The sequence below is a fragment of the Schistocerca piceifrons genome, chromosome 4, assembly GCF_021461385.2.
Source record: "Schistocerca piceifrons isolate TAMUIC-IGC-003096 chromosome 4, iqSchPice1.1, whole genome shotgun sequence".
NCBI classification, from domain to species: domain Eukaryota; kingdom Metazoa; phylum Arthropoda; class Insecta; order Orthoptera; family Acrididae; genus Schistocerca; species Schistocerca piceifrons.
The window spans coordinates 585,911,488-585,983,576 of record NC_060141.1 but is presented as its reverse complement, the minus strand read 5'-3'; the positions used below and the strand labels follow the sequence as shown (position 1 = coordinate 585,983,576).

Below are 72,089 nucleotides of genomic sequence, written 5' to 3'. Positions count from 1 at the left end.
ATACAGTTTGACATGTTTAGAGAATACATCAACTGCTAATAGCATATATTTCAGTCCACCACAGCTTACTGGCAAGGGTTCAACAAACAATAGCCAGTAACTCACCTGTTCGACTGGGGGTGATGTTCTACATTTCTCTCTACATAGCCACTGTGCTAAACTTCACCCTTTGACATTGATCACAAGCAGATAACTGTTTCCTTATTCTTCTAGCCATATCATTAAAGATGACATACTCCTGCATTATGAAACACTCCTGTGCTCAGTAGTGCCCATGGCTGTGATGAATGTAATTAATTTAATGTTTTACCTGTTGATCTGGAAAACACAGCTTCCATTCTTCCCTATCTAAACTTATTTGCCAAAATAGTATGCCCTATAAATCTTATGATACTGTTTAATTTTTTCATATCCTTTACACCCAAAATTAACTTTAATGAATTTCAGTGTTAGATCCTCAGTTTAGATACTGCCCATATCTTTGCATATTGCTTTCATCTGATTCTCTTCCTCTACACCTTTTATGTACATTATTTGCAACTCTTTCTTAGACTCCATTTCTTCTTCACTCTCTTCCTCAACAATTGGAGCCAGTCAAGGCATCTGCCACATTGTTGTCCATCCCTTTTATAAATTCAATATGATATCTAAATTGCTGGGGAAACATGGCCCATCTTATTAACCGATTGTTCAACAGTTTACATTCTTGGAGGTAGCTCAGAGCTTTATGGCCAGTAAAGACAACAAACTCACTGCTTTCCAGATAAATACTAAATTTTTGCAAGCCAAATACCACACCCAATAACTCATTTTCTGATATCCCTTACTACATTTCATACTTGGATAACATCTGGCTTGTGAAAGCTATAATTCTTTTCTCTAGCTTTCCATCTATCATTTTTTCCTGTAACAGGACTGATCCTACATCATAATCTAAACTGTCAGATGCAATGCAGAAAGGCAATGAAATATCTGGATGGTATAATACTTTACTGTTAACTAAGCTGCTCTTAATAGCTATAAATTCCTTATCATACTCAACAGACCAACTCCAGGTAACATTCTTTTTTAGCAACCTACCTAGATTTGATGAATCACTGATGAATTTTTGATAAAATATGTGTAGTCCAATAAATGACTTCAGTTGCTTCCTACACAAATGCTGGGGGATGATTCCTTTGGAAGGGCACGACCGACGTCCTTCCCCATCCTTCCTGAATCCGATGGGATCGATGACCACGCTGTTTGGTACTCTTCCCCAAAACCAACCAACCAATTAATGTTGCTTACAGCAATAGCCTTCATCCTTTCCTTGTTAGGCAGTATACCCTCAGCAGTTAACAGATGACCTAAGAATGACAATTCTGCCTGCACAAATTCACATTTATTCAGGTTAGCAATCATCCCTTCTTTATGTATAGCTCTGAACACCTCCTTCAACATTTGGTAATACTCTTGCCGTGAGCTGCTGGTTATCAATATGTCATCAACATACAAAGTACGTTTTCTCAACAACTCATATCCAAGGACACGATTCAATGCCTGATGAACACAGCCACTGGTATATATATATATATATATATATATATGTCTGCTTGTGTCTGTATGTGTGGATGGATATGTGCGTGTGTGCGAGTGTATACCTGTCCTTTTTTCCCCCTAAGGTAAGTCTTTCCGCTCCCGGGATTGGAATGACTCCTTACCCTCTCCCTTAAAACCCACTTCCTTTCATCTTCCCCTCTCCTTCCCTCTTTCCTGATGAGGCAACAGTTTGTTGCGAAAGCTTGAATTTTGTGTGTATGTTTGTGTTTGTTTGTGTGTCTATCGACCTGCAAGCGCTTTCGTTCGGTAAGTCACCTCATCTTTGATTTTTTATATATATATATATATATATATATATATATATATATATATATATATATATATATATATATATATATATATATATATATATATATATCTAAAAAGAAAGATGATGAAACTTACCAAACAAAAGCGCTGGCAGGTCGATAGACACACAAACAAACACAAATATACACCCAAAATTCTAGCTTTCGCAACCAATGGTTGCCTCGTCAGGAAAGAGGGAAGGAGAAGGAAAGACAAAAGGATATGGGTTTTAAGGGAGAGGGTAAGGAGTCATTCCAATCCCGGGAGCGGAAAGACTTACCTTAGGGGGAAAAAAGGACAGGTATACACTCGCACACACACACATATCCATCCACACATACACAGACACAAGCAGACATTTTTTTTTTTTTTTATTTTTATTTTTATTTTTTTTTTTTTTTTTTTTATGTGTATGTTTGTGTTTGTTAGTGTGTCTATCGACCTGCCAGCGCTTTTGTTTGGTAAGTTTCATCATCTTTCTTTATATATATATATATATATATATATATATATATATATATATATAGAACCACTCTAAACATATATGTTTTCCCTTCAAATATGATAGCAGTATGCTTCCTACTGTCTTCAGCTAACCTCACCTGCAGGAAACCAGATGTTAAATATACACTAGACATCAGCTGTATAGTGTTAAATTTTTGCAAAAGTTCATTCATGTTTTCTGGCTGGTCATTTTCTTTTACAATTATTTTGTTCAGTCTCCTCACATCTAACAAAATCCTCAGAAAAACATCTTTCTTTTTAACTATAACAACTGGGTTAGTATACTCATTCCTGCCCAACATAGTAACCTTCCTGTCTAGCAGTTTCTTTGTTCTGGCCCTTACTGCTTCCTTGTCTGTCACAGCAGTAGTGAATGTTTAACCCTAATGACTTCATTGGGTTTTACCTTCAAATGATATTTAAAAGCAACTATTTCCCCAGGCTTATCTGAAAACACATCTTTATATTTACTCAATAGCCTCTTGAGCTGTGAGCTTTGATCCTTTGACAAATGTTTAATCTCTTTTATTTTATCATTTATTTGCGCTAGAGAACATGCCTCCCTACTATACTCATTCTCCATTTTTAGGTGAGCTGTCACTTTACCTCCTGTCAATTCATTTCTATATTTAACTCTTTTTCTTCCACCTTCCTCATTAAATTTCAGAACTCTATCTGTTACAAAAATACGGCAACCATATTTACTAAGAAAATTCATCCCAAAAATTATGTTCATAGCAAGTTCAGGCACCACAAAGCAAACTACATCGAAATACTGATCCTCAATCTTAAAATCAAATAGAATCTTGATCTTTACTGGCTTGCTTCATCCCCCAGCTGCAGTCTTTATTTTAAGCCCAATTACAGTCAACTCCACCACATCTCTACTACTTATCTGTTGTCAGAATGATTGAGATACAGCTGACACACTAGACCCAGAATCTAATAATCCAATACTTTCTACATTTGACATTAATGATTGGTTGAACTCTTTCAGTAATTATCCTCTTTAATTCAGTCTATTCCAACAATTCTGCTTCAGTGTCTTCCCTGCTCTCTCTATCCATTATATGAACACTCTTATACATATCCCCATATTATTCTTTATCTGAATCTTCCTTAAACAAATCCTTAACTACTTGCCATATATCCTGTTCATCCCTTAATTCTTCAATTTTCCTTGCCACTTTAAATTTTAACTCATCCTATTCCTCAGGTATTAACATTTTATGGATCTTACCATAAGATACCCAGTCATTAACATCATACTCAGCTTCCTCTTTTCCAATTAATTACTGCTAATATTCTTATTCAGAACCGTCTGACTACCTTGCATAAAAACATGTGTCTCAACTTCTTTCTCAGGACAAAACTCAACGTTTTCATTACTGAAATCAACCTCAATTCACTCACTAAACCGTCATTACCACCTACAGTACTATCCAGTGCACCCATTGCTAAAGTACACTGCATTTTCATATACATCAATAGCTACTGCTGAACCATGTGCATCCACTGGTAAAGGTACAATATCAATATTGACCCTAACAGAACATGCTCCACTCTGATCAGGCTCACACACATTCACATCTGAAGAACTTCCCTCATTCCTCATATCCATGTCCATGTGCACAACCAGCCTACAAATAACTTCACTATTACTTGCTTTGCCCCTCATTTTCACATCAACACCTGTTTCTACTTCCAGCAGAGTGACTGCCTCTGTTTGAAAATTCGCTGTAATCTTAATTATCTTCCAGTTCAACCATTTTATTTCTGGCAAACAATTCCCAAAAATAATAGCTAGAATCATCATTGTTCCATTTATTCATATTTCATGTATTATTAGTATTGTTCCTCCTCTTCCAATTACTGTAGTTATTAAACCATTCCCACATATTTTCATTACCTATTATTGCATCCATGCATACATAAATCTCTCTGCTTTGTTTCTCACTACAATTCTCTTCCCTGCTGTAACCTTGTCTTGTCCTATTCTTTGCAAATCCATTAGCCCCCCAGTGGACCTTGAGTGAGGCTCCCATTAGTTTTCTGGTGGTCTGACCTGAAACCTTGCACCCTGTGCACTCTCATGTCTTGGCCCTCACCTTACTTCCTCTCTCCTTTGTTCAAAATTCTCACTTCTTTCATTGTAATTTCATTATCTCCCTGCTGTCTCTCTCTTCAATTCCTACTGTGATTATTATGTACATTCCTATAACCTTCCCCCCTTTCCTATGATTTCCATTGAAATTATTATTGTAATTACCTCTTTCATGACTTCTGTTACTATCACTCTGCTCAACAAATTTTGCTCTGTAACCCAGAGCTCTATCCATATTTACTATGAAACCCAGAAACTTTTATACAGAAACAGTTGGGATGTGGGTGAGTTCCCACTGCACAGTGATTCTGGAATCTCTGGAACAGTTCTGAAGCGAATGCCATGAAGTGGTTCCTTCATTTTCAGAATCAAATCAAAGTCACAAGGACTTAAGTCTGGGGAGTATGGTAGATGGTACAGTACTTCCCAGTCCTGTCAACCAAACAGAGCAGCCACACCTTGCGCTGTATGCGCCCACGCATTGTCGTGCAAAATGATGAGTGGGTTGTGCAGAAAGTGGCGCCGCTTCTTTCTCAAAGCTGGTCACAGGTGATGCTCCAAAAATGAACAGTAATTCTGTGCACTGATGGTCTGCCATGGAGGAATGTAATGCTTTAGGATAACACCATCACAGTTGTACACGAGAATCACCATAACTTTAACCACACTGGGGCTCTGACGCAGTGACCAATCCAACAAATGGCATCATTAAGGGTCGCTGCGAAAGTCAAAAGGGTGTGTTAATATTGTTAAAATGTCTGTATTCCAATTGTATATTAAAAAGTGTTATCAAGATAGCAGAGTTTATTCATATTTTCACGGCAATGATACCCGTCTGTTCATCGTTCCACGAGCTGCCGAGAATCCTGCAGCAAGAGGATCGAAGCTAACAAGAGGAATTTGCGTGAGCAGAGGAGGAGTGATCCGGAACCAGTATTGTCATACTAGTCTCCATGCACAATAGCGGCAACAAGAAAATGAAGTACATAAATTTACAAATGTTAAATGCTGAATATATGTATTGAATATTGAAGGTCTGTTTATATTAGAGCCAGTTAAAGTTCACTCAGGATAGGTGTACCTTCCAGTTTGTTTTTCAATCATTCTTTCAAAATTTTCCTTTTAATTAATAAGCAGAAAATTTTTATTCAGTTTCCAACATATATATTACATTTTAGTCCCCCCGCCCCTATTCAAAGTCTCCTCTTTAATGTATAGATTTCTGTAAGTACCCCTAATGGCCTATCCAAATGTATTAATTTATTTAATTCTCTTCCACAAAATTCCCTTGTTCTGTTTTTACCACTCTTATATCCTTGCCCATTCAAAAATTAATTTTGTAATCTTAATTGTTTAGCTTGCCTCCCCCCCCCCCCCTCCCCAATCCCCAGAATTTATTTAAGAACACCACTTCAAAAGTCTTGAAGTCAACAAATTGCCCTGCATGCTGATTACCCCATGTCTGAGCCCCCCTCCTAACTGCCTCTTTACAATTTTAGTTTTAGCCCTCTTACTCAAGCCATCAACAAAATTATCTTTACATACAGCCAAGAAGCCCACTGCATGGTACTTAACCTCTCCACTGAATGATTTTGTACACAATACTTGCCCCATGGGATGCCCCATCATTAAATTCCATTGCCCAACTGCTACATTACTTATTGATTCCTTGAATTCATTTATCTGTTTCTCTCTTTTGCTAACTTCCTCTTCCAGCTTTTTACCTATACTTTTATAACAATTGGCACTGCCCCATTCACTGATTTAAACTATGCATTTTTTTTGTATTTCCTTCCTTTCCTTGTGCCTCAATTTGTTTCACAAGATGATCTTCCACAGATCTGCCAATTCCTTTTCTACCTCATCAACTCTGAGAATAACACACTTGACCATTTTAACAGTATTTTCAACTTTATTTGTAATCTCAGTGAATTTACATCCAGATGATCAAATTTTCCATTCACGCACTTATCACCAAGCTTTGATTCCATTTCCTCCAGTTTTAAATCCATATACCCAACTATTTCAGTTTTTATACTCCCAGTTTTACTCTCCATTCTTGACTCTATATCTTCAACTATTTCAGATTTTATACTCCCCATTTGTAAATCTATTTTTTCCAGTTTCTTGCTCAATGTTTCAAACAACGCATTCAGATTATTTCCTGGCATCCAAACTAGTTCTTCCCTTCTCCTTTTCATGCTGTCACTACTAATACCACTTCCTGCATACTCTGACCCGTAATCACTTTGCAACATTGACTATGACTGGCTACAAGAAAAATTTTCGATATGGCCACTGACTGTACTTAACTTGCATTTCTCCACCGGCATATGCAGCCCCTGGTGCCCTTTGTTTTATCCAACACTAATGCAATATATCCCACAATGCAGACCACTGTTTGCCTCATGTGATGCTGTGTGAAGCCACTGCCTCTGCTGCTTGATTTGATTTGATTTATTTCGTGTTCCATAGGTCCAACTGTGTTGGATACACAAGGACGTGGAACGAGTCAGTTTTTTACAAATACAATCTGATAATCTTATAGCATATACAGAAATTTGAGTACATAATTATATAAAAAATTATACAGTAAATTCTTTGGGCAGCAATACAGAAAAAGAAAATACATATTTTCTTAGAATTGTTAAAACACTACAGAAAACAGATACAGAGCACACACAGATACAGAGCTCAGGTCAAATAACATTCTTAGTGGCATTATGTCAACTTGTATTATATAATATTAAAATATCACAATTTATTTAGTTAAAAATTCATCTAGACTGTAAAAAGCTTTTTCTAGCTCTGTCTTTATTTCGGGAGGAAGAGCATTGAAGAGTTTTGCTCCAGTGTAGTGGACACCCTTTTGTGCCAAGCTCAAATTTCTGAGCTCACTGTGTATGTCATTCTTCCCCCGTATGTTATGCTCATGATAATTACTGTTTGGTTGAAATATCTCTATATTTTTACAAACAAAACACATGAGAGAAAAAATATATTGGCATGTAGTTGTGTATATTTTAAGTTTACGAAAACTATTTCTACACGAGTCTCTTGGGCGCAATCCACATATAATTCTTAAAGCTCGCTTCTGTGCAATAAACACTTTCCTTGCTAATGGCTGGTTGCCCCAAAAAATAATTCCGTACTCAATGAGAGAATGAAAAAAGCCATAGTATGCCACTTTTGCAGTGTTAGTTTCAACACACGTAGTGACAACCCGTAAAGCATAGGTAGCAGAGCTAAACCTCTTACAGAGATCAATAATATGTGAAGACCAGTTCATTTTCTTGTCAATGTGCACTCCAAGAAATTTTGTTGTTTCCATTCTTACTATTGGCTGATTACCACGTCACACTTATCTTATCTTTTTCTGTTTTTGTACAGAATTGAATAAAGCTGGTCTTACTGGAATTAACCACATCAGAGAGTATGTGATTAACGAGTTCCTCAAGATTGTTGTCTGTTCTACTGCTCATAAAAATTGTGGCATCATCAGCAAATAATGTAAATTTACACGGCAGGCTTGTATATGATGGTAGATCATTTATAAAAATCAGGAATAATAGTGGCCCAAGAATTGAGCCCTGAGGCACTCCACATGTAATGGAACTCCATTCAGAATCTGAGGAAGTGTCACATACTCCACCTGAGCTATTCAAGACAACTTTTTGTTTTCTGTCTTGGAGGTACGACTGTAGCCAATTGCCTGCAACACCACCTATTCCTACTAATTTTGCTTTTTGCAAGAGAATCTGGTGATGAACACAGTCAAACGCTTTGGATAAACCACAGAAGACACCAACTGCTAGCATTTTTTCGTTAAGGGTTTCTAGGACTTCATTTGCAAGTGTGTAGACTGAGTCTTCTGTTGAACGGCCCTTTTGAAAGCCAAATTGGCTCTTGCTGAGAACTCCATTCTTCATGAGATGATCAGTAATTTTTACATGCATTAGCTTTTCTAGAATTTTGGAGAAAGCTGTCAGCAAAGAGATAGGTCGATAGTTAGTTAGTTCAGCTTTATCACCCTTTTTGTACAGGGGCTTCACAATGGCATTCTTAAGTCTACTGGGAACAACACCTTTCTGAAGGGAAGCATTGAAAATATGACAGAGAATGTCCCTTATCCACACACAAGAATATTTCAATAAATTACTAGATATATTATCAACCCCTGCAGAGTTCGTACTTTTTAGAGACATGATGATTTTTTTAATTTCTTCTACAGTGACAGGATTAAGGTACATTTCTGAAATTGTCTTTGAATATACTGCTTGACAAAGAGTTACAGCTTCATCAACATTGGGCTTGCAACCAATCTGTTGAGTTACTGATAGGAAGTGTTTATTAAAAATCTCAGCCACTGTTTTGGGGTTATCTACTAGGGAAACTTCATATCTGATTTTATTTACATCTTCTTTGCTTGTTGTATCTTTTCCTGTTTCTTTTTTTACAATGCTCCAAATTGTTTTTATTTTACTATTAGAATTATCTATTTTCTTCTCATAATAAAGGGCTTTTGATTTCTGTATTAGTTTCTTCAAAATTTTACAGTATAATCTATAGTGTTCCCATTTTTCTACATCTTTACAGAATCTTATTGCAGCATAAGTTTCCCTTTTGGTTTTACATGACTGTTTTATACCTTTTGTAATCCAAGACTTACTTACAGAGTTGGAAGCACTGTTTTTGACCAATTTCTTGGGAAATATTTCTTCAAAAAAAGCACAGGAATCGTTTATAAAACAGTTAAATTTAGTATCAACATCATCATGGCTATATACTAAAGACCAATCCATTTGCTGCAACCTGTGGTTGAAAGTTCCTTTTGCCTCTTCATTCATTACTCTTATGAATTTCCATTGAGGAAATTTTCTTTTTTGAACAGATTAACATCATAAAGAGTGAGAATTTGTCCATCATGATCTGAAAGCCCACTTATAACCTGCCTGACAATATAATTCTGATGTCTACTTACATCTAAAAAAATGTTGCCTATCATAGTTTGGCACTCGGATGTAATCCTTGTTGGGAATTTTATTACTGATGTCAGATTATGTATGGTCATCACAATCTCAAAGTCTATTTTATTCTTATTTTCTGTCATAAAGTTTATATTGAAATCACCTAAAACTACAATATCCTTTGCTTTTGAAAGTAACCCTGACAGAAGGAGTTCCATTGAATGCAGAAAAGTTTTTATGTCACCTGAAGGAGACCTGAAGGAGACCTGTAGACAGCCAACACTATTATTGGGTGGAATTTAGTTATTATTTCTGTGGCACATGCCTCAAATTGTTGTTCCACACAATATTTCTTAATATCTATAGCTGCACTGTCCTTAACCTAAATTGCTACTCCAACTTTATCTTTACTTTCCCTACAGTAGTATGTTACTAAACTATAACTTACTATAGATGGCAAGGCACATTTATCAGTAACATGGTGCTCAGTTAAGCACAAAATCTGAGCATTATTTATACTGTCCTTTTCACTAATGTTAATAAGGAGTTGATCTGTTTTGTTTTCTGATGTGATGCCACCCACATGTGACGCCACTTCTGCTGCTTGGTGGCGATGTGATGTGGCTCATATGTGACGCAATGTGAAGATGCCGCATCTGCAACTCAGTTCCGATGCGATGCCACCTGTGTGTGACACCACTTCTGCTGATTGGTGCCAATGTAATGTTGCCAACATGCGACCCTGTCAAGCCACTGCCTATGCTGCTTGGTGACTGTCCTCATGGGCTGCTGTACTGGCAAAGTACTGTGTTGATGTTGTCTGCTGCTGCTGTTACTAACACATCTATTATGCGTATTGTCTGCACAAAGTGCTCTATTGTTGCTGCTGCTGCTTTTACCACAGCCGCACTACACAGAAACTCGTGAGCCCGTATGCTAACTGCTCATTACTACAGCTGGGATACTGGGACAACCAATCTGAAATATCAACAGAATTAAAATACAGTCTAGTCCAGGATGAGCCAATCCAATTATGATGCTTTCTCCTGGTCCCCATGGTGCAGGCAATGTATGGCCATTAACTTGGAGCATGGCAGGCTAACATCAATAGGAGGTAGCCAAACACTGTCACTCATTATCCCAACAACACAACATCATAATGTTAATACCAAAGCCTTAAATTAGCAGTAAGACATTAACAAATAATTTAGTAAAGGATGTAATGAGGTTCAATCTGTTGATCAAAATCTCGAAGGATAATGACATTGCTTGAAACAGAATGATTTTAAGTTTTTTATAAATCCTTTTAATTATTTTTTAGAGAAGCATAATGTATGCAAATGATGGTAACAAACAAATAACTCATTGAATAACTTAACAGTGTCTATTGCCAGTGCAAATATTGGTATTACTTTGCGCAGATGTAGCATTATACCTAGCAACATGTGTTAAATCCCAACACACAAGTCCAGTGTACAAAAATAACATTCACATCATACACACCACCCATAGCATTACTAGCTCCAGATGAAATATATCACTAACACTCCACACACAAACTACAGGTGAAAGGCCACAAGCTCTGCCCTGCATGCTCATTTAATGCAAATTTTTTCATCCCAAACACCATTCATAATTTTCAGAACAATTTCATATTATTACTTATGATAAAATGTATAAAAATCTTAGAAGTCATTTTACAATTTTTTAACAAGCTTATTTACACATTTTTTTAACAATTTTAAACAAATCACAAACACATAAATCACCACATTCACCACTCTAGTTAAAACACGAACTTGACCTATTTCATAAATCACAAGCACAAGTCAATACATGTTGAATGTTATGGGAATATTAAGGAAAGAACCTAATGCTGACAAGATCATTTGTATCTCTGTGGAGGAGATCATAGTTGTGGCACTATTTATGTAAATAATCCACATTGTTTATAACATTTTTATAGTTGTTTAATTAGAAAAACAATGTGTTCATTACATTGCAGGCATTATTCTCTTTTCTCTGGTATATCACAAGTGTGACTTTTGAGATGGATTCAGTTGTTACAATTTACTATAACAGTGTTGGTAATAATGTCAATAACTTTTCAACTATTAAAGTTTTAGGCACAGATTTCTGTTCTATGAGCTCATCCCACTGTCAAAGTTCCAACACTGTCATTGGTTTTTCTTTACCCTACTCATAATGAATTTTAATGTACTTACACTAAAATCATATTAGTGAAAACATTTCAAGTCGCAGGTCCTTCCATATTAGATTGCTCCACGGCAATGTCACTGGTACACAATCCTCATCCTGCCTGGAAAAATCCCGATGACCACTGAGCCTCATGGCTTCCTTCTCTTCAGCTCACCTGTCACACCTATCTGACAGCTGGCTGCCCCAACAAACATTCACACCAGCCCACAGCCAACCTGTCAGATACAGTCCGTCTTGTGGCAGGCAAACCAGCTGCTTGTAACATTACATACCTATGTGCAGATTAAAGCTATGCAAAATACTTTCACTGAAGCTGCTATCCACACATATACTGCAGCTCGTACGGTCTCTCTTATATTCTGTATACCAATGAGACCAACCACTTTCCCATTAAATTTTAAGTGGCTTCATTTCCCAATAATTGTTTAGTTTGCAATAACAATAAACAAGGCTCAAGGTCAGAGAGAGAGAGAGTGGAAGAGGAGACAGGGGGAGGAGAAAATGGACAGAGAGATGGGACAGAAGGAGATTGGGACGTATATCCAATTCCCATACATATTCAGCAGTTGTGAAGCATTTCCCATTTCACTATCCTTTTATAAATACATTACAATTTTCCCTGTCTGTATCTGCAAGTACGTGGTTTAAGACTGATGTTTACCTTATTGGTGCTCTTTTAGTTGTGTTTACCATTTGAGCCATGCATAAAGTCTTCAAAATGTTTATGAACTCATTTCATCCCCAAGATGTGTTTATAATCATTTCCACAGTTTCCACTAATGGTCAAATACAATAACTGCAACAAAGTGTGCTAGTATGTATTATGTTTATTCCACTATAAAACTGCATAACCTCACAGGAACAAGCAAGATTTGTTAAGAGTGTAAATGTTGTAAAATGATTGGCTGTCCTTTAAATGAAAACAGATGATTGTTCACAAGTGTTGCAAATTTATAAGTGAGGCAAGTCTGTTATACATATTTAATATTTATCATGTTATGAGAAGTATTTTATTTTATCACATTCAGCTTCTTGCCAATGTCAACAAATGCATTCACAGCTTTATCAATTTCATCTTTTGTATGTGCTGCAGATATCTGCACCCGAATCCTAGCTTTGTCTTTTGGCACCACAGGATAACTGAAGCCAATCACATAAATGCCTCTACCTGCAAACAAGCATAGTGATTAGAAATTATAGATAAGTAATGCAGCTACAGCTTACAAACATAAAATAACTACAAATTTCTACTTGGAGAAATAATTGAAGCCATGTCTTGCTACCTAGCTCTGAGAACACTTGCTGACACTGAAACAGTGTCCTAAATTTGTAGCTAGTGATCCAGATCTTTCAGGCATGATGTTAATATAAGATGAAGCTGCAATAGCTTAAGACACAATGATCTTTGTATATTAGTCTGGATCAAATTTTAAAATTTTTTGATCAAACATCAACATTTTTTCCCTAAAAATTTAACGTGACCATTAATCAATGAGCCTTGTTGCTTTTAGTGATGTAGGGCATACGTGACCAATTTTCAACTACTAAAACTTAATACATGCCCCATACATACTAATCTACAGTTTACTTCCATGTACTCTGTTAAAATATGCTGCTGCCAGGACTCTACAGTCTCATTATGAACAGTAAAATGAAAGCTTTCTTTTATGCTAATAATTAATCCCTGAAAATGAATTGTGTTTCTTTACATTAAGAGATACAGAAATTCATAATGTTAATGTAACAGTGCTGCCGTGCAGAGTCAAAGGTAATTTAACAGTGGTTAGTGGAATTTCTCTGAAGACCTAGCTGTCTGATCCAGAAGGTTTTGAGGCCTTTCAAATGCACTGTTTAAATCTTACTCAGAGGGTCTCCAAAACAAACAAACAAACAAATAAATATATAGTACAAAACAGGTGTTCTTTGTACTGACGTAAAAGTAAAGAGAGTGGGAGGTGATAATGTTTAGCAATAGGACATAAACTATGCTCAAATTTGATGAAAAAATTTTGATGGCATTTTTACTTCTTCCCCCATGAACCATGGACCATGGACCTTGCCAAGGTCAAATTGACTCACATTACTCAATGATACAGGTAGCTTAATGACATGTGCAACCTGTATGGAAAGGCCAGACTAATCCATGGGTACTGGAGAGGGACACCAGCCTTTTCAGTAGTTGAAGGGGCAACAGTCTGGATGGTTCCCTGATTTGGACTTGTAATATCAGCTAGCATGACCTTGCTGTGCTGGTACTTCGAACAGATGAAAGCAAAAGGGAAACGTTGCCAAGGCCAAACAAATCTACTATACAGATAAATTATGAGAGCATCCTCTTGGAAAAAATATTCTACAGATAAAATAGTACCAATCCAGATCTCTGGGTATGGACTACTCAGGAGGATGCTGCTTCAGGAGAAACAAAACTGGCATTCTCCAGGTCAGAGCATGGAATATTGTGCCCATTATTTGGGTAGGTAGGTTAGAGAATTTATAAAGGGGAAACGGAATGGCTGAAGTTAGATACAATGAGAATTCCTGAAATACGTTGACTGGAAGGACAAGATTTCTGGTCAGGTGAACATTGATTTACAAATATAAAATCAGATATGAGAAATGCAGGAGTAGGTCTAATAATGCATAAGGAATGCAGTTAAGTTATTATGAACAGAATAGTGAATGAATTATCACAGTGAATGCACAAAGCCAATGTTGACAAGCTCCACAGATACTGAATAGATTGAAATAATGTATGAAGAGATAAAAGAAGTTATTGAGAGAGTTAAGGAAGTGAAGGGGGCTGGAATCAGATAGCAGAGAACGGAAAATAGCAGGACACCAAGAAAAGTAATATTAAGATCATGGAATGTAGTTGAATTCAATCAGGCAGTGCTGAGGGACTTGGATTAGGCAATGAAACACTAAAAGTAGTAGATGAATTGTGCTATTTGGGTAGCAAAATAGCTGACAATGGCCAAAGTGGAGAGCATATAAAATTCAGACTGGCAATAGCAAGATAAGCATTTCTGAAAAAGAAAATTCTGTAACATTTAATATCTGTTTAGTCGTTAGGAAGTTATTTTTGAAGATATTTGTCAGGAGTGTAGCCTTGTATGGAAGTGAAACATGGACAATAAGCACTTCCAACAAGAAGAGAACAGAAGCTACTGAAATGTGGTCTTACAGAAGAATGCTGAAAATTAGATGGGTAAATCGAGTAAAAATGCAGACGTACTGAATCTAATTAAGGAAAAATGAAATTTATGGCACAGTTTGGCTAATTGACATGATTAGTTGAAGGGACACATCTTGTGTCATCATCAAGGAAACGTCAATTTGATACTGGAAGGAAGTGTGAGGAGTAAAAATTGTAGAGAGAGACCACGACTTGAATAAAGTAAGCAAGCTGAAATGGATGTACGTTGTAGTACTTATGCGGAGATGAGGCTTGCACAGGATGGACTAACATGGAGAGGTGCATCAAACCAGTCTTTGGATTGAAAACCAAAAAAACAAAAAAAAAAAAAAAAAAAGAAGCAAAAACCTCTCAAATATTGACAGACAACTGCTACAGTTTGACAGAAGTGATAGCAACTAACTTTTCTGGAAAACTGCTTAAGAGCACTGAGAATTCTTTGCTTGTTCAAAAATGATTGAAAAATTCTCATGATTGATTTCTCCCAACACTGACATCATGTAGTAACAAAATTGTGAACAACTCAGCCTTGAAATTTTAACAGTGTGAATAGCATTAAAATTTTTGCTTCTTATTGAAATATCTTGATTATGTTACTACTAGTTTCAATTGTAAGCCATCTTAAATTTGCTCTAACCTGTCACAAAACTTGCAAGACCTATTGCAGCTCCTAACTGAAATCATCCTAAAACTTCCTGCCAGATTAAAATTGTGTGCCACACCGAGACTCAAACTCAGGACCTTTGCCTTTCATGGGCAAGTTGGTAGAGCACTTGCCTGTGGAAGGCAAAGGTCCTGAGTTTGAGTCTCAGTCTGGCACACAGTTTTAATCTACCAGGAAGTTTCATATCAGGTATCTGCTGCAGAGTGAAAATTTCATTCTGGAATCATCCTAAAACCTTGAATTTTTTCGTATCTTGAGCTCAAATTGTGCACAAATTAGTTTTAATTCATCAAAAGGAATATTTGTGGAAAGTTTAATTCAGATTGAAGATGATCATGTGGGTATTACTGGTCTAGGTGGTGCAGAAAAACTATATAGCTGTTCTGAATATGTTTTAGTTTTGATGTCTTTTGGCTGTATGTACAATTCCTCTGTGTGTGGATTTTTTAAGTTAGGGAAATCACCAATTCTTGTTTTCAGTTGTGAGTCAAAGATATTGAAGAAGTATTCCAGACATTTCTGGTCATCCATTCTTTGTACGTGGGTGTAAAATCAAAGTCTGCATTAACACATAGTGTTCATAATTTATTATTTTTTAATATGTTTATTTTTGATATTTTTTTGTAGGTACCATTTTTATTATTTTGGTCTAGTCTATTGTACAAGATCTTTCATTTCTTTTCATTGAAATTTCTCTAATAATCATGTATCAAGAGGCTAAGAGACACAACTACAAATAGACAAGATGGTTTTTGTGACAGAATTGTAATAATAAATTATAGTTCACAAGGAAACGAACTTTTAACTGTAAATGTTTTGTGTAGTTTGCAAAACTACCTCCAGTGTTATGACTCTTATTTTCAATGCTTCATCATCTAGCCCATTTGCTATAAACCATTTTATTAGTATTTAAAGCTGCCGTCATTATGGCTATGTCATCTGCAAAAGTAAGCAATCTATTTCCACACCATCCTCTGTAATCTTGTTCCTTTTGCTACTCATGTCTTATTTTTTCCAGTACATGCTGAGCAAAAGTGCCAAGATTCTGTATCTGTGACAAACTCATCTTTTAATTTCAAAAGGATTAGAAAAAGCTTTAATCTTGGACTTGATGTTAGTCAAGATTACCCTTATATATTGTCATAGTTACTTGTCTCCCATTTTCTTCCATTATGTTGAATGTAGTAAATCATATCCAATGGAGTCATATGCCCTTTTAAAATTTTCAAATACAGATACATACTGAAACTTGCTGGCAGATTAAAACTGTGTGCCAGACTGGTACTCGAATCTGGGACCTTTGCCTATTGCTGCCAAGTGTTCTACTGTCTGAGCTATCCAAGCATAGCTCACAAGCCACTCTCACAGTCCTAATTCCTTCAATATGCATCTCCTACTTTCGAAAAAAGTTTGGAGGAGGTCTTCTATGAAGTTCTGGAGGTGGGAAATCAGGTACTGGTGGAAGTAGGGCTTTGATGGATGATTGTCAGTTGTACTTGGATAGCTCAGTCAGAAGAGCACTTTTTTGTGAAAGGCAGAGGTCTCAGGTTCCAGTCTATGTCCAGAACACACTTTAAATCTGCCAGTAAATTTCAAATCAGTGTACAATCCACTGCAGAATTAAAAATCAATATAAACACATATTGTCTTCCCTCAGTGTAAATAATGTTGTTTCCTCATGCAGTATGTGTTCATTGTTGATCGACCTGCTCAAAATTTTTCTTTAATTTTTCCCTGTTTATGTCTGTCTTCTTTTCATAGTCATTTTTAAGTGAACAGTTACAGAATTATGTATGTTGCTGAGAATAAAGAGATACCACAATGATTATTCACCTCTGTAGTATTTCCATTTCTATACAGAAGGCAAATGAAGGTTAATTTCCAGTCATCTTCTACGTCTTCTTCCTCTCTATTGCTTCTTAGAAGAAATAGTGGACAAAACCCATACACAAAAAAATAAGAAACTGATACTTTGAAGTGCCATTTGGCAAAAGCTATTTATCATACACAACTGAAAGAATCTAGATGAATGGACGACATAAATAGTTAACATTTTATTCCATTTTATAGTATTAGTTTTATGTGTATTTGATGAAAAATAAACATCAAAATTTGCCATTCTTGTAAATTTTAATGACTAGAGCACTGTGAGTATTTATGTCACGGTCTTATGGTCACGTTTAAACTTTGGCGATTTAGCAAAGATACTTTATCACCTGTTATCCCACACATTTAGCAATTGCCAGTTAACTAAGTGCTATGCAACATGTGAAAGTACAGAACTGACTGCAGTTTCACTGCTTTATTACTTTGTGCATTTTCCTTTTTGCATACACTCATCATATAAAAAAATGCCCTTTATTATAATATACAAAGCCTTCCACTTAAAACACACTTTCCTGGCTTATGTTAAGGAAATCTCTTTCTATCTCTCTCTCTGTATAGGGAGAGAGAGAGAGAGAGGGAGAGAGAGAGAGAGAGAGAGAGAGAGAGAGAGAGAGATAGAGATAGAGATTTCCTTAAAATAGAAAAATAGAGAGAGAGAGAGAGAGGAAGGGTCAGTGTGTGTGTGTGTGGGGGGGGGGAGTAAAGATTAAGGAATGACTAGGATGAACAGACATAGGCAGAGGGTATATGCTGCTAACAAACATCCTGTTTTGAGCATGGTCTACAACACAACAGTGATGACCTCAGTGCTTGCCTCACCACATGTGCCATCTGTATTCTTCCCCCAGATGCCAGTTTCTCAGAACTCCACAAGTGGGAACAGGTGTTTCAACATGTCCTTGTTTCTCACTACCCCCTGGCCTTAATACACATTAATTATGTTCTTTAAATTCTTTGGTCCCAGCATTTATTCTCAGTAACTATTTCTTTTTTCATTCCCTTTTAGTTTTCTATAACTTTTATCTTCTAACATGTCTATTTTCCCCTTCACCCATTTATACTACCTATAATGCACTTAGCTTTCCACACTTGTTAGCTATTGCACAATGTTTTTCAGGAAATCTCTGTCTTGCTTATGACTTTACCTTCTACCTTTAAGCTCTCAAGCATAAAGGAAATCAAATCTTTCAGCAATAAAATTGGAGATAGATTTGAAAGATGATTATTCTCAAGTCCTCAGATAGTCAAATTGAACAGGTGAAAATACAATTTATATATGCTCCACTTTTAGATGTACTGCTTATTTCAAAAATGTTTTGCTTCCAATGTGAATTTGTGGAAAAATGCATATATTCTGTTATTAATAATAAAAATACGTACACAACATTTGTTCTGCAAATATAGTTGCAAGTTTAGCATCACCTAACATGACAGGGCAGATAGGATGATTCTCCCCAGCAATTGTGAATCCTGCTTTAGTCATTGCAGAACGGAATCTCTCTGTATTCTTCTGAATACGTTCAGTGAATGAGCTGTCATTGATAAGCAAATCCAGTGCCTGAAACATAAAAAGCCCTTGATTATTTCTGCTGTCATTCAAAGCTTAATATCATTATGAAATAAAGGTTTTGCTCAGTTTCTTATATAACAAATTGCCACAGACTCCTTGACATTTGAGTAACGTAGTGATGGTTTGCTGTGTTACAATTATTATTGATAACTAATGAATTTAATTTTTAGCTACATTATAGTGTTCTATGAGCTGTGAGATAATTCAGCACACAATAAATTATAAGAATATTGCTATTAATTGTTGTCAGAAGGAAATTAATACAAACACAATAGAAAATTTAGGAAGAAAAGAAGCTGAAATAATAATAATGGAAATTCCTAGGTGGAGCAGTATGTAAAATAAGAAAAAGGTAACCACTCACTTGTGGAAATAGAAGTATGCATTTTGGTGTCTGTATAGCTGTGTATGCAAAGGTACACTTTTCCTAGAAAAAAAGCTAGTTCTTGAAAGCTAGTGTGAACACTGTTTTCTGTTATGCGTTTCTATGTTCCATGCATCAATCTGCTCTAGGTGAGTGGTTGCCATTCCTTTATTTTCTGAACTGAAATCTGAAATAATTTAACTGTGTAGTTACTTTTGTGTAGCCAGAAAAAACTGCTCAACTTGTATTACATAAGAGCCTTCTGATGATTTGTGTTTTTTTCAGTAACAAAGTGTTGTTGAAATGGTTTATTTGTTTTTAGCTCTTAAGAAAATACATGCATCCACAAGCAGGAAACACACAATCATGCAGTACTTTGTGGAGATCCGTGGATTACACAGGCCAATGATGGAAAACCTTTTTTGCTGAAAATACCTTATTCTTATGTTTTTTAGGGTGGGATATCCAAATATGATACTTAATAAACTGTATTACCCACCATTTCTTCACATTTTACAGTTAAATTTATTAAATTAAGCGATTTTTAAAGAATTTAAGAGCTTTTATATAGTTAAAATAATTTAAAAATGAGGTGTAATGAATGTAGATGACGTTGGTAGCACTGCTGAAAAATATTTGCTGGCAAAAACAGGTTGATTCTATTTTTTTGTTAACAGAGAGTGTTTTGTTTACTGTTACCCTAACCTCACTTTCCCATTTCCTGTACATATGCTCAGCACAATGTCTAATTGTGGTTGTAAAAACTCTGCTGACAGTTTTTGTTATATTTGTGGTGAATTTGTGATTAAAAAAACACCAAAGAAACATCAAAGACTTTGTGAAAAAGGTTTATGTGTCAAACTTTAGATCTAAACTTGGTGATCAAGAAAAATCTTGGGCACCGCATAAGGTATGTTATGTGTATGATCTGAGGAAATGGTCCAAAAAGGAGAAAAAAGCCTTTAAATTTGCTTTTCCTAAGATATGGAGGGAGCCAAGAAATCATTCTGATGATTGCTACTTTTGTGGTGTTGATGTTACTGGTCATAATTTGAAAAACAAAAAGGTAATAAGCTATCCTAACCTTTCATCCGCCATCCGACCAGTAGAGCATGATGTAGATTTTCCAGTTCCTGAACCACCAGATGATTTAAATTCTATTCCAACAGAAGTATTTTCTGATGTACAATGTGATTTAGATGAACCAGATGATGATGCATTCCATTGTAATACAGAAAGTCTAGAGCCCAAATTGCTTACTCAGACCGAGCTTAATGATTTGGTTAGGGATCTGGGCTTAACGATAGAAAAAGCTGAATTGCTTGACTCTAGATTAAAAGAAAAGAACTTATTGGCAGTTGGAAGCAGCATATACATGTGTAGAAAGAGAGAGCAGCAATTTTCAAACTTTTTTCAACAAGAAGGTGATTTAGTGTACTGCTCAGACATTCCCGGTCTGATGAATGAGTTTGGTATTGAATACAAAAAGGAAGACTGGATAGTTTAAAGGCTATTTTATTACACAATGGTAACATGTATGACTCTATACCTGTTGGACATTCTGTACATATGAAAGAAAGCTATGAAAACCTATAAATAGTGCTAAATAAAATAGGCTATTCTGCTCATAGTTGGATGATATGTGGTGATCCAAAAGTAACGTGCATGCTCCTTGGCCAGCAAGGTGGCTTCAGGAAATTTCCATGTTTCTTGTGTGAATGGGACAGTAGAGCTAGGGATCGTGCAGAAAGAACTGGCCTGTGAGGTAGTCTTTAAAACCTGGTGAGAAGAACATCCTACACAAAAACCTTGTAGATCCTAAAACGTACTCCTACCACCTCTACATATAAAGTTAGACCTAATGAAACAGTTTGTAAAGGCTCTGCCTAAAGATGGACCATGTTTTAAGTATCTCTGCCACAAGTTTCCACACCTTTCAGAAAATAAACTAAAAGAAGTCATCTTTGTCAGACCTAACATTAGAAAATTGATATAAACTCTGACTTCACAATGACCTTAAGTGAGAAAGAAGCATGGGTGTCATTCAAGCAAGTCATAACAAAGTTCTTAGGACATGAAAAAGACCCAGAATACGTTTCTATTATAGCTACAATGTTAAAGAAGTTTAAAACTTTAGGTTGTTTAATGAGCCTGAAAGTTCACTTTTTAAACAGCCACCTTGATTACTTCCCAGACAATATGGGAGATGTTAGTCAGGAGCAAGGAGAGCATTTTCACCAGGACATGAAAGTGATGGAAAAATGCTACCAAGGCCGCTGGAATACCAACACGATGGGAGACTACTGTTGGTCACTTCACCGAGAAGTTCAGCAAGTGACTCATCAAAGAAAAAGAAGCTTCAAAGGAAAAAACAGAAAGAAAATACAAACCAATTCCAGCTGACAAGTGAAACCTCTATTAACACATATCGTTGTTTTAAGTAGCTTACTGTAAATATAAACTATGCTTCTGTTGTAACAAAGCGTTTCATTAATTTCCTCATTTACCGTATAGTGTAGGATTTTTATACTATATAATAAAAAGCATATTGCTTCAAAACTATGGGTGATACAAAAAAACTGAGGTTAGATTTGGATTCAGCTTATAAATATCTATAAAGATCAGCTATCAAAGAAAAAAAGTTTTTAAAAAAAAATTTTTCGTTGGCCTTTGTTACAAAAGCTCATTGAGAACATTGAATCAGATCATACAAAAAGTACTTTTTCACTAAATTGCTCTCAAATTATGAATGTATTATTCATTCCTTATGAGTGTTCTACATAATGTTTTCTTCTTCATAATCTGAAATTTATGGAATATATGAAAGCAGCAGCTAAAAGCAGGAACGAAAGAAGGAAATCAAAACTGACAATAGATATGTTACAAAGAAGAATTGGGTGAAAGCTGAAGCAGTGAATTAAAATTTGTGCAGCAGCTGGGACTTGACCCAGATCTCTTGCTTACTAGGTAGATATGCTGACAACTGCACCACTGTAGCACTGTGGCTACCACACCTGTACAGACTACCCTAGCTCAATGCCCTCCCAAACACAAACTCCAATTCACACCTTGAGCCCATTTTCCTCTTCTTTAAATCACTAGTATTTCTGAGACTCTCTGACACTGGAATAGCACCCCAGCTTTGTATGTAATGGTGAAATATTGCCTCTACATCAGGCAAACACTGAAACACCAAAGAAACTGGTACAGGCTTGCGTATTCAAATACAGAGATATGTAAACAGGCAGAATATGGTGCTGTGGTCAGTGGCGGCTATATAAGACAACAGGTGCTGGTGCAGCCGTTAGATCAGTTACTGCAGCTACAATGGCAGGTTATCAAGATTTAAGTGAGTTTTAACGTGGTGTTATAGCTTTATGCCTTGCCTGGGCCCGTCAACACTGACATTGGACTGTTGATGACTGGAAACATATTGCCTGGTCAGATGAGTCTCGTTTCAAATTGTATCAAGCGGATGGACGTGTATGGGTATGGAGCAAACCCATGAATCCATAGAACCTGCATGCCAGCAGGGGAATGTTAAAGCTTATGGAGGCTCTGTAATGGTGTGGAGCTTATGCAGTTGGAGTGATATGGGACCCCTGATATGTCTAGATATGACTGATAGGTGACATGTACATAAACATCCTGTCTGATCACCTGCATCCTTTCATGTCCATTGTGCATTCTGATGGACTTGGGCAATTACAAAAGGACAATGCGACATCTCACATATCAGAATTGCTACAGAGTGGCTCCACAAGCACTCTTCTGAATTTAAACACTTCTTCTGGCCACCAAACTCCGCAGACGTGAACAATATTGAGCATATTAGGGAAGCCATGCAATGCACTGGTCAGAATAAATCTTCACCTCCTCATACTCTTACGGATTTATGGACAGCCCTGCAGGATTCATGATGTCAATTCCCTCCAATACTACTTCAGACATTAATTGAGTCCATGCCATGTCATATTGCAACACTTCTGCATGCTCACGGGGACCCTACACGATATTAGACAGGTGTACGAGTTTCTTCAGCTCTTCAGCATAGATGATCTATTGATCTGATAGAATTACATTTTCCTGGAGACATATGAGTCTCATCAACTTCATCTTCAATAAGGATAGAAGCTGAAGCAATGAATTAAAATTTGTGCCGTGGCTGGGACTTCAGCCTGGGCCTCTTGCTTATTAGGTAGATGTGCTAACCACTACATACCACCACCATAAAGTTGAGACTCACATGTCTCCAGGAAAATTGAGGAGGATTGATTGAGGCAAGATTAGAAAATACTCAGTAACAAATTACTACCCACAGAATTTCAATATTTGTTGTTATTACAAATGTTTCAGTTATAAGCAGAAGTACTCCAGCCTTTATTTATATTTGCAGAATGATGGTAGAATAGGAACATGAAACACAGTACATTTCATAAACCATTTTCTGATTTACAAGTATCTTAGCAAATCCTCTAAAAGCATTATATTGGCACAGTCGCCTTGAGGCAAATGAAATCAGTTATGTATTCAAACAAATTTGATGAATTAAGTATCCATGTAAAAGTTTTTTTCTTAAGTTCACCAGTTACCCTTTCATTTCCTTTACAACATTCTACCACTTTGTTATTATCCTTTTACTTCTTAAATGCCGATGGGCACTAAGTCTCTGCACAAGGCAATATACTTACTGAACTTGAGAGTCTGATGAAGTTATATTTCTTGGTCAGAGCTTTTCCATTTAGGATTTGTGTAGCCTGATGGGAAATAGCTCTCTCTAATAACAGTATCACATTTCTGAAATGCTTTGCCAATAGCAAGATACATTATGTAAATTGGATATCTTTTTGCATATGGACTAAAAACACTTTTTCAAATGAGTCCTCTACTGGAATGAGATTTTCGCTCTGCAGCGGAGTGTGCGCTGATATGAAACTTCCTGGCAGATTAAAACTGTGTGCCCGACCGAGACTCGAACTCTTGGTTTTCTGTTACTGTTATTAATACACCTTTGGACAGATGCTCTCCATGAGCTTGTTGAGAGAATGGTGTTTCTCTCATACAGAATAGCAATGATGTTAGGAGTGTTTTTATTTGCTGTATTGGAAAATATTGCATTCCTACAAGCAACTATGGAATGAAAAGTTGACTTAGATAAAATCCTACAGAACTGAATAACCCTTCCTCAGTAGAAACTGCTCACCAACTACACATAAATTGTTGCCCACCAAAAGCAGATATGACAGCAAACAGATAAAAAAATAACTAGTAAGTTAATGCAAGCAACAGTTTCTAAACAATAGATGACAATTGGCAGGTGACAATTGGCAGGTGACAATGAGCAGTGCAGTACTCAGGGCTGGCTTTTTGTGCACCACCTTGTACAATGGAAGGACAGATGGTGACTCACACATTACCCCAGCATATTACGATCCACTCCATAGGCTCATAGGATACTTTGAGATTGAGGGCTTCTATTTTCTGTTGTTCCAACACAATGCCTGACTGTGGTCAATGAATTATGCACAGAGCTGACAATCACAAAGAACTCAGCTTAAGAGCCCCAGGTTCACTAATCCCTTACCCGACTTAAGTGGGATAAGTTTCCTGAGAAGCTCACAATGTAGCAAAGATTTGGAGACACACATAGCTTATTGAATGATACAGTTGTGTGCAACCCATAATGACCTCCCCCTCCCCCACCTATTTGATATTGTCATAGTCATGTATGTTATTACCTGGTATGTCTATCACATTAACAAGAATCAGTCCTGTAGTCATCTAATGTATATACAGAAAAATTAATTACCTTAACTGCAGCACCAACAACAGCTGGTGGCATTGAGTTGGAAAAAAGGTACGGCCGGCTACGCTGTCTTAGGATATCAATCAACTCCTTAGGACCTGTTGTGTATCCTCCTGCAGCTCCACCGACTGCCTTTCCCAGTGTAGATGTGATAATGTCTATTGCTCCCATCATGCCGTAGAATTCCTCAGTTCCCCTGAAAGGAAGACTTTTTATTTAATTTCAGATAAAATTGAAAATATGATTGATAATTATGACATTATATGAGGGTTAATGTAATGTTACTTGAAGAATAGTTTTTACTGTTCAAGTTAAATAGTGTTTCAGATTTGCTGTTGTAAAATAAACCATACTAACCATACATTTTTGCAAATACAAGGTGTTTGCTTCTTTATTTCCTTTCTCTCTGTTAAATAAGCATATTAAAAAATGAAAGGCCAAAAAATTTTAAACAGGCAACAATAATGAGGCAAGCCACCCAGTAACCAATATTGAAACAAAAAGAACACTACAGATAAAGTTAAAATAAAATAATTGTTATGCACTCACATTCCCTCTTTCTGCAACTTTTCAGCCAATGTGACTTCTCTGATTTGAGGGAAATTTTCCAGGTATCTACATTTTATCAGACATTTAGATCAACCAGCAGATCAAACTAAGGTCTTCAATACTACACTATTTTGCAGCCCCAATAAAAGCTCAAAAAGGCCTACAGTTGCAAAAAATTATGAGAAAAATACTACACTAAAATATGCCAGTTCAGACTATTGTCCCAACTGACAATTGCAAAATTTAGGATGTAATTAGTGTGAAAACATTTGAGTGCCTTTTTTCACTTTGAAAAGTCAGAAATGAACACTAAATTCGTTTTATAAGAATACTTTCACTCACTTCCCTCTAAAACAAACCAGCAATTTGGTATATCCATAGAGAATTAGTCACACACATATGAAATACTCTCTCCAACAACTTCTCAAATTTTAATTCTACCAAACCTGAGCTCCACATTCACGCTGAGACTTGAAACACAGCAGTGTGTAATAAAACCATTTGTTGTAATTCTACTCCTTGGATAACTATTTTTTTCTTTTCTATTCTATACTGGTATTATTCTTGAACAGCTACAGGAAGAACTCTTCCCTCTAATATAGGTTATATATGAAAATGAGGAGCTCCCTACAGACTTGTAACAGATTTGTAACAGTACCAATATCAGAGAAAGCATCTGCCAACAGATGTGAATGATATAGGACTCTCAGTTTGGTAACACATGCCTCCAAGATCTTGGCCTTTACCATTCTAAAGAGGACTGAAGGTGGGATGGAAGTGATAATCATGGGCAATGAATTTGGATCTAAGCAATGTGTTGGCACATGAGAGCCAGTACTCAGTTTATGACTGATACTTGAGAAAAGACGAAAGAAGGCCCAGGACATACACATTAGCTTAGTTGATTTAGAAAAGCATTTGAAAGGGTAGACTGGTGACAGCTTTCTGATATGCTGAAAGACAGTGGCATAAAGTATAAAGACACACGACTAATGAAGAGACTGTTTAGAGAAGAGGTATCTCTAGTAAGATGTGGAGAACATAAAGAAGAAGCTACTATTGAGCAGGTTGTAAGACAGAGCTTCACACTCTCTCCTGTCTTGTTCAGTAAATACATTCAGAGGGCAATAGATGAAATCAGAGAGAGCTAGGAGACATGGGAGGAACTAAAATCCATGGTAAGAAAATAGACTTGCTGAGATTTGGTGATGATATCACAGTGTTAAGTGAAGATACAGAAGAATTAGAAGAGATGGTGGCCAACGACCTTCAGATCTTCCTATAACAAGAAAATCAATAAATCTATAACAAAAATCTTAGTGTGTAGTAAACAAAAACTGAGGCAACTGTGGTGCACCATGGGCCATAGATGACAAGGATGAACTATGGCTGCAGGGATGTGCATGGGCAAATAGATGTGCAACTGCTGAGCAACTGACTGCCTAGATGAACCAAGCAGCTACCAACAGTGTCTCCTCAATGACCATTCAGTGAGCATTGCTACATGTGGCCCTTCACAGCATATGCCTGGTTTATGCCCCTTTAGTGGCTACTGTTCATTGGGGATGAAGGCTGAAATTTGCATATTGTAACCAGATATTCAAAGAGTGGCGACAGGCGGCCTTTTCCGATGAAGCACGTTATGCTCCACTGGACGCATGGGTGTTGGCTTTAATGACACAGAGGAAGGAGTTTTATTGTCTGGAAATTTGCTTTCATGAGATTGATGGGTGATCTCATCATTCTGGAAAGCACAGTGGATCAATACATCTATCTTGGGGACCATTTCCACCCCTCCATGCAGTTTTTTCTCCTTGGCACACTTGCAACTACCAGCAGGGCAGTGTAATACATCACACAGCCTGCAGTGTATGTGCATGGTTTGAAGAGTACTAGGAGGTTACTGTACTCCCCTAGCCACCATACTCCCCAGATTTAGATCCAAACAAGAATGTGTGAGAACTCTTCAATCAGGCTGTTCTCACCATGGATGCTCATCTGAGAAATGTAATACAACTTTTCATGGCACTCCACATTCCTGTCAATACCTTCCAGAACCTTACTGACTCTCTTGCAGCATGCCTCATGCTGCCAAAGATGGTTAATCAGGCTTTGGACAGTTAGTCACATTAATGTGACTGGACAATATATGTCAGATGGATGGTTGAAGAAGGATATTATTAGCCAAATCCACCAGGAAATATCTGCTTTTAACAAGAGAAGAAACCTTTATATGTCCAGCTGCATAGACAAACATCTCAGGATAAACATCATAAAGATGTTCATTTGGAGTGTGTTGGTGCATTAAAGTGGAACATGGATGCTTGGAGAAGCAGAGAAATTCAGAATAATAGCTTCCAAGATGTGCTGCTGACACAGAATGCTAGGGTACACAAGATATCAAATGAAGAGGTGCTCCACAGAGTGGACAAAGAGATCCCATGTGTCTTGAAGCTCATCCAATACAGGGGGAACACAAGGGTCAGCCATCTGCTGAGGTATGATGGTGTCATTAAAAGTATTACTGAAGGGCAGAACACAAGAAAGAGAAATAATTCAATGATATCATGGAGATACCAGCTACATCACCTATACTACACACATGAGGCACACAGAAGACAGAAAAGCATGGTGAGCTGTGGCTAACCAACCTGATGGTTGAAGACCTAAGAAGAGTCTAGCTGATATTTCAGTAAAGTTCATTATTCATGAGTTTCTTTGAATTCTGCTAATGCCACTAGTATAATTAGTTTTTCAGTAAAAATATTCTTTTAAAAGAAATCTTTAACTTAACATGTTCAGAAATCAGTGCTCAGAAAAATATTATGAGCTAATAATTATTTGCTTTCAAAAGGACATAGCTTATTTGAAAGCCCTGATTTCACTCTTTCAGTAAACATTCTTCTTTGTATGAAAACTCATTTGTTAAAAAGTTATTCATAATTAAGTTTCTGACATACACAAAATATTTTTGTTAATTGGACCTCTAGGCGTGTTTAATTCTGAGAACTGATGTTATAATTTTGTTTCCCTCATTTTTCTGAACTATAAAATACCTTTGGTTATGAAAATAATGTGTTAATTTAAAAAATTAAGCAAATTGAAAGAATTACAAACCTGAAAAATTACATGGAGCTCAATAAATCCCTGCAGTACTGCACAAGGTATGAATAAAATTGTATAATCACTATGTTAATTGTCCACTTATCTATCACATGGATAAAAGAAATTATTACTTTGTTTTCTGTAATGTCATTGCCACTAATTTTGACATTATTCCTTTTATAGAACTATGTTTTTACAGATTTCACTAAATTTGATGCACTTGTCTGTAAGTACAACAACTGAGTAATAAGTCTGGCAGTCTGCACCTAACAATAATCCTCCTAAAACCTCTGTGTCAGAGTCCACTATTAGCAATCTTTATGTTAGTGTCTCAGTGTAAAAATTGATGGTTTGCACTCGTTAATAAACATTTTAATCTCAAGATCACTAATATGTGGAGACCTTTATGTTACAATCAGTAAAGGTAAATGTTCTCAGAACTTATTTCAATAGTCCAGCTATAAATGTCCATATAACTTCTATGTGTTAATGTGTCAGTAAAGCTCCAGTGGCTCACTCTGAGAGCTGCTTATGACTCAGTTTTCTTTCAGATGGCATTTTGTGAAAATCTATCATTTGTAGAGACAAGAGCGATGACTTCACTGTAGGAATGTGTACTAATGAATCTACCACTGTTTAGAGTTCATCCAGTGTAGTTGATAACTTGGTTCATTTGAACTATAAAAATAGTTGATAGAAGAAGCTGACCATTATCATTATGGATGTTTGCACTAATAAATGTGAAATAATCTCAATTTTAAATCACAAGTGGCATGTCCATTGTTAAACTATTGAGTTACAACTCCAACCAGTTTCAGATAATGAGACTTCAAAATTTCAGCATTACTGAAGAACAGCACAGTATAACAAGGTCAGTAACTTTACATATTCAAGACTCACCTTGCCATCATCATGGTGTTTACAAACTAAAATATTACCCACTATTTTAGAGACTCCTAAAAATCACTTCTGTTTACCTCTGTCTTATGTTTTCACACTCATAACTTCCACTTGCACAAAATTCTTGTAACCACAACTGCGAGTTATAGTCCTGCAAGACACTTCTGCTGTATCACTAATTCTTAGGCAGAAACAAACAGATTTAATCAACCATATCATTCCATAAGAACAGTCATGAGAGACTCATCAATGAAGGAAGAAGGTTGCTTATAAATGAGTTTACACATCAGCTGAATGTTGCTGCTTGTGGTACTCCAACTGCTTCTGTAGGTCTTTTCAGAAGTGGACCTTTTGTCCTTTCATTTATTTATTTGTGTTTTGTATAACCCAACTTGAAGAAGATCCTTCACAAAGAGGTAAGAGGCCAGGAATGGACTGACTATTAGATCTTTTCAGAAGTGGATCTTTCATCCTTTTATTTATGAAGGAGATCCTTCATGAAGAGGAAAGAGGCCAGGAACAGATTGACTGTTAGAAGAAACAAATATTGCAGATAAATACTATATTAACAATTAATCATCACCAATCCGTTTTATACACTTTGTGCTTACCCAGGCTTCATAGAACAGAGTAAAACTAACAGGGAAAGAAGTTAGTACTTACTCAGCTACACTAGGTAACAGCAACTACTGCTTGCTTAATGTTTATGTGACTAAACTCATAACACCAGTTTCCTACATGTTATGAAAATAAAGACCAGCTTACAGTTGACATTGTTACCTATTACACAGCTAATAGTAAACTGCAATTCTTGGATCTAGACAGTGTGATCACTTACAAAAGAAGTGTGTGATAATATTTCTTTTACTTTTCCCTTGGAACTCTAAAAATTCTCAGTTTCTTCATTTATATCTGTCTGTAATTTGTTAAATAGCATTATAACAAAAACTAGAACCTTCATTTGAACACTAGGCAAACATTTCTCAAATTCCAAGGGATCCAAGCAAAAAATTCACTTCGATCTGGTTTGTGGATATCTTTAGAATTAGAAGGGAAAAAAAAATACCTGACCAGAACTTACTTGAGAGAAGTAAAATCCCAAATGCTTCCAGCATGGACATCAAAAAGTATAAACCTTTCCCAAAGCCCAATTGAAAGTCTCCCAAAAAAATTATAATTGTCACACTAGTCAACTTCATTCTTCCCATAACTGCTTCACTTTAGAGGGCCAAACCTATGAACAAACAAGTTTAGTTATGTCTGTGTCATCCTTTCCATGGGTCAAATGGAAGAGATGTTCCTCAACAGCCTGAAACTAGGACCTCTGGTGTGGTACATATTTATTGATGATAGCTTTCTGTTCTGAATTCATGATGAAGAACAACTCCTTCACTTCTTGCAATCACTTAATTCTTTTTCCTAACAAATATGCTACCAACTGCGACATAATTTAAAATAAGACTGGAATGGTTACTTATGTGAACCCAGTATTTTTTAAGTGGTTTGTGTTAGAATAACATCACACTTTTTTAAATGAGGGTGTTAATCTCATCTTTTTTCCTTATAGAATGCACAGGAGCATATTAATAGACTACACCAGAAAAACAAAACTTACAACTTGTTATTTGAAGTGTTATTATTCATGATCTTGATAAATGATTACCCTGTAGTATACAATTAAGTGTCCGGCAGAGTGTTCGCTGAACCATCTTCAATGCTAGGTATTAACACTAGTGTATTAAACAGGGCCCAACTCAGTTAACTAAACCAAAATGTTAATGGAACAGGACTATAACCAATCCAATGACAAACCATTTAATACATATTATGGAATCCTAAAAAATATCAAGGATCTTCACGAACCATAAGTAGACATTAATAGTCACACACTAAGAGAAATCCAGTGTATAAAAGTTGTCATTGTTCACATGGAAAATAAGCTAAAGTGGAAACAACAAAATGATACTATGATCAAAAAGCTTTTCTATTGAAGCTTTGCATTTTTAGAAGTAGACAAAAAGATAATTACCATTAATGTTAATACAAGACAGTACAGTTTAAAATGTAGTAAATATATTACACTATACCTTCCTGTTTTCCCAAAAAATCCTGTTGCATGACACTCATCCACAAATGTGAGAGCCCCATACTTTTGTGCCAGTTTGCATATATCTGGCAAAGGAGCAACATTGCCATCCATTGAAAATACACCATCAGTGGCAATCACTTTCAGTCTAGCATCACTGACTTTCTTCAGATTTTCTTCCAAATCTGGCATAAAAAAATACTTTGAGACTGCAAGAAGTATTTGTGATATTTACCAATTTAAAGCTGTTAGTTTATTCCTATTAACCTTTCCTAAAACCATTTTAATTTAACAGTAGCACATAAATAACAATGTTCATTAGGTACTCCTAAATTCCTTCATGATTGACTTACTTTATTCATGCTATAACAACTTCAGATTGTTCCATATTTCCACAGTGCCTGCTGTTGGTAATACTATCATTGTTTCCTATATTATTGGCATGTCTTACAGTATTGTGCAAGAGTACGAGAGGAAAAAATATGAATTAATACAATAAGATTAAATAAATTTGTCACCATGAGCAGCTGTAACTCATGAAATAAGATTCATACCAAATAGTGCTGTAAAATGTGGTGCCAAGAATGAATATGGTGTATAATGGGTCTGGTTCTGAGTCGAGTGCAGTGACTCCATCAGAGACTTCAAAGGTTCTGAGACAAGATAGGCTGCGACTTCCTGGACTTGTGCCATAAGCATTTGTCATCTCAATTTCATCATCGAAATTTCATGCATTATAAAGGCTTAGAAAAGTATTAGTGTCAACCACATCAAGACACTTCAATGTGGAATGCCATACTGCCACAAAGGTTTCTCTTCACAAACTTCTGATTTTTTTCAACTGTTTTTTTAAAATTATTATTAGACATTGCTTTTTCAGCAACATTCTCTCTATTAGAACATATGCAAAGAAAGAATCACTTTTTTGAAACGATAATGCATTCTGCTTAGTTTATTATTAAATTTAATTGCATACAATTATAATTTTTGGGTATTATGCCACTCTCAAATAATAGCTGCAACAATTTACAGTTGCTAAAATACTATTTATATAAATTATATTGTAAAATGTTTCTACCACATTCTGGCTCTGTATGAAAAGCATCAATGCATATAGTTATGCATTAATACTCAGATGACATTGTTCTTGTGTTAACATACCAAGGATGTTAAAAATCTCTATAAACAAAACCCTCAATTTCAAGATGTGCTTTATGTTGATAAGATTCTTGACTCTTGAGGGGGAACAGTCATTAGCAGGCAGTCTCTTGGGATCCTGCTGCACCTCAGCTGTGTAAGGCTTACCTAGGTATGCAGGGCTCTGTCTAAGTGGACTTTTTATTTACCCCAGCTGCTTGTGGGACCAAAATGGAGCCTTCAAAATAATCTCCTTCTCCTTCCATCAGAAAGGGTGGGCCACTGGTAGGTACTAACACCAAATCAAATATGAGGGCTTGTGTAGCCAGTCCTCTGGATTCAGGGGTTACACAGAATTTGTCATTGAATAGTAATGGATTGCATGCTGCCAGTCAGAAGGTGTTTTTGACTGTGAAGCAAAAAGAGGGCAGCTATAACAAGGTTTCAATTTTTTACATTCAAAAAGGTTTAGAGGGCATCCCAGGTACACTGAAATCAGTCAACTAATTGCATAATGGCACTGCTGGTTGAAACTGCTAGTACCCAATTAGTTACTGACTTCCAGAAAGCTAAGTGCCTTGGGGAATATGCCATAGAAATGAAGCTCCATAACACCCTGAACTTTAGCAAAGGTATTGTGTCATGTAGAGATCCGGTTGACATTCCCAAGGACGAAATGAAGAGTGGGCTCAGCAAGGCATTATTGATGTGTAAAAAATAGCCAGTGGCCGCTAGACTTGGACTCAGTTATGATTTGACTGTTATAGTGTTCACACATCTTACTCTGTTTTCTTGATCTGTGACTTTCATGTATTGTGTCTTCCTTGAAATATATTTGTTCAACTTGAAGTTATAACAATTGATGACGAGGATTGGATTTTTCTTTTCCATTGTTGACCCACGTGTTTCCATGGCTACTTTAGAGCAACTATTGCAAGGTCTCATAGAACAGCAAATGCTTCTCACAAATGCGATTCATGATTTCGTTGTGGCATCAAATGCGGGGCATCTCTCGTCGTTGTCCCTACCTACTATTCCTCCTTACGACGAGACAGCGGAAGACTGGTCCGATTACGAAAAACGTCTTCAACAGCACTTCATGGCATTTCATGTCACGAACGAACAATCATGTAAGTCTCTGTTCCTTTCTTGGATTTCACCTCAAATGTATTGGTTGTTGTCACAATTGGTTCCTTTGAAAGATCCTGCATCTTTGTCCTTTGCTGAAATGTGCTCACGTCTGTCCTTCTATTTTCAAAAGCAAACGCATGTGGTAGCCTCTCGTGTTGCCTTTTATCGTTGCCAAAAACAACTGAATCAGTCTTATCACGCTTGGGCTGCTGAACTTCACAGCCTCAGTAGAAAGTGTCAATTTGTTACTGAAGTTCACAAAGAATCCTATGCCGATTCCATGGTACAGGATGCTATTATCCGATCGGCGCCCGACAAATAAGTTATACAACGTGCCCTTCAGTTGGCAAATCTGACTCTAGATGAAGTCGTATCCATCGCTTGATCTTTCAAAATTTCTCATGCTGCTGGAGCACAAATAGAGGCATGGGGTGACATTGGGGAAATACAACCTCTGTGCGATGTTGACAAAGCGTGTGGTGTGTCCCCGCCAGCCGACGTAGCCGCAGTATGTTCCCAAGCACAGCCTAGGCCTAACTGCAAACAAACCTCTAAGAAACTGCAGCAAAACCCTTGGCAGCTTCCTTCATGTCCGCAGTGTTTTACAAAACATTCATGAGAAGATTGTCCACAATGTTGGGCCGTGTGTCACAAATGCAAAAAAAAAAGGTCATGTGTCATCCGTTTGCAAACCTGACCGCATACATGACGTTCATGAACATGACGCTGATTCTGATTCTGTGTTGTCTGTCAACTGTACTTCTTCCCTTTCAGGGAAGTTATTCCTCACTGTCCAAATACTTGGTTGAGATGTTTTCAAGCAGGTGGATACTGGTTCTGCTGCCACTATCATCAATTCTCAGACGTATCTTCAGTTGGGTTCTCCAATCCTGTCACCTGTCACTAGGCAATAATGGACTTACAATAAACAGAAGATTTCTCTCTTGGGACAATTTGATGCTGAGGTATCTTACAAATCTGTCATTCTCACTGTTTCCATATTTGTGGTCGACCATAGTAACACAGAGAATCTTTTTGGTTTCAATGCCTTTCACGTTTTTGGGTTCTCCATAGATGACTCTGTCAATATCGTCTCTGATGCTATTCCTTATGTTCAATTGGATTCCTTGTTGATGACATTTTCATCCCTTTTTTCTCCTGGGTTAGACCGTGCAAACGACTTTGAAGCTCATATCATGCTCAAACCCACTGCTCAGCCTAAGTTTTTTTGGGCTCGGCCCATTCCTGTGGCCCTTCGTGATCAGGTCAAACGGGAGCTGGATCGTCTCACTGCTTCAGGGGTCTTGCTTCCTGTCACTTACAGTGAGTGGTCCTCTCCTGTCATTGTTGTTGCTAAGCCAAATGGTGATATTTGTCTCTGTGGCGATTTCAAAGCCACTGTAAATGCTCAATGCCTTATTGACACTTACCCTATGCTTCGACCTGAAGAACTGTTCACTAAACTTGCTGGAGGCCAGTATTTTTCTAAACTTGACCTGCCAGAAGCTTATCATCAACTTCCTCTCGATGCTGCTTCCCGGCAGTTTCTGGTCCTTAACACGCCTTTCGGCCTCTATCAATACCAGCGATTGCCATTCGGGGCTGCCAGCGCCCCTGCTCTCTTTCAGTGATTCTTGGAACAATTATTGCTCACTGTCTCTGGGTGTATAAATTACCAGGACGACATTGTTGTCACTGGCTCCATCACAAACGAACATCTTCAAAATCTCCGCACACTTTTTCATGTCTTCCAGGCTGCCGGTCTTAAGTGTAATCTTCATAAATCAAAATTTTTTCAGGCATCTATCACATACTTGGGGTTTCAACTCTCTTGGGATGGTATTCGTCTGCTTCAGCAAATTGTCACTGCGATCAATGCCCTTCCTTGCCCTACATCTGTTAAGGAACTGCAGGCCTTCTTGGGGAAAATAGCATACTATCACAAGTTTTAACTGTCTGCTGCTTCAGTGGCTCAGCCGTCACATAAAAATGTGCCTTTTCACTGGTCCGCGTCATGCGATGTGGCTTTCTAGAAATTGAAGACTATGCTGAAACAGGCCCCGTGCCTGGCTACTTATCGACCAGGCCAACATCTTGTTCTAAGCAATCTCCTTTGTACGCTGATTGCACTTCCCAAATATTCTACCAATAAACTGAAGTCTATACCCTCCTTTAGCCATGACTGAACCTACGTGATCATTCCATTTCACACCCCTCCAAGGTGTTACACCCAGGTATTTGTATGAGTTGGCCAATTCCAACAGTCACTCATTGGTATTATAGTCATAAGATACTACATTTTTTTCATTTTGTGAAGTGCACAGTTTTACATTTCTGAACATTTAAAGCAAGTTGCCAATCTTTGCACCATGCTGAAATCTTATCAAGACCTGACTGAATATTTATGCAGCTTCTTTCAGACAGTACTTCATCATAGACAACTGCATCATCTGCAGAAAGCCTGATGTTACTATTAATATTGTCTGCAACATCATTGATATACAACATGCACAGCAAGGGTCCCAACACACTGCCCTGGGGCACTCTTGAAATTATTTCTACATCTGACAATGACTCTCCATCCAAAATAACATGCTGTATACGCCCTACCAGAAAGTCAGTCCAATCACAAATTTCAATCAATGGCCCCTATGATAATACTTTTGATAATAAGCATAGGTGTGATACTGAGTCAAATTCTTTTTAGAAATCAAGAAATACTGCATCTACCTGAAGGCCTTGATCCAAAGCTTTCAGTATGTCTTGTGAGGAAAGTGTGAGTTGGGTTTCACATGGTAGATGTTTTTGGAATCCTTGCTGACTGGCATTGAGAAGGTCATTCTGTTCAAGATACTTCATTATGTTTGAGCTCAGAATATTTTCTAAGATTCTACAACAAATCTTCTATCTTTGGGTCTGCCTGTTTTACAAATCTTTTTAAGAGTAATTTTGACCAAACTTTGTAGGTGATAAGCAGGAGAGATACTCTTCCATAATTATTTGGGTCTGTTTTGTTCCCTGCTTGTGAAGTGGATGGATGAGTGGTCATCGCCATTCAAACGGTATTTGTTTAGTTCTCCAGATTTCTGTTATGATCTTGTTTATTATTTAATTTTTTTACTATTTAAGTTAAAGAGTTCTCAAACTCTTCTCCTGAATCTTTATAATCTACAATGATTTGGCGGCTCTTTTTTGGACTGTCTTCTTTTGAGCCACATTGTCTACTGAAGCATAGGCTGGATGGCTGATATCTCTCCATTATTTAATACTTTTTATATATCAAGGATAACAAATACTGCTGATTTCAGCTGTTTCATTCATGTGAAACAATAAACAAGCTTTCCTATTTGTAGGACAATAAACAAATGTGTCCTTCTGCAAACACAGAAGCATTTGTTTCCCTCAAGCTATTTGTTATCCACCAAAGTAAGCTGCTATACAATCATGTGCATATCCATATGACAAAGTAAAAGAGTAAAATTGACATTTATTTATAAATCTACATAAATATACTACTCAAGGTACACTACATAAGAGCAAACTATCAGACATTTTCAGCTCCAGATTCAAGGATTTCACAAATGAGCAGTTTGGATGGAGAGGCACTACAATTTATTTTTTTAAATTTATCTGGGAATCAAAACCCTGTCTCATACTTTGGCAGCCTGTTAATTTTTTTCCAGTGTACTTCAGTATTTGTGATACCTCTCTATCACTATAAATACAAATAACAATCTCTTTCTTACTTACAGTGTGGTAAGATATATAACTGATTGCTATTTGATTCATCAAGTGTGAACATGTATTCAGTACACTGTTGCCTGAGAGCCAGTTTTCTAACAACTGCTGAGAAAAGGCATCATCAGATTCAATAAATTTCACTTGTTACAAACTGGTTGATTACACATATAGCACCTGAGTACCTGCCATATCTCTGTGTTTGTATCTGAACTTCTGTGCCTTGCAGAGACGTATACCATCAATGATGGAAGCATGGTTCAGTTCATCAGAAAGAACTGCATCTTTTGGTGTAAGCACTGACTCAAAAAAGCCACCATTTGCATCAAAACAACTGGGATACAATATAGTGTCTTCCTTACAATGGAAGTCTGCAATTTTCTTTTCTAGTTCCTGCAAGATTTGAAAATTTCCTTAGTATGCAGCACAATTTACATATCACATCTTAGACATTAATTTAGCAATGAAGAAACAAAACCCCACTCTTGATTAAATAAGTTGGAATATAATAATGATTATGATGATGATAATAACAATATTAATTTCTTACCTTATGTATACTTTGTGTTCCACAAATGAAACGAACTGAACTCAATCCAGCACCATATTTTTCAAGAGCTGTTTTTGCTGCATGGACTACTTCTGGATGATTCTGAAAGAAAACAAATTACATTATCTCTATTAAATTAAGTGTACTTGTTATCATATAATGAATGTGTAATATTTATCTCCCTCCCCATGAACCATGGACCTTGCTGGTGGTATGGAGGCTTGCGTGCCTCAGCGATACAGATAGTCATACCGTAGGTGCAACCACAATGAAGGGGTATCTGTTGAGAGGCCAGACAAATGTGTGATTCCTAAACAGGAGCAGCAGCCTATTCAGTAGTTACAAGGGCAACAGTCTGGATGATTGACTGAACTGGCCTTGTAATATCACCCAAAACAGCATTGCTGCACTGGTACTGCAAACAGTACTGCAAACAGCTGAAAGCAAGGGGAAAGTACAGCCATAATTTTTCCTGAGGGTATGCAGCTTTACTGTATGGTTAAATGATGATGGCGTCCTCTTGGGTAAAATATTCCTGAGGTAAAATAGTCCCCCATTTGGATCTCTGGGTGAGGACTATTCAGAAGGACGCCATTATCAGGAGAAACAAAACTAGTGTTCTACAGATCAGAGTGTGGAATGTCAGATCCCTTAATTGGGCAGGTAGGATAGAAAATTTAAAAAGGGAAATGGATAGGTTAAAGTTAGATATAGTGGGAATTAGTGAAGTTCAGTGTCAGGAGGAACAGTACTTCTGGTCAGGTGAATACAGGGTTATAAATAAAAAATCAAATAGGAGTAATGCGGGAGTATGTATAACAACGAATAAAAAAAAAGTAGGAACATGGATAAGCTACCACAAACAGCCTAGTGAACACATTATTGTAGCCAAGATAGACACAAAGCCCACCCCTACCACAATAGAACAAGTTTATATGCCAACTGGCTCTGCAGATGATGAAGAGATTGAAGAAATATATGATTATACAATACAAATTATTAAAATAGTTATGGGAGACAAAAATTTAATAGTCACAACTGGAATTGGATAGTAGGTAAAGGAAATAAATGTATGATGAGGTAAAAGAAATTATTCAAATAGTTAAGGGAGACAAAAATTTAATAGTTATGGAGGACTGGAATTTGATAGTAGGAAAGGGAAAGAAATGTATGATGAGACAAAAGAAATTATTCAAATAGTTAAGGGAGATGAAAATTTAATAGTCATGGGGAACTGAAATTCAAAGTCAGAAAAGGAAGAGAAGGAAAAGTAGTAGGTGAGTGTGGAATGGGGGAAAGGAATGAAATAGGAAGCCGCTTGGAAGAATTTTGCACAGAGCATAATTTAATCATCACTAACACTTGGTTTAAGAATCATGAAACAAGGCTGTATATGTGGAAGAGATCTGGAGACACCAGAGGGTTTCAGATTGATTATATAATGGTAAGACAGAGATTTAGGAACCAGGTTTTAAATTGTTAGACATTTTGAAGGGCAGATGTGGGCTCTGACCACAATTTATTGGTTATAAACAGTAGATTAAAACTGAAGAAACTGCAAAAAGGTAGGAATTTAAGAAGATGGGACCTGGATAAACTGAAGGAACTAGAGGTTGTAGAGAGTTTCAGAGGGAGCATTAGGGAACAATTGACAAGAATAGGGAAAAGGAATATAGTACAAGAAGAATGCGTAACTCTGAATGATGAAATACTGAAGGCAGCAGTGGATCAAGTAGGTAAAAGATGAGAGCTAGTAGAAATCCTTGGGTAAGATAAGAAATGCTGAATTTAATTGATGACAGGAGAAAATATAAAAATTCAATAAATGAAGTAGGCAAAAAGGAATACAAATGTCTCAAAAATGAGATCAACGGAAAGTGCAAAATGGCTAAGCAGGAATGGCTAGAGGACAAATGTAAGGATGTAGAAGTATACATCACTAGTGATATGGTAGATGCCACCTACAGCATAATCAAATAGAGCTTTGGATCATGAAAGAACATACTGTATGAATATCAAGAGCTCAGATGGTAAACTAGTCCTAAGCAAAGAAGGGAAAGCTGAAAGGTGGAAGGAGTATATAGAGTGTCTATATAAGGGCAATGTACTTGAAGGCACTATTACAGAAATGGAAGAGGATGTAGATGAAGATGAGATCGGAGATATAATTATGAGTGAAGAATTTGACAGAGCACTGAAAGACCTAAGTAGATACAAGGCCGCAGGAATAGACGACATTACGTTAGAACTACTGACAGCCTTGGGAGAGCCAGCCATGATCAAACTCTTCCATCTGGTGGGGACGATGTATGAGACAGGGGAAATACTCTCAGACTTCAAGAAGAATATAATAATCCCATCTCCAAAGAAAGCAGGTGCTGAGAGGTGTGAAAATTATCGAACTATCAGTTTAATAAGTCATGGTTGCAAAATACTAACATGAATTGTTTACAGATGAATGGAAAAACTGGTAGAAGCCGACCTTAGGAAAGATCAGTTTGGATTCCATAGAAATGTAGGAACATGTGAGGCAATACTGACATATGACTTTTCTTAGAAGCTAGGTTAAGGAAAGGCAAATCTACATTTCTAGCATTTGTAGACTTAAAGAAATTTTCACAATTTGTTTGGAATACTCTCTTTCAAATTCTGAAGGTGGCAGGTGTAAAATAACGGAAATGAAAGGCTATTTACAATTTGTACAGAAAACAGAAGGAGCTTGTAAGAGTCGAGGGGCATGAGAGGGAAGCAATGGTAGAGAAGGGAGTGAGACAGAGTTGTAACCTAACCCCATCTCCCATGTTATTCAATCTGTACACTGAATGAGCAGTAAAGGAACCAGGAAAAATTTGTAGTAGGAATTAAAATTCAGGGAGAAGAAATACAAACCTTGAGGTTCACCAATGACATTGTAATTCCGTCAGAGACAGCAAAGGGCTTGGAAGAACAGCTGAACAGAAAGGGTAGTCTCCTGAAAGGAGGTTACAAGATGAACATCAACAAAAGCAAAACAAGGATAATGGGATGTAGTCGAATTAATTCAGGTCATGCTGAGGGAATTATATTAGGAAATGAGACACTTAAAGTAGTACATGAGTTTTGCTATTTGGGCAGCAAAATAACTAAGGATGGTCGTAGCAAAGAGGGTATAAAATGTAGACTGGTGATGGCAAGGAATGAGGTTCTGAAGAAGAGAAATTTGATAACATCGAGTATAGATTTAAGTGTCAGAAAGTCTTTCGTGAAAGTATTTGTATGGAGTGTAGCTATATATGGGTGTGAAACATGGATGATAAACAGTTGACACAGGAAGAGAATAGAAGCGTTTGAAATGTGGTGCTACAGAAGAATGCTGAAAATTAGATAGGTAGATCACATAACTAATGAGGAGGTACTGAATAGAATTGGGGAGAAGAGGAATTGTGGCACAGTTTGACTAGAAGAAGGGATCGGTTTGTAGGATGCAATCTGAGGGATCAAGGGATCACCAGTTTAGTACTGGAGGGAAGCGTGAAGGGGAAAAAGTCATATAAGGAGACCCAGAGATGAGTACATGAAGCAGATTCAGAAGGACGTAGTTAGTCGGAGATGAAGAGGCTTGCACAGGATAGAATAGCATGTAGAGCTGCATCAAACCAGTCTTTGGACAGAATACCACAACAACAGCAATATTTATAATTTTGTGGTACCTCTCAGGAAACCATGTATCACTGCTAACTGTGAAGATGATTTTGTTTAGTTTGAACGTACCTGAAGTATTGCTGTATGACAGAATTACTATACAAGAATAAGTAAAAAATAACTATTATTAATGAGTGTAGTGTTACAGCTGAAATAATAAAATAAAAGTATGAAAGCATAGATTGCATAGTTATAAAATCCATAGATAATTTGTATGCAACTGCACTATACTTACTGATAAACCAAGATAATTATTGGCACAGAAATTCAGTATCTTAGTGTTTTGACCAGCAACACTGATCAAAGTGCTTTGGCTCGATGTGATAATCCTTTCCTCCTTCCATGTACCAGCTGCTTTTATGTTATTTATTTCCTCACGTAAAATGCTTTTAAGGTGTTCACTTGCATTTGAATGCACACTCCGATACAGTGCTACATCCTTGGACTGTATGAGAAAACGTGATGTCACTGTGGGCATCGAAAGCGCAAATATTAAAACATTAAGACTAACATTTTCTCCTTCTGTTACATGCACCTGTGCATGCTTGCATGTGTGTGTGTGTGTGTGTGTGTGTGTCTGAAGAGTGCTTCATTCACAAAGATGAGTGATCCCTTAAAACAAGAAATTTTATCAAAGAAGTTCAATGATTTTTAATTAAATTTACCTTGCATTTACAGCATACAGTGTTTTCTAAGAGCCATCAGCTTTAGCATTTGTCCTTTTTCTCATGTTCTCTCTCATACCCCTGCACCCAAAGAGAAACTCTCATCTTTACAGACAATATGTTACCTCATTAAAACCATGCTTGCTATATTTTGGTCATTTTGCTTCCCTTTGCAGTTGTCCAATGCTTTGAAACTGTTTGTTACATGTTAGCTGTACCTAATTTTGTGCTTAGTAGAACGTTGGCAATTGACTGTTTCTTTTATTACATACAAAGTTTGTGATTTTATATAGGTCATTAGAGTACAATGCTATGGTAGGTCAGAATGGCCAAATAAAACTGGCCTGTAAAGTATTTATACTTACAGTAAGACTGATGCAGGGCTAACCCACGTTACTGAAGTTGTGGTTTTTATTCACTACAGGGTCTGTTTTGTGCCTTTTGCCATTAAGTTTTGCACTGCAGACTTTGCTGGAGGTTTTGCCAAAACACTTCCAGATTTAAGCTTTTACACAAACAGTTCCAAACACATATTCCATTAATTGTACTTTGTATAACACTCAGCAATGAACAGACACTGTTTTATCATGAGCACCATTTTGTGTTACGTTCAACTAGTCATCAGCCACATCTGCTCCTCTCACAAACTCAAAAATAATGACACAACCAAGTACTCAGAACAGAGCATGTGAGAGATGTGTATGAGCATACATGCAGCAACAACCAATTGGTGCACTGAAACCATGATTTCCAGCATTTTCTGGGAGTGCAGTTCTTCTGTTCATTAAAAAGGGTCAATTACATATAATTTTCTGGGCCAGTTTTATTTTTCCTTCCCTATATAGTGTCTGCTGCAAAACTCAGATAGGACAGACATTTGTATGAGAAAGACTGAACTCATATCCTTTGGTACAGACTGTTTTATTCATTTATTCATTCATCATAACCTGTAGATCCCACTATGAAGGAAAAACTGCAAAGATGTGATGAAATAGAAATTTCAAAGATGTGGAATGAGTTAAAAATGGAGAGAACACGCTCCTGCTTAATTTGAGTGCAGTGTGCTGGCCGCTGCATTGCCTTGTTCCTTGGGAACTCATCAATATACACATAAATGATGTGACGCACTCACTCAGTTCAATGAGATCTACTCCACAACTGTGTGAGTCCTTTCCTGGATTTCAACCATGATATTATGATGTGTAGCATACATTTGACTCTTCAGACACACCCACAAGAACAAGTCAGGGCAGTAAAATTGGGTGATTGTTCTGGCCTATCAAAGTCTCCAAATCTGTAAAAAAACAACCAGGAAAATGATGCCCCAAGATATACATCAACTGATGGGCTGTATGAGATCTTTCACAATCCTGTTGGAACCATACGTCGCTGTTCAACTTTGGAAGGAGGAAGTCATTTAACATTAGGATGTAGTGATCCCTAGTAACTGTTACTGAACATAAATAAAGATCCTCAAAAGAATATGGACCAATGATGCCACACAAAACCATGTTGCACTACACAGTCACACGTTCACAATACAGGGGCTTCTCTCACAACTGAGGAGATTTATCTCACCTATGTGGTACCCAGTATCTGTAATGCTGTTTACTTCCACCACAATCTAGATAAAAATGGATGTCACCTGACATCAATTTATATTTTCATATCTGCAGGTTTTCTGCTAAAAATTGAAGGAAATGCAAGCTGAAATCTACCAGGCAATTTTATCTTGTTTATTTAGTTTCTGTATGACCTACAATTTGTATCGGTAAATGTACAGGTTATCATGGATGATGGCAGGTAACCTTCCACTGTTCTTAGTGCCAAAGCAATCTGGCAGCAGAAGGATGAGAATTTTAGATGAGTGCTTGATGCGCCTCCTTTGCTTGCTCTGCAGACCACTGTCTTCCATTTCCCTGGACTTTCCTTCTTTGCTCAAGCTGCAGTCATCTTGAATTGTTGCACCAATTGTACAGTTATTGAAAGATCCAGGACCTTATCATGTTGTTTCAATTTGCACAGTGACAAAAGAGTCACTAAATTGTGATTGGAGACTCATTATGTTTGAAATATGCTCAAGGTAAATGCTTGATGCTCTGAACCCCTTCGGGCCATAATTACAAATGGCCGTCCTTCCTCAATATGCAGTGTGCATGTATGTTTCATGCAGCTGCAAGACGGGCACCATACTGTGTGACTCAGATCATACTGTTCATTCTACTAGATCTTGTATTAAAATCCTGCTGTTTATCTTCTGTTAGTAGTTTAATATTGAAATGTCAATATTAATATTTATCATTGAACAACAGTTATTGACACACTATAAATAAAGGGCTATGTAGAAACAGTATTTCTATAAGTCATTTGGCTACAAGAAATATTCAACCCTCAAAGTTATACAAGAACTGACTATAAAGATATTTTTTAGTTTTCTTTTGAATTTATTAGGCTTTTCAATGTCTTGCTTTACATCAGAAGGGAGTTTGTTGAAGAATTTCGAAGTGAAGTGCAAGAACCCACCATGAACTCAAGAAGAGAAGGCAAGGCCTACTGCACATGGGAATAACTTTTTGTCTTGTATTTTGGCTGTCTAAAGTATAATTTGATTGAAACTGATTTCTATCATTAGCAACAAACACCACCAATGAGTAAATGCACTGGAGTGAAACTATAAAAAATTTGTCTTAGCAAATGAAACTTTATGTACAACTTGGACTTAAATATGGATCATGACAAGCAAGAGATCCAGGTTTGAGTCGAAGTTTGATAGTAATTTTCATTTGCTGTAACATTCCAATGTCCCATAAGTAGTGGACTGAAGCTTGAATCATAATAATGTGTAGCAGAAGAACATTTGTGACTAGCTTTACTTTGAACATCTAGCAGAGATGTCATATCACAATCTTCTAAAGTACTCATTTCTTAAAGGTTGCAGATAGAACTTCTGAAATGGCAACTAGCAGTATTCCTCTGGCACAATGAGAATTGTGTATGCTTGTGAACTAGGTGACAGATAGATACCACCTATATGAAAATTAAGGATGCCTTTGGGGAAAAAGAGAAGCAGCTATATGAATATCAAGAGCTCAGATGAAAAACCAATCCTAAGCAAAAGAGGGAAAGCTAAAAGATGGAAGGAATATATAAAGGGTCTATACCATGGAGATGAACCTGAAGGCAATAACAGAGGAAGGGAAGAGGAGATAGATGAAGATGAGGTGAGAGATACGATAATGTGAGAAGAATTTGACAGGGCTCTGAAAGTATGAGAACTTGACAGACCTCTGAAAGATCTAAGTCAAAACAAGGCCCTGGACGTAGATGTTATTACATCAGAAGCACTGATAGCCTTGGGAGAGCCAGCCATGACAAAACTCATTCACCTGGTTTGCAAGATGTATGAGACAGTCAAAGTACCCTCAGAATTCAAGAAGAATATAATAATTCTAATTCCAAAGAAAGCTGTCCTGAGAGGTCTGAAAATTATTGAACTATCAGTTTAATAACTCACGGTTACAAAATACACAAATCAAAAATAGTTTTGCATCATCTCGGTTCTGAGAGTTCTGGAATCTGTACAGAAAATTGGAACAAAGATCAACATTAACATCATTTCTGACCTTTTTATTGCTCATGAAAACCACACATTGCATGTTGTACCACCATACAGTGAGACCTTCAGAAGTGGTGGTCCAGACTGCTGTACACTCTGGTACCTCTAATACCCAGTAACACATCCTCTTGCATTGATGCATGCCTGTATTTGTCGTGTTATACTATCCACAATTTCATCAAGGCACTGTTGGTCCAGATTGTCCCACTCCTCAATGACAATTCTATGTAGATCCCTCAGAGTGATTGGTGGGTCACGTCAACCATAAACAGCCCTTTTCATTCTATACCAGGCATGTTCAATAGGGTTCATGTCTGGAGAACATGCTGGTCACTCAAGTCGAGTGGTGTCGTTATCCTGAAGGAAGTTATTCACAAGATGTGCATGATGGGGGCACAAATTGTCATCCATGAAGATGAATGCTTCACCAATATGCTGCTGATATGGTTGCACTATCAGTTGGAGGATGGAATTCACATATCGTACAGCCATTAAGGTGCCTTCTGTGACCACCAGCGACGTATGCCGGCCCCACATAATGCCACCCCAAAACAGCAGGGAACCTCCACCTTGCTGCATTCACTGGACAGTGTCTCTAAGGTGTTCAGCCTGACCAGATTGCCTCCACAAACATCTCTGACAATTGTCTGGTTGAAGGCATATGCGACACTCATCACTGAAGAGAACATGATGCCAATCCTGAGCAGTCCATTCAGCATGTTTTTGGGCCCATCTGTACTGCACTGCATGGTGTGATGGTTGCAAGGATGGACATTGCCATGGATGTTGAGAGTGAAGTTGTGCATCATGCAGCTTATTGCACACAGTTTGAGTTGTAACATGATATCCTATGGCTGCACGAAAAGGATTATTTGACATGGTGGCGTTACTGTCAGGGTTCCTCCAAGTCATGTGGTCATCCACTGCAGTAGTAGCCCTTAAGCAGCCTGAGCAAGGCATGTCATCTGTCTCTCTGCATCTCCTCCATGTCTGGACAGCATTGCTTTGGTTCACTCCGAGATGCCTGGACACTTTCCTTGTTGAGAACCCTTCCTGGCACAAAGTAACAATGCGGACATAATTGAACCACAGTATTGACTGTCTAGGCATGGTTGTACTACAAATAACATGAGCTGTGTACCTCCTTCCTGGTACAATGACTGGAACTGATCAGCTGTCAGACTCCCTCTGTCTAATAGGTGCTGCTCATGCATGGTTGTTTACATCTTTGGGCAGGTTTAGTGACATTTCTGTAGAGTCAAAGGGACTGTGTCTGTGATACAATATCCACAGTCAACATCTATCTTCAGGAGGTCTGGGAACTGTGGTGGTGCAAAACATTTTTTGATGTGTGTGCTAATATGAATTTTTTACAGACAAATGGAAAAACTGGTAGGAGCTGACTTTGGGGAAGACTGGTTTGGATTCCAAAGAAATGTAGGAACATGCAATGTAATACTGACCCTATGAGTTATCTTAGAAGATAGTTTAAGGAATGGCAAACCTGTGTTCATAGCATTTGTAGACTTAGAAACAGCTTTTGACAATGTTGATAGGAATACCCTCTTTGAAATTTTGGAGGTGCGGGGGTAAAATACAGGGAGCAAAAGACTATTTACAACTTGTACAGAAACCAGATGGCAGTTATGAGTCAGTGGGCATGAAAGGCAAGCAGTGATTGAGAAGGGAGTGAGACAGGATTGTAGCCTGTCTCTGATGTCATTCAATCTGTACATGAACAAGCAGTATAGAGAACCAAAGAAAAGCTTGGAGTAGGAATTAAAGTTCAGGTAGAAGAAATAAATACTCTGTTTGCTAATGACACTGTAATTCTGTCAGATACAGTAAAGGACTTGGAAGAGCAATTGGACATAATTGACAGTGTCTTGAAAGGAAGATATAACATGAACATCAACAAAAGTGAAACAAGGATAACGGAATGTAGTCGAATTAAATCAAGTGATGCTAAGGGAATTAGATCAGGAAATGAGACACTTAAAGAAGTAGATGAGTTTTGCTATTTGAGCAGTAAAATAACTGGTTGAACTAGAGAAGGTATAAAGTGTAAAAGTATTTCTGAAGAAGAGAATTTTTTAACATAAAAAATAGAGTCATTGCTGAAGGTATTTGTCTGGAGTGTAGCAATGTATGAAAGTGAAATATGGATGATAAACAGTTTATACAAGAAGAGAATAGAAGCTTTTGAAATGTGATGCTAGAGACAAATATTTTGAAGATCAAAACGGTAGATCATATAAATGATGAGAAGATACTGAATAGAAATAGGGAGACAAGAAATTTGTGTCACGACTTGACCAAAAGAAAGGAATAGTTGATGGAACACATTATGAAACATCAAGAGATCATCAATTTAGTATTGGAGGGAAGTGTAGGGGGTGGGGAGCAAACATCATAAAGGGAGACCAAGAGATGAATACAGTAAGCATATTCATAAGCATGTGGGTTACAACAGTTATTGAGAGGTGAAGAGCCTCGATCAGCATAGAGGACCCGAGTTCAAGTCTCGGTCCGGCACACAGTTTTAATCTGCCAGGAAGTTTCACATCAGCGCACACTCCACTGCAGAGTGAAAATCTCATTCTGGAAACATCCCCCAGGCTGTGGCTCAGCCATGTCTCCGCAATATCCTTTCTTTCAGGAGTGCTAGTTCTGCAAGGTTCGCAGGAGAGCTTCTGTAAAGTTTGGAAGGTAGGAGACGAGTACTGGCAGAAGTAAAGCTGTGAGGACGGGGTGTGAGTCGTGCTTGGATAGCTCAGTTGGTAAAGCATTTGCCCGTGAAAGGCAAAGGTCCCGAGTTCAAGTCTCGGTCCGGCACACAGTTTTAATCTGCCAGGAAGTTTCACATCAGTGCACAATCCGCTGCAGAGTGAAAATCTCATTCTGAATACATTGGTTATAAGTGTTTGCTGAGGAAACTTCTACTACTTATTTCTTATTACAGATATATAACTGCTAAGGATTGGAATGCAAAATCAAAACTAATCCTTTTGATTGATCCAGTAAAATCTGTTCAAATGGAAAAAGGCTACATCAGCAAAGGAGCTATTGGACAAACTGAATGCATTAGAAGATTGAGGTTTTGCTAGAAATGTAGGATTACTTTGTGAGCTGATAAATACAAGATTGAACAAGTGCAAAGGCATGGATGAATGTGTGAATAAAATAATTTCAATCTCAAATATTGTAAGGGATATCAGTTTTGAAATTGCAGAAGAATGGATTGGCACTTTATTCTTAGCTGGACTAGCAGAGAAATATTCACCTATGATTATGGGTTTAGAAAATTCGGGAATACCCATTACACAGATAGCGTGAAGGTTAAGATTCTACAGAAGGTGAAAAATGAGTCAGATGCTTATGCTCCAAAGACAGAACAGGACTGGCTTTATCCTCTAAATACAAGAAGAAGAAGCCAATAAAATGTTTCAGATAGCAGAAGACTGGACATTTTTTGTCCAATTGTAATGAAAGGTTGAGTATTAAAGAAAAGAAACCAACAGCTATTACTGAACAGTCACTTCAATAACTCTTGGTTGCAAAATAAGTCACAAATTATTTACAGAAGAATGGAAAAACTGACAGAAGCTCACTGTTTTCGAAATCAGATGCCCACTTCTTCAACACCAATATATAGTCTGTAAGGTTTGCTTAATTTTTTCCTGGTATTTTGCAATTCCCTTTGTAGATATTTTTCCATGAGACACAGTTACTTACTGTCTTTAACTTGTTCACAGAAGCAAACTGGACAACCCTTATAGTGTTATTACTAGTTTCATTGTGCAGACATTCCTTACCAGACACACTTCTGAAAGCATGTTCTCCAATCAGTTTGGCATTGTAGTCACTGCGGACTATTTTGGAGTCACATCTATTATTCTATCACAAATCACATGTAACTTATCAGAAAAACCATATCTTCATCTCATTTATCTGTTGGTGCATATATGTTCACGAAGTTCACATTGTGAAATTTGCCTTTGATAAGGAGGGTACATATTCTTTCACTATGTGGAGTGAAAGCAATAACAGATCCACACATGTTCTTGGAGACTAAAAACCCAACTCCAACTCTTGTTGTCTTTCATATTTCCCGGAATAATATAGGCAGAATTTATGGTTATGAATCTCACCTATTCAATCTGACTTCCTGAAGTGCAACAATACCCATTCCACACCTTAGCTTCTCTTCCACAATATTATTTATAGCTCCTATCTGCAACAGTGTATGAACATTCCATGTTCCAAACTTAAGCATTGGTATATCCATATTCCTGTTCCTTCATAAGGGCAGTCTGGCATTTCTTGTTAAATTATTCATGATTATATGCTTTTTACAAGTCAGGTGTATTGAGCTTGCACTCAGCCCTAACCTGGGGAACCTGGTTTTCATTTGAGACAGTTAGACAACTTAGTCTTTTGGGCCCCCTTACCCTGTTGTGAGGGACACACTTCATCTGGCTCCTCTGCTGGGGCCAATTCAGCTTTTGTGACCCAGCAAGCAGCTATGCTACTTCCGGTATAGCCCCAGCTTCTTCAGAGCTCACAACCCTCCCCATCTGGCATGTAAGGTGCCTCCGACAAGATGGTGTCCCCTGAAGAGGAATTATTGTACAATACACTTTGATATTTTCTATTCCTTTAATGATTAAATGAAAGTAAAACTATTATTATTATCTGATAAATTTTCTTGATTCACTAGGTTGACCTATTTTTGGTAAATTGTGTATATTTTCAGTACCATTGCTCCATTGTGTAAAATTCAAGGGTAGCTACATCTGAATTTGTCATTCAATGTAATATTCAGTGAACAAACCAAATGAATCAGAATTAATTACACCAAGACACTATTCATAGCATTTTATTCATATAATATACAACTTGTATCTCAGAGACATTATGTCCAGAAATCACAAACAAACTGCACCTGGTGGGTGGAGTATCACAAAGGAAAATGAAGACTGATAGTAGCATACAGGTAACTTTGATCTACATGAGGGTTAAGACTATGCTTACAAGAAACTGTGATAATCAACCCAAGAGAGTAAAATGTCTAGGTTACAGCAGAAATGTACATTATAGGGAAATGTCAATTACATATAGCTACCACCTTACTGTTACTTCTGTAAATTGAAAACATAGATTCGTAATGAATCTCATGCCTTCATGTTTAGCACTGTCCATCTGACACCAAACTGGATGGGGAAAATATTACAGTTGCAAACAACTGTATTTAACCTATATAAATTGTATATTCAGGTACAGGCAACCACACAAGTGGATTCTTGAAACAGGAAAATGATGACATGGACAAACAGGCACTGCATGTGCCGATGTACACCAATGGCAGTGAACAAGTGCTTCAGAGCCTGTGTGGTGATGAAACACTGTTGTCAACAGGATACAGTTCTAGTGAGCAGTGCTAAGATCTTATTGGGAATTTTTACAAAGGGCAAAATGGGATCACTGATATCTCAATTATTAGACTGTACAGCAAGGGCCCCAATTTCATAAAAGCAATTGAGAAAATAATTGTATTGAATGACAGAGATTTCAAATATCTCATGTCAAATTGCTTCTGTGACACTACAGCACAATTGGATAGATAAAAAACCTACTCATCATGTGGTGGCAGGGAACAACACATACATAAGTTAAGGAAGTGTGCAAGCTTTCAGAGCTAGTGGCTCCTTCTCCTGACAGAAAGGTTGAGGGGGAAGGAAGAGGAATGAAAGAAAAGGACTGGAAAGGTTCAGGAAATGGGGAGAGTTTCAGAAAAGTCACCCAGAATCCCATCTTACTGAATGGGATGAGATGGAAAGACTGACTCTTGGAGACTGCACCAGTGCAGTCTGCAACAAGCAATCTTTTCTGCTTGTCGTGTCCTGTAAGTCTCCCCTGACCTAGTGCTACAGTCAATTTTTCCGAAATTCTCCTCATTTCCTATACCATGCCAGTCCTTTTCTTCACTCCCAGTTTTGTTCCCTTCAACCATTCTGTCACAAGGTTGCAAATTTCCCTAATTTTTATATGTTTTCCCCTGCTGCTGCTTGGCGAGTAAATTTTTTTTATCTATCCAATTACACTACCGGCCATTAAAATTACTACACCAAGAAGAAATGTAGATGATAAACAGCTATTCATTGGACAAATACATTATACTAGATCTGACATGTGATTACATTTTCGTGCAATTTGGATGCATAGATCCTGAGAAATCAGTACCCAGAACAACCACCTCTGGCCATAATAATGGCCTTGATACACCTGGGCATTGAGTCAAACAGAGCTTGGATGGTGTATACAGATACAGCTGCCTATTCAGCTTCATCACGATGCCACAGTTAATCAAGAGTAGTTACTGGCATATTGTGACGAGCCAGTTGCTCGGCCACCATTGACCAGAATTTTTCAATTGGTGAGAGATCTGGAGAATGTGCTGGCCAGGGCAGCAGTCAAACATTTTCTGTATCCAGAAAGGCCCGTACAGGACCTGCAACATGCGGTTGTGCATTATCCTGCTGAAATGTAGGGTTTCGCAGGGATCAAATGAAGGGTAGAGGCATGGTTCGTAACACATCTGAAATGTAACTTCCACTGTTCAAAGTGTCATCAATGCGAAGAAGAGGTGACCGAGACGTGTAACCAATGGCACCCCATACCATCACGCCGGGTGATGTGCTAGTATGGCGATGACGAATATATGCTTCCAATGTGCGTTCACTGTGATGTCGCCAAACACGTATGCGACCATCAAGATGCTGTAAACAGAACCTGGATTCATCTGAAAAAATGAAGTTTTGCCATTCTTGCACCCAGGTTTGCCATTGAGTACACCATCGCAGGCCTGTCTGTGATGCAGCATCAAGGGTAACCTCAGCCATTGTCTCCAAGCTGGTAGTCCATGCTGCTGCAAACATCATCGAACTGTTCGTGCAGATGGTTGTTGTCTTGCAAACATCCCCATCTGTTGACTCAGGAATTGAGACATGGCTGCACAATCCATTACAGCTATGTGGATAAGATGCTTGTCATCTCGACTGTTAGTGATATGAGGCCATTGGGATCCAGCACGACATTCCGTATTACCCTCGTGAACCCACCAATTCCATATTCTGTTAACAGTGATTGGATCTCGACCAACGCGAGCAGCAGTGTCACGATATGATAAACTGCAATCATGATAGGCTATAATCTGACATTTATCAAAGTCGGAAACGTGATGGTACACATTTCTCCTCCTTACACAGGGCATCACAGCAATGTTTCACCAGGCAGTGCTGGTCAACTGCTGTTTGTGTATGAGAACTCGGTTGGAAACTTTCCTCATGTCAGCACATTGTAGGTGTCACCACTGGTGCTAAGCTTGTGTGAATGCTCTGAAAAGCTAATCATTTCCATATCACAGCATCTTCTTCCTGTCGGTTAAATTTCGCATCTGTAGCATGTCATCTTTGTGGTGTAGCAATTTTAATGGCCAGTAGTGTATATCAGTTTTCAAAAATTGATTATTTTTGTTGATATATTACTTCTCTAACATGAGTGATTACTTGACTCAAATGCCATAAACAGTTGTTGATTCTACAAGAAAACACTGAAGTGTCATCATTTACATCATATATTAAATTTATGTAACTAGGCAATAATTTTTTCTTCTACTATTATTCTGTCTCTCACTGACAGTATATTCTTTTATATTTATTGCTGAGTTTTGTAATCAGTAATAGACATAGAAACATCCAAGGGTTTGGCAGGAAAAGCTTTTGACCAAATTAAGCAGTTGATGGGGTAATGGAGAAAGTGACTGTATGTGTGGATTAGAATACTGATTTTATCTGGAATAGTTCTGATCTGGAACACCTTGAATTACTGATGTCCAGTTTTGATTCAACAGCAACAGATAACTTGTCTATATTTAAATGTCTGTTATGAAAAAAATGTGGGCTCAATAATATATCGTTTACCTGAACATGATGATCAATTGGCAGCTGTAAAGCATCCCCACCAGCCAGGTTTATGTACTCATAAGAGGGTAAAAGTAAAATATAACAGAAATTTAAATGCTGACTCAGATACACTGTTTAGTGAGAATTTATGAGATGAAAATGAGGAAGAACTTTATCCAGAGCACTCAATTGATGAGAAATTTAATACTTTCCTAAAACATTCTTACACCATTATCAATCCAGTTTCCCTTTACAATGGGTAAGAAAAAATTACAGTTAAAGCCAAGGCATGGGGTGTTTAACATCTGAGATCCATATACCTTGCACTAAGAAGAGAGGGCTATATTTAATGCAAAGCACTATCTCTAATAAAGACTTAAAGTGCACTATGAGCAATACTGAAAAATTCTTCACTGTGTTACCGCAAAGGCAAAAATAGTGTATTATGCATAAAAATAATCAAATTTCCCAAAATAAATCTGTCTGCTAGTAGTTATGCAGTTGAACAATATGTAAATGCTGGGAATACAAAATTATTATGCACAAGCAATCAGTACTCGTCAGCTTTCTGAGCAAAGGAGAAATAAATCCTAGCATAGCTTTGCAGGTGACGTCATTGATCTAATCTAGTCTTAACACGCCCAAAATACCTAAGTCAGTGAAAAATTTTGTCCTGACAGTGACCAGTCGGCCGCTATGTAAATGATGGGAAAATACAAGCAAATACCTTACTTACATACGGCGTTCTGAGGGGAGAAATGAATAGGGTCTACAAGTATGACTGCAGGTGGTGCCATCAATCTTGCCTTACTGATTGCCAAATTATGTAGGTCAGTGTAAAGTAGTTTCTGGTTGCTCTTTTAGACTTCTTAAACAGCTGTCAAGTCTTTTATATTTGAGGATATTGCAGATTTCTCACAACTAAGTTTTGCATATGGTAATAAAGCTCAGTTATTTATGCAAAATTCCTGTTCTCTTTTAGACGGAATGGCATTTTAACTGAAATGATGAAGCTGAATGTCACAACAAACCTCACAGCCCTCCAGCGCTTGGCGAATTTTTTGTTTTTCCTCTCTCTCGATTCGTCCAGTGCTTGCCGCATTTTTTGTTTTTCCTCTCTCTTGCTTTGAGTTGGCGGCAAACAATTTGGAACAATTTGGAACTTTATTAGGCATGAAACTTATAAATTCAGCAAGGTAAATAATATTGGACTCCCGGATGATAGTAGCAGTGAGAACGAGGTGATATAAAATTCAAATCATTGGCTACAAAATTTACTGAATTCTTACTAACTAAAAACACAGGGACAATAAATGATCCATCAAAGATGTATCTACTAGTTTCACTTAGACAAATAGGAATTGCAGACTTCACTATCAGAGGTTAGTTTTGCCGAAGTGTATCAAATAGGAAACAAAGAGTGATTGTCTCATCAAATGCAGCAAATTACTATTCAGAATGGAAAACAGTAGCCCAAGGTGTCCGTCAAGGCTCGATTCTAGGACCTATTTTGTTTTTGTTCTATGTTAATGATTTACCGAACAATATAAATGCTCCATTGATTTTATTTGCAGATGACACATCTGTATTAATTGAAAACCAGGAGCCAGAAAACATCCCTCTCTACATAATAAACACAAGAACAAACTAGAAACATGGTTCCAACTGAATGGATTAAGATTGAACATCCCCAAAACCCACATGGTCCAATTCCAGACAAAACAGTCAAAGCCCCAAGAAATTAAAGTAACTCATAAAAATCAGAATATATAAGAAATGGATTCTGTGAAGTTTTTAGGGTTAAACCTAGATAAAAATCTAAATTGGAATAAATATGTTGACTACCTGTTAGACAAATTATGTAGCTTTGCATTTGCTACGCAAATATTAGCTCGTGCAACAGACATGAACACAAGGAAAATTGCATAACACAGCAACTTTCAATCAGTTATAAGGTATGGTATTATTTTTTGGGAAAATTCAAGCAATATATTGTACATACTAAAGTTACAGAAAAGATTAATAAGGAACATGTGTACTGCCCATCCAAGGACATCATGTCGCCTACTATTTGAAAAACAACAGTTATTAACAGTTCCCTCCTTATACATCTATGATATTATCATCTTTCTTTGCAGCAATTTAGAGTTATTCGAGAAAAACTGTTTCAATCACACGTATAACACGAGAAACAAAGACAATTTTATGCTTCCCACTCATCACTTAAACCTATATGCGCAGTCTTCTCAGTATGTGGCAATGAAAATTCATAACAAGCTAAAAGGAAAGAATGTTCTGAGTATAAACCTAGAGACACTGAAAACAAAGCTATATGATATACTTGTCAAATGCTGCTACTACACTGTTGAGGAGTTCATGAAGGATAAACTGAACATTTGAGCAGGATAAATTTACATATAGTCTTGTGTATAAATTTAGCTGTCCTTCACAAAAGGGAGGAAAGAAAAAGAAAAATTTATATTAATGTTAAAATTCTTTGTACCAATTAGGCCTAAGTTGTGTTATCCATTTTTCTGGCGTGTCTCCTGTACACTAATCATATGATTAGAATTTGTATGTTATGAGACGAATAAAACACTATTCATTATTCACTATTCTGTGAGAGATCACAAAAATTGTTATGTCACTAATAAGGTGCATGTATTTTGGGTATGACAGTACCTGAGCCAGAGTATTAAATCTTTTGCTGAGTTGGTAGTGCCACCATTGAGTTACCTTTGTAACCAGTGGATGGGTCAAGGTTTATTTCCTGACAGAATGAAGTGTGCAGTACCAGCAGCAACATCCACTTATAAAAGTGGATATAAGTATCAGACATCTAATTGTAGACCTACCTCCCTCCTTCCTATATGCTCAAGAATTTTAGAAAAGTTAGCTTACAATAGAACACTGAACCATTTTTCTGAGAATGACCCATTAACAATAGCTCAGTTTGGCTTTTCTACAGGGTTCTGTATTGAGAAAGCAATACATGATCTCACAAACTCAACTCTAGTACAACTGAACAAAAAAAATTGTCTTGTCGCCCCTTTCTGTGAATGTGCCAAGGCTTTTGATTGTGTATATCATAAAATTCTACTAACAAAACTAAACTAGAATGGCATTAAACACTTACCCTTGCATGGATTGAGTCTTATCTTAACAATAAGTGGCACAGGATGACACTGGCTGATGGTACATCAAGAATAAGATTAAACCCAGCTGAGAGAAAGCATTACATATAGTTTTTCACCAGGTCCAGTGCTCAGCCAACACATGTTCTTGGTCTACATAAATGATTTAGCCAGGACACTGGATGACTTCTGAGAAGCTGTAATGCTTCATATGTTTCATATGTTTATTTATTAGGCATTCAGCATGTTTACCACACAATTGGCTTTGTCAAAATACATTTTACATATTTCATAAAGGTATAGCTGTTACTAACTTTTACATTATACGTTATGCATACATATACATACATCTTTTTAGTAGTTAGTAATTTGTACATTTTACTCACATCATCATTTTACATATCCATAAATACATATAAATACATAAAATGATTGCTAATGGCATAAGTATATTGATGAATGGTCCAAATACATACAAGACAGACACTGACTGGAAAAGAATGGGACAAGCTGAAACTGGTTCATAAACAACAGATTAACTTCTAATCCTGCAAAAACTTATGTTACACAGTGCCAAACAATTAAAAATAACTTACAAGTGCTGGAGAAAGATGTCAACAGTCATACATTACATGAGTTTCCATGAGTTAAATTTATGGCTTTCAGACAGAAAATAAACTGTGGTGGCACTGGCATGTGGCTATGGTAACCAAATAACTCATTCTGAGTGCTTTGCACTTAGGAATCTCTTTCTCATTGTGTTGACCCACAGACAGGATTACTAGTAGAGAATACTTCACATATTTTCAGTAAATAGTGTCTTATGATATAATTCTGTGGGGCATTTTACATAAAATGAAAATGGATTTAATTTACTGAGGTGTGCAATTAGAATGTTGGGTAAAAGCTGAACATCTCATAGAAGTCTCTCCAGAGACCTGGGAAATTTTACTCCAATATGCCACTACATCTGCTCACTAATAGTATTTGTGATTAATAACAAGATTAAATTTAGGATGAACTCTGCAATTCTTATTCACATTACTACAATTAAAATTTATTTTCACTTTGATTATACACCTCTCTCTAGGGTTCAAAATGGAATGATATACTCAGTTGCAAAAATGTGTGATAGGGTATTGATAGAAATCAGGCAGGAAATTAAAAATCTCCACTTATTCAAAAACGATATAAAAGGATATCTCATTAGCCATTCCTCCTATAATTTAAGAGAAAATGTGGCATTTGTTTGGTATCTGATGTTTCTTCCTATTGAGCGCATCTGGCATGCTGTTGAGGAGTATGCTCACATTTGTGTATTCAACCACAGTACAATGACAACTTCTGTTACCAATGGACTAATTTAGACCAAAGTTTCCATTGTATTTTGTGTGTGTTGTATGTTGTGTGTCAAGTAGAAGTTATTTCTACTTTATCTGAATGCAATTTAACTAAGGCATCCATCACTCCAAATATATGATTTACAAGTTCTGTCATGCACTTCCACAGTTGCATTTGTTATTTTTGTGGTCTTCAGTCCAAAGGCTGGTTTTCTGCACATCTCCATCCTAGTCTACCATGTGCAAGTCTCTTCACCTCTGCATAACTATTGAAAACTATATCTGTTTGAAACTTCTTACTGCAGTCAAGTTTTGGTCTCCCCTCACACACACACACACACACACACACACACACACAAACACACACTCTTTCTTCGATAACTGAACTGACAATCCTTGATTTCTCAGGATGTGTTCAGTCAACAGGGGATAATAAAGAATACTTTCCCTCATTTCCTTTTCAGGGGACAGATACAGTTTTTTGTCACAGTATTATTATAAAAACACACCTCTGTGTTAAGGATGATCTTAGTAGTCAGATTAAATCAGAGAATATGGCTGTTGAGGTTGAACAGAGTCAGATCAGGATGGACAAGGCTCATTTTTGCAGAGAGTTTGACATTTGTAATACTGCTCTGAATAACAGGATTTCAGCTTCTAGTCATATTGTGCCATAAATTACTTTTCATCCCAGTTTGGCTCAACACCTCGTCATTAGTTAAGTGAACTACCCATCTAATATTTAGCATTCCTCTACAGCACCATATTTAAAATGATTCTATTATCTCCTTCCCTGAACTGTGTATCATCCACATTACACTTCCATACAAGGCTGCACTTCAGACACATATCTTTAGAACAGATTTCTTAATTATTAAATTGATATTCAGTATTAAAAAAATTCTCTTTTTTGCATCTACTTTCCTTGCTATTGCCATCCACATTTTAAATCCTCTTCACATTGGACATAATCAATAATTCTGCTGCCAAAATAGCAAAATTCATTAAAAGCTTTTAGTGTCTTGTTACCGCCTCTGATGACCTCAGCACCATTTTATTTAATTGGATTATAATCCTTTTGCTGTTTACTTTGTTGACATTCATTTCATAACCTCTTTTCAAGACTCAGTCCATTCCATTCATTCCCAGTCCTTTGCCATTTGTAAAAGAGTTATGGTGTCATGAGCAAATGTTAAAGTTTTTATTTCTTTTCCCTCAGTTTTAATTCCCTTTCCAAATTTGTCCTTGCTTTCCTCCACAACTTGCTCAGTGTACAGATTGAATTATATCAGGGGTGCGCAACATGCCTATTTCATTCCCTTCTTAACTCCTGCTTTCTGTCATGTTGTTTGACTCGTATATCTGCTGTTTGTTTTCTGCACAAATTGTGATTAACCTTTTTCTAATTTATTGCCTGCTGCCTTCAGAATTTCAAAGAATGCATTCCAGTCACCTTTGTCTAAAGCTTTCTCTGAATCTATAAATGCTGTAAACATAGGTTTGCCTTTCTTTACTCTATTATGTAAGATAAACTGATAAACTGTAGGATGAGTATTGCTTTACATGCTCCTACATTTTTCCAGAACCCAAACTAATTACCCCCCCCCCCCCCCCCAACAAGCAGTCTTTCCAATATTTGTACATAGTTTATGTCAGTATTTTGCAACAGTGGCTTATTAAACTAACTCTTCATTAATATCCTCACCTGTCAGCATTTGCCTTTTATGTAATTGGAATTATTATATTCTTCTTGAAGTCTGAAGGTATTTCATCTGTCTCATTAACCTTCCACATGATGTGGAGTAATTTAGTTATAGATGGCTCTCCCAACAATCTCTCAGTTGTCTACTCCAGTGGTTATTTTTAGGCTTAGGTCTTTCAGTGCTCTGTCAGATTCTACTCACAGTATCTAATTTCCCATTCAGTATTCACCTGTCCCTTTTTCTGGTTCTATAATATTGTGTTAAAGGTCATTTACCTTGTAGCCCTTCAATATATTCCTTCCACCTTTCAGATTTCCCTTCTTTGCTTAGTACTGGCTTTGCATCTGAGCTTTTGGTATTCGTACAGATCTCTTTAATTTTCTAATAGGTGGCATGTATCATTCCCCTGGTCATGCATATTCTGCATACAGCCTTGCATTTGCTCTCCAACCATAACTGCTTAGCCATTTTTGTAGTTTCTGCCAATCTCATTTTTTAGACATCTTTATTTTATATTGTCCATATTATTTGCTTCATTTTTATATTTTCTTCTTTCAGCAATTAAACTCAGCATCTTATGTGTTATCCAAGTTATCTATTCAGCCTTGCCATTTTGCCTATTCGATCATATGCTGCCCTTAAAATTTCATCTGTCAAAGCTGCTACTTGGTTTGTCAGTATTATGTATAATACTGGATCCTTTACTGGATCTTGCATTCATGTGACAATTTATTTGTTTCTGTTGGATTTCTCACTGCTAAAGTTATTTGTGAAACAAAGATCAGTCAGATGGGAGTTATAGCCGAGGTTAACACTGAATCAGGACGTTTTATTTTCTTTAATACATCTGAACATATTATTTACTGATTGCTTCTAGTTAATTTCTCTATTTTGGACTTACAGATGAGAGAGTGAGGAAAGGACCTGAATAAAAGTTAAACTAGTGTAGTTTTAATATGAACTGTACAGGTGTGCCACAGAAGGTCCTACACCATTCAAACGTCGGGCAGTTTCTTCTAGTGCGGGAAGAAAGTATATGTTGACTGTGTATTTCAACAAATGTAATTTCCAACAAATGCGAATGCTGGTAACAGAATGACAATGATAAGGTAACAGAATGACAATGATAATAACAGTTTGGCTAACTGGAAAAAGGATTCGCCAATGTCTCTTGTAATATCAAAATATTCCCGTCTTTGGGTTATGAGAACGGATACTTTCTACAAGCTCACCCCGAAAAAAAAATGTAAATAAAATAAAATATACCGTAATATCGCAATTGTGTAATTGTTATTGAAGAGAAGTGCGGTCTGGTATTTTTGACTCGTCAAACTTCTTGAGAAATCCGAAATTTGCTTGCATTGTGTATATGTTACCTAGAATTTGAAAGACACGTTATAAGTGTTCGAGGACAATCTGCTAGAGTTTAAAGTACCTAAGCCAGCTACTTACGGTCGTTAAAAACTGCACCGCACTCTGAGCTCAACAGGTGGCTGTCACGTCATCAACTGACATCGTCTAAACAAAATTTTTAGAAACTGAACGTTTATTTTTAGTTATACAGACGATCCTGAAATATGTAGAGATAATAACAGTAGCATACCTATCAAAATATCAGACTAATATTAGGGTCTAATCCTAAAAAAAAGCAAAGGCGCACTACGACGATGACTGATGAATCTAGCGTAGTGAAACATAAGCTCGTATTTTTGTTAGTCTTCAATGCCTTATTATAAACAGGACAAAATTCAGTGTTGTTTTCATCATAGTTGTGAACCATGGACATCCCTATTGACTTCACTACTGTCTGGAAATAAAAGAGAAGCTCCAGTTCAAATTACTTTTGTTGGACAAAAAAATCAGCACTTACAGCTAGCTGCCGCCAGAACCGTCATTCTGTCGTCTTAAGGACGGCAGTGGTGCTACATATGAGTAGCACGCTCCGAGGATCTGCAACGGAATTATTGTTGTCCGAGCGCAGTGGAACAGGACTCCTGAGGTACAGTCACGCAGTATATAAACTCATCAAAAACATACCGTACTTTATTGCTACGATGACACCGATACAACTGTGCACGTATGACTGAAATCACAATGCTATGGAAAGCAGAGAGCCATCTGATTCGAGAAATTCTGCTACGTTTTTTTGTCTTTCACACGACTACACGAAGCGATCGCGAAAACACATTTCTCGCAGCAGCTAGGAACTTATTTGTCTGTTTTTCTCTTCGGCACGGAGCGGTCACGCCCACTGAGAACAAGTTTCTTCAAGGTGATCGCCGCGAACTCGAAGCGAGAGAGAGGAAAAACAAAAACTGCGGCAAGCGCTGGAGGGCTGTGGGGTTTCTTGTGACATTCAGCTTCGTCATTTCAGTTAAAATACCATTCCGTCGAAAAGAGAACAGGAATTCTGCGTGAATCACTGAACTTCATTACCGTACGCAAAACTTAGGCGTGAGAAATCTGCAAGACCTTCAAAGATAAAAGACTTACTTTTCCGTAAATAGGCTATATATCTTGACAGCTGTTTAGAAAGTCTAAAAGAGAAACCGGAAACTACTTTACACTGACCTATATAATTTGGCAATCGGGAAGGCAAGATCAACGGCATCATCTGTAGCCGTACATATAGACCCTATTCATTTCTCCCGCCCTCAGAACACCGTTTGTCAGTAAGGTATTTGCTTGTACTTTCCTGTCATTTACAGAGTGACCGACTGATCACTTTTAGGAGAAAATTTTTCAGACTCACGTACTTTGGGGGAGTTAAGGCAAGGTTAGATCAATGACGTCCCCTGCAAAGCTATGATAGGATTTATTTCTCCTTTGCTCAGAAAGCTCACGAGTACGGATGGCTTGTGCATAATAATTTTGTATTCCCAGCATTTATGTATTGTTCAACTGCATAACTACAAGCAGACAGTTTTACCAATCAACTGCATGTGCAACACCAGTAAAATCAAATATTAACGTTGGTTGGTATGCCTTTCATATACCGGTCCAGTACAATAGGCCTGCAGTATAATATGTGGCATTTTACCAAACAGTTCGATATGACTTACCGAGTTTAATAATACACTACAAAGTTTCTTCTCTGGTTACACTACGCTGAACGAGGATTAAGAATTGTCGTGAGCATACCTCCAGATTGCGCGGGTAAGTTCGACATGGACAATACTGGAGAAAAAAAATTGACCACGCCATTGTTTAATAACTCAGCTAAGATTCGCTTAAATTGATTTAGGAAAACACCGGAAAGCCTGACGTTGGATGACCTGCCCAGGATATGAATCTGCGTTTACAGAAAATGAATTCAGTCTGTTAACCATTGAGCCGTTTCCCGAAGTTGGCTACAACAGACTTAGGGCTGAAAACTCCTGATTGTAAGTTCGAGTATGGTACTATTGCAACACCATATTGCATGTTAAACCTCATACTTTACCAGCCGACCCATTCTTGAAATTTCACTCACAGCTATGTGAATGTATTGATTGTGGTGTATTTCCTCGTAAGGGCTCCATGATTCAAGACCAATTACAGAGAAAGCATTAAACCTGAGTGAATCAGTGCCATAGATAAGAATAAATTAGATATGACCCTATTGGAAGTATTAAGCTGACCCTCGAATCTGAATTACAGTTATTTTTCTTGCAGTCCGTTCATGTTCGTCACGGGAAAAGCACGATTTACATGGTATAATGAAACATATGACCTGTTGTTTTCTTTACAGAAGTTTGTAATGTGCAGATGTAGAGGGCCCGATTTTGGAAATCAGGAGCAAAGGCCGGCCGGAGGTGCCTAGCGGTTCTAGGCGCTACAGTCTGGAACCGCGCCACCGCTACGGTCGCGGGTTCGAATCCTGCCTCGGGCATGGATGTTTGTGATGTCCTTAGGTTAGTTAGGTTTAAGTAGTTCTATGTTCTAGAGGTCTGATGACCTCAGCAGTTAAGTCCCACAGTGCTCAGAGCCATTGAACCAGGAGCAAAGGTAAACTAATGCAGCTTGACAGGGATACAAATCTAGTTCAATCAAAATGCGAAATTTAGCGTATCATTAAAAAAAAAAACAAGAAAGAGACAAAAAACTAAAAGACAATGTACCATCACCTTGAAATCGGTAAAGCTGCGACAGCAATCGAAATATGCCAACTGACAAATATTCAGGAAACACAAGAGGAAAGTAAGAGAGTTTCTCCCTCTCTCTTTCTCTCTCTCTCTCTCTCTCTCTTTCTCTCTCTCTCTCTCTCTCTTTCTCTCTCTCTCTCTCTCTCTCCCTCTCTCTCTCTATCCACTCCTAGGAGTGGAGCAGGTTGTTCGATATCCGGTCCATTGGAGAGTCACTGTTTCTTCAGCCAAGTATCAGACAAGCTGATATTGGGGCAGATGGGAGATCCCAATTGGGAATAATTGGAAGAGGCGCACCAGTTCCGGCATATGCCTTACAACTAAGGGAAACCCTTCCAAAAACCTTCGTCGGAAATGGGGGATGGGAGCCATATTGTAATACCTCCGACTGTGGCCACTTTCGCCAACTCGCAACGAGTGGCCGAGAAAGAGGAGTGAGCTGGACACTCAGGGACAGGTCACTGCACTCGGGGACAGGAGAAGACACTGCAGCCATTGTGGACGCTCACAGCAGGAAGGCAGGCGAATGCCCTCGCCTCGCTCAAGGAGGGACACGTTGCGAAGGGCTTGTCTGACAATGAGAAGCATGCCGAGAACTGATGGGCACCTGCGGCCATTAGGACGGAATGTCAAGAATATACGCACGAAAGCAAGTGAGTTCTTCTGGCCAGGAGGCAGTCATTTTACCTGCCTTAGAAAACAGGAATGTGCCGACAATTCCAACAACCCATGGTTACAGGGAGAAGCGTACACAAAGCGCGGAGAATTCGCACAGGGAGGTGTGTGAAAGAAGTCAGCATTCTCAAGACGATGTTTTTCTCGACAGTAATGATCTTCCTTATAAATCACGGATGCCAGCCGACACTTACAAGGGAACCTCCCCATCGCACCCCCCTCAGATCTAGTTATAAGACGGCACAGTGGATACGCCTTGAAAAATTGAACACAGATACAATCGAGAAAACAGGAAGAAGTTGTGTGGAACTATGAAAAAAATAAGCAAAATATACAAACTGAGTAGTCCATGCGCAACATATGCAACATTTAGGATAATGTGAGCTCAGGAGCGCCGTGGCCCCGTGGTTAGCGTGAGCAGCTGCGGAAAGAGAGGTCCTTGGTTGAAGTCTTCCCTCAAGTGAAAAGTTTAATTTTTTATTTTCAGACAATTATCAAAGTTCAGGCACTCACACATAATCAACTTCGCCCTCCAAAATTCCAGGACATGTTCAGATTTGCTTGGACATATACAGGATTTGACGGTCTACACAAGGAAAAATTTGAAAACGTTAAAAAACATATATGTTTTGACAGAGCACAGGGAAAACTGTGCGACTGTGAAACTGTTGCATTCATTTGTTGCAGTTTATGTGACAAACTCCTATGTTTTCATCACTTTTTGGGAGTGATTATCACATCCACAAGAAAACCTAAATCGGGCAAGGTAGAAGAATCTTTACCCATTCGCCAAGTGTGCAAGTTAGGTGGGTCGACAACATATTCTTGTCATGTGACGCACATGCCGTCACCAGTGTCGTATAGAATATATCAGATGTGTTTTCCTGTGGAGGAATCAGTTGACCTATGACCTCGCGATCAAATGTTTTCGGTTCCCATTGGAGAAGCACGTTCTATCGTCTACTAATCGTGCGGTTTTGCGGTGCGGTCGCAAAACACAGACACTAAACTTGTTACAGTGAACAGAGACGTCAATGAACGAACGGACAGATCATAACTTTGCGAAAATAAAGAAAGTAAACTTTTCACTCGAGGGAAGACTTGAACCAAGGAACCTCTCGCTCGGCAGCTTCTTACGCTAACCACGGGACCACAGCGCTCCTGAGCTCACATTATCCTTGATGTTTCCTATGTTGCTCATGGACTACTCAGTTTGTATATTTTGCTTATTTTTTTCATAGTTCCACACAACTTCTTCCTGTTTTCTCGATTGATCTGTGTCCAGTTTTTCAAGGCCTATCAACTGCGCCAACTTATAACTAAATCTGAGGGGGCTGCGATGGGGAGGTTCCCTTGTTAGAGAAGCCTAGTTCAAATGATTCAAATGGCCCTGAGCACAATGGGAGTTAACATCTGAGGTCATCAGTCCTCTAGAACTTAGAACTATTTAAACCTAACTAACCAAAGGACATCACACACATCCATGCCCGAGGCAGGATTCTAACCTGCGACCGTAGCGGTGGCGCGGTTCCAGACTGAAGCGCCTAGAACCGCTCGGTCACACCGGCCGGCAGAAGCCCAGTCATGAGCCTGTCCAGGCCTCACGCAGAAAGAGTGGTTACAAATAAGTGTTGTGTAGCTGCTCTCACAACAGCGTCGGAATGCAGAAAAATAAGAATGTGAAATTCTGAGAAAGGTGCCAATTCACGAGGCACACACCAGCCCACGCCAGATAGGAAATTTCCACCCTGCGTGGAGAGGTGTGGCCATGAAACTGCGATCTGCCAATGGACTGCATTGAAAATTTTGCCCACCAATGACAACGCCGAAAGGAATAAAATTTCAGAGAGGAGGCGAGCTGAGATGTGGATGAGGAGCGAAACGGAGGAGTCGATGGGATGGTGCGGAAATGGGAGGACATGAGCTCTCTTCTATTTATCGTTAACGTCTGCCTTCTAACACAGTAATATCACAACTTCGGTCACGCAACTGACAACGGCAGTCAACGTGGAGATCGTACCTCGGCCCCGCCGCAAAGCAGAGATTGCTGATGAGGGCAGCCAACTCACGCCGCACATCTCCGAGATGACGCACCGTACCGACGCAGCGCCTGCCGCCGCCAGCAGCACACGACAAACGATAATGAATAATGGTGAGGCGATTCATCCTCCCCTCTTTCCCCTTAACCTACATCTACATCTACATTTATACTCCGCAAGCCACCCAACGGTGCGTGGCGGAGGGCACTTTACGTGCCACAGTCATTACCTCCCTTTTCTGTTCCAGTCGCGTATGGTTCGTGGGAAGAGCGACTGCCGGAAAGCCTCCGTGCGCGCTCGAATCTCTCTAATTTTACATTCGTGATCTCCTCGGGAGGTATAAGTAGGGGGAAGCAATATATTCGATACCTCATCCAGAAACGCACCCTCTCGAAACCCGGACAGCAAGTTACACCGCGATGCAGAGCGCCTCTCTTGCAGAGTCTGCCACTTGAGTTTGCTAAACATCTCCGTAACGCTATCACGCTTACCAAATAACCCTGTGACAAAACGCACCGCTCTTCTTTGGATCTCCTCTATCTCCCCTGTCAACCCGACCTGGTACGGATCCCACTCTGATGAGCAATACTCAAGTATAGGCCGAACGAGTGTTTTGTAAGCCACCTCCTTTGTTGATAGACTACATTTTCTAAGGACTCTCCCAGCGAATCTCAACCTGGCAGCCGCCGTACCAACAATTAATTTTATATGATCATTCCACTTCAAATCGTTCCGCACGCATACTCCCAGATATTTTACAGAAGTAACTGCTACCAGTGTTTGTTCCGCTATCATATAATCATACAATAAAGGATCCTTCTTTCTATGTATTCGCAATACATTACATTTGTCTATGTTAAGGGTCAGTTGCCACTCCCTGCACCAAGTGCCTATCTGCTGCAGATCTTCCTGCATTTCGCTACAATTTTCTAATGCTGCAACTTCTCTGTATACTACAGCGTCATCCGCGAAAAGCCGCATGGAACTTCCGACACTATCTACTAGGTTATTTATATATATTGTGAAAAGCAATGGTCCCATAACACTCCCCTGTGGCACGCCAGAAGTTACTTTAACGTCTGTAGACGTCTCTCCGTTGAGAACAACATGCTGTGTTCTGTTTGCTAGAAACTCTTCAATCCAGCCACACAGCTGGTCTGATATTCCGTAGGCTCTTAATTTGTTTATCAGGCAACAGTGCGGAACTGTATCGAACGCTTTCCGGAAGTCAAGGAAAATAGTATATACCTGGGAGCCTAGGTTATTTATATATATTGTGAAAAGCAATGGTCCCATAACACTCCCCTGTGGCACGCCAGAAGTTACTTTAACGTCTGTAGACGTCTCTCCGTTGAGAACAACATGCTGTGTTCTGTTTGCTAGAAACTCTTCAATCCAGCCACACAGCTGGTCTGATATTCCGTAGGCTCTTAATTTGTTTATCAGGCAACAGTGCGGAACTGTATCGAACGCTTTCCGGAAGTCAAGGAAAATAGTATATACCTGGGAGCCTGTATCTAATATTTTCTGGGCCTCATGAACAAATAAAGCGAGTTGGGTCTCACACGATCGCTGTTTCCGGAATCCATGTTGATTCCTAAAGAGTAGAATCTGGCTTTCCAGAAACAACATGATACGCGAGCAAAAAACATGTTCTAAAATTCTACAACAGATCTACGTCAGAGATATAGGTCTATAGTTTTGCGCATCTGCTCGACGACCCTTCTTGAAGACTGGGACTACCTGTGCTCTTTTCCAATCATTTGGAACCTTCTGTTCCTCTATAGACTTGCGGTACACGGCTGTTAGAAGGGGGGCAAGTTCTTTCGCGTACTCTGTGTAGAATCGAATTGGTATTCCGTCAGGTACAGTGGACTTTCCTCTGTTAAGTGATTCCAGTTGCTTTTCTATTCCTTGGACATTTATTTCGATGTCAGCCATTTTTTCGTTTGTGCGAGGATTTAGAAAGGAACTGCAGTGCGGTCTTCCTCTGTGAAACAGCTTTGGAAAAAGGTGTTTAGTATTTCAGCTTTACGCGTGTCATCCTCTGTTTCAATGCCATCATCATCCCGGAGTGTCTGGATATGCTGTTTCGAGCCACTTACTGACTTAACGTAAGACCAGAACTTCCTAGGATTTTCTGTAATGTCGGTACATAGAATTGTACTTTCGAACTCACTGAATGCTTCACGCATAGCCCTCCTTACGCTAACTTTGACATCGTTTAGCGCGTCCACGCTCAGTCAAATCGGCCCTGAGATTTGTAATTTTGTTTTGGTTTGTGTAAACGGCACTGAAATAATACATTTCTTGTATGTTTTGATCATATAAGCGATCTTGTAATTCATAGATGAACCTCTTAATTTTGTGCCCTTTTTGTTTGATTTCGTTGAATCATTGATATCAATTAATTGTTGGCTCCCAACGAGCGGCAATCTCATTTGTCATGTACTGATCATTTTATGTCTGACAGCAGACAAGCATTCCCAGATCACCGTATTTTATGGCGCCCAGTGTGGGGCAATCTCATTAGTCATATACTCATCATTTCAGGTCCGACATCAGAGAAGAATTCACAGTTCACCACGTTTTATGGCACCAAACGTGGGGCACAACTTGACTTCATTCTCACGTTGTTGTTAGTGTGAAAACTTTTAAATTTTGAGCCCTGGCACAGGAAAAATTCCCATTCCTTCATTAGCAAATGTTAACCTGTGTGTGACATCAGGCGCATGGTCAGTGTGTTTGTGTGTGGGGAGGGTGTGTTAATGAACATATAAAGTAAATATTGTGGTAGTCGGTGTATTTAGTTTCGGTTCCCACAGCTTTCCCCGTATATTGTGATGTAGTTATAGAACGTATAGTTTGTTGTTGTGATTATTCTGTTCCACGATTTCATAGTTCTGTTTGTTGATACCAGCGTTGTCATCAGCGTCGTATTGTCTGTCTGGTTGTTCTGTGGAGTGCTTTTAGTTTTAGAATCGATTTTCTACGCAACTGAGGTCTGGGGGACTGGTAAATATGGAAAGAGTCAGGCCAGTTGAGGAAAGTTCGGGGGCAAGAGAGGAAACTCAAGGCATTTTAGTGGGGGATAAGCAAAGTCAAAGTCCACTAGAACGAATTCTCGCGATATTAGAAAACCACACATCACAGTTAACAGCCATGAGGGAGGAGAATAAAACACGGTTTGAAAGACTGGAAACTGAGTTAAAACTTTGCAGTCAAAAGCTTGATCGGCAGACTTCTGAAGTTAGCCACGAGATGGAGACCGAAACAGAAAAGATACTGACCGAGGTCGCCAACAGCGTGGACGAGGTGAGAAAAGAGTGTGAAACGCGGGTAAACGCGAAGATGACTGATATCTCTGTGCGAATAGACGAGGAAAGTAAATCATCCAAGGAAACAGAAACGCGAATTCAAGTGTCTGCAATGCGGCAAGGTAATGTCTCTGTAACGCGGGACACGCCATAGAATTTGCAGGCCGTGTTCCCGATGCACGGGGCACACATACTGTAGTGTCGGTAGCTGGACCGACACCGTGATGTTGCTTGCTGAAAAGGAATGCTAAACTAAAGCTGTAGCCGATAGTGCACGCTCGGCATAACGCAGACGGGCGTGAAGTCTGGAACATAAAAACTTATGAATGAATAAGAAGAAAAGTATGTAGATGCTTTTTACTTAACTTTTAATAATTCCTTGGAATACATCTCTCTTGATTACTCGTAAGCTATAGGCACTGATACAAATGGCTCCTTGCTAGTTCGTAGCCATTAACTTAGCTGATGGCTATTCTGTCTCTCGGCTAATGAGAGAGAAAGGCTTCGTACAACTGGGCGATAGCTAGGTTCGCGTACAACTGGGCGGTAGCTTGGTTCTCGTACAACTGGGGTCGAGTCCACTCTCGTATCACGAGACCTGCCTTGGTGGTGGCGCTAGGTCTGCGATCACAGTGGCGACACGCGGGTCCGACATGTACTACATGGACCGCGGCCGATTTAAACTACCACCTAGCAAGTGTGGTGTCTGGCGGTGACACCACAATCCTCCCCCGCAAATCGGCGAACGGTCGTGTAATAAGGCTTCCGCCCGCCGTGGGGAGGACCACATGTTGACGTATGCGATGAGGTGGGGAGCCTAACAACAGGCGAGGCTGTGCCACCCGCACCCGGCCATCCGGTCCGAGGGGAGCTAGGAAACGCCTGCAAAACTAGTCCAGGGTGCACGTCAACATGCGGTGTATGCGCCCGTAAAGAGACATGAGGTACTGAAGGGTCGACCTCCATTGCGTCGGGGTAGCCGACGCGCGATGACGTCATGTGGTCCGGAGCGGGCGGGCGTTCCATTGCGGAGGACAGCTGGTCACGGGAAGCGATCGGCGGCGCGTGACCCTGGGAGGCGCTTGGCGGCTGCAACGAAGCGTCTAATGCGGTCGGCGGCGGCGGCGGCTGCTGCTGCTGCTGCTGCTGCGGCGGCGGCGGCGCGTCGCCATGGGGCAAAATGGAAGGCATCGTCGGTAACACCTGGGGATGAGGCGAGCCAGTAGATGGGTCCCCAGGGCGCTGACCGGACGGCACCGTCGCTGAAAGCAGACGGGGAGCGGCAGAACCCGAGCGACGACAGAGGCGCAGCTGATTGAGATGCCGACGCACCTCACCAGAGGCCCCCAAAACCAAATACATCGCGCGGCCGAGGCAGCGAAGAATGCGCCCTGCGAGCCAACGCCGTGAACCTCGATAGTTGCGATAAAATACAACGTCGCCTGGAGCAAAAGCAGGAGTCT

General features: G+C 38.3%; 1 protein-coding gene across 1 annotated transcript; it reads right to left on the bottom strand.

Annotated features, from left to right (window-relative positions):
• Nucleotides 1–12,615: 12,615 nt before the first annotated feature.
• On the bottom strand, nt 12,616–67,379 carry LOC124794617 (2-amino-3-ketobutyrate coenzyme A ligase, mitochondrial). Its single transcript, XM_047258108.1, has 8 exons — nt 67,291–67,379; nt 42,285–42,517; nt 38,369–38,470; nt 38,004–38,211; nt 31,814–31,997; nt 25,176–25,368; nt 18,813–18,990; nt 12,616–12,853 (listed from the first exon to the last, which is right to left on the bottom strand). Exons 1-8 carry the CDS (start codon nt 67,346–67,348, stop codon nt 12,696–12,698), a joined length of 1,314 nt encoding a protein of 437 aa, XP_047114064.1. The 5' UTR covers nt 67,349–67,379; the 3' UTR covers nt 12,616–12,695.
• Nucleotides 67,380–72,089: the final 4,710 nt, after the last annotated feature.

Excerpts from the sequence above, each read along its gene's own strand:
- LOC124794617 (XM_047258108.1), bottom strand. The coding sequence starts at position 67,348 with ATGTGCGGCGTGAGTTGGCTGCCCTCATCAGCAATCTCTGCTTTGCGG. Across the intron at positions 38,471-42,284 it reads ATAATTATCTTGGTTTATCA|AATCATCCAGAAGTAGTCCA; the intron begins GTAAGTATAGTG and ends GTTTTCTTTCAG. Across the intron at positions 25,369-31,813 it reads TTTTTTGGGAAAACAGGAAG|GGGAACTGAGGAATTCTACG; the intron begins GTATAGTGTAAT and ends TCTTCCTTTCAG.